The 72,089-nt window shown below is 41.4% G+C and overlaps 1 protein-coding gene and 7 gene segments (V, D, J or C); all 8 read right to left on the bottom strand.

Annotated features, from left to right (window-relative positions):
* Positions 1-2,335: 2,335 nt before the first annotated feature.
* Positions 2,336-3,046, bottom strand: LOC119775174. The segment is given in 2 exon segments: positions 2,336-2,781; positions 2,867-3,046. Coding segments are annotated over 2 exon segments (471 nt in total).
* Positions 3,047-19,946: 16,900 nt separating this feature from the next.
* Positions 19,947-20,695, bottom strand: LOC119775176. The segment is given in 2 exon segments: positions 19,947-20,533; positions 20,608-20,695. Coding segments are annotated over 2 exon segments (444 nt in total).
* A 2,605-nt stretch (positions 20,696-23,300) lies between these two features.
* On the bottom strand, positions 23,301-34,418 carry LOC119775165. Its single transcript, XM_038273061.1, has 3 exons — positions 34,329-34,418; positions 24,021-24,091; positions 23,301-23,950 (listed from the first exon to the last, which is right to left on the bottom strand). The coding sequence occupies exons 2-3, from the start codon at positions 24,073-24,075 to the stop codon at positions 23,301-23,303; spliced, it is 705 nt and encodes a 234-aa protein (XP_038128989.1). The 5' UTR covers positions 24,076-24,091; positions 34,329-34,418.
* On the bottom strand, positions 27,320-28,491 carry LOC119775175. The segment is given in 2 exon segments: positions 27,320-28,063; positions 28,348-28,491. Coding segments are annotated over 2 exon segments (447 nt in total).
* LOC119775164 lies at positions 30,856-31,657 on the bottom strand. The segment is given in 2 exon segments: positions 30,856-31,343; positions 31,497-31,657. Coding segments are annotated over 2 exon segments (528 nt in total).
* LOC119775177 lies at positions 33,438-42,776 on the bottom strand. The segment is given in 4 exon segments: positions 33,438-34,181; positions 34,267-34,328; positions 39,544-39,628; positions 42,749-42,776. Coding segments are annotated over 2 exon segments (429 nt in total).
* On the bottom strand, positions 38,467-39,622 carry LOC119775171. The segment is given in 2 exon segments: positions 38,467-39,397; positions 39,473-39,622. Coding segments are annotated over 2 exon segments (525 nt in total).
* LOC119775172 lies at positions 41,951-55,535 on the bottom strand. The segment is given in 3 exon segments: positions 41,951-42,516; positions 42,602-42,663; positions 55,441-55,535. Coding segments are annotated over 2 exon segments (504 nt in total).
* Between the last annotated feature and the right edge of the window lie 16,554 nt (positions 55,536-72,089).

Here is a 72,089-nt window from a genome sequence, read left to right as displayed (position 1 = left end):
AAATTCCACTGAAAATTAGCATTTGGGCTTTTATATTTTCAGTTGTTGTGATGGAAAAAAAATAAGAAACAGCAAAGAAATATGGAAATGCAAAAAAGGAACTGTTTTATACCGACATTCATATTTGTTTATTTTATTGTAAATTTATTTTGACAGAGAATTTAAGCTGAATTTAAGTTTTGAAAAATACTTTTGGGTTGTAAATAAATTCCTGCTGTGTCTGCCTGAATGGAAGCATCGTGTCTGAGCTTCTTTCATTCTTTCAAACTGTTTTCAGTGTGCAGGCCGCAACACTCACACTGGCTCCAGTGCGGTTACCGAGCCGACGGAGACCGCAACTCCCGCACACCCCCTCTCACACCGCCCTTTTGACTACGGTGCGGTGCGGCTCTGCGGCTCCGGCAACAGGTCCGGAGATTTAACTCGCGAGAACAGAAGTTCACTTGAGTTCACGTAACTTCACGCGATAACACGGCCCAAATAAGGATATTCGCGAGAGCTTGTTGCGGAGGGCTCCAGCTTTCTTGCGGAATTTTCTGCAGCGCCGGAGTGTCTCGGTAACCGCAGCCGGACAGCTCAGCAGCCGGTGAGAGAGGTTTACGTCTTTTTAATGACTTGGAATCACTGCGGCGCAGCACCCACCGCACCGCAACGGTAAGACCGGAGTCGGTGTGAGCCAGGGGTCATGGATCTAATCGTTTTGTTTTAGATCCTCAAAATGAGATTGCAGACATCCCAAGTCTCCTGGAAGTTCCGGGAGTGTCCCTGATATAGTTGTTCACGGATGCCCGAAGTCGGATAAATTATCCCAGATTTTACACTCATGTGCGGATTAGAACTACACTGATTGCTCAGACAACAAGAGAGCGCGGGGTGTGAGGAGGAGGTTGCTGGTGAAACCTGTGCAGCGTATCTGTCCAAAGCGATGCTCTGATCATCCAGCGTTCCAGGTGGCTGGTTGATCAGAGAGCTGATTGGATCAGTCCCATACGTTTCTCTGGTTTCTCTCTGGCAGTCACCTAGTTACCACTCAAAGCTGTGCATCCTGGGAAACGGCAGAGGTTCAATACTTGAGTAAAAAACCAAAATATAGGACTAACTTTACAGCAGAATATACTAAAGTATATCCACGTCTAGTGAAGGGGAGGAACAGTGGTGAATGTACCAGGGGGCCAGGAGGGGGCCAGTGTGTTTTCATGGGGGCCCAGAAATTTATGAAATAAAAAACAGGGCAAGGGATTCAAATATATTAAGAGAACTGCATGAAGGGAAATTTCTGTTCAATTAAGTTCAATAAAAATGTTGTTTCTTATGAGGTCAATATACACTTATAATTTAGGAACTTTACATATTTTTTCACTTGTTTTAAGTTAAAATAACTTTTTTCAGAGTTAGAAATCAAGGAAAACTGATAAATTCAACTGTAACAATTAGAGCAGTTTTTTTGTATTTGTTATGAAAAAAAAAACATTTAGCATATGAAAACTGGGATCCTATCGCTATCACCTTATTGTGTTTGAATAATTAGAAAAACAGAATTAGTAAAGAAAAAGAATGACATAGATCCAAAGGACCTATCATTAACCGTTTCTGTTCCAGCGCATGTTATCATTAGAATTTATTTTAAGTATTATGTCTTTGGCCTGAAATGAGTTTGTGGAACTTGGGATGCATCATCAGACAGCTGTGGGGAAATAGACTAAAGAACAGCTTTTTCCCCAGAGCGGTCACTTTACTGAACTCTAACCTTCACCGATAGACTCTACTCTCCTTCCTCACACCTACCACCATTTTGCTATTCTGTTTTTTTACAAGACTGTATTGTTCACCTGCACTCTTGACTGTTACTATAGTAACAACTCTTTATAGGCATCTTGCACTACTCTGAATATTGATATGCACTGCTGATTGCTTATATTTGCACTGCTGACAGTTCATTCACAGCACCAATTGTTTACATTTACATCTGCAATAACGTACTTTAACTGTAATATGTAATTACCTTCCACTGCACTTTAATTTAGATAGCTTCTGTCCAAACTATTTATTCATTTTATAGTAAAACCCATCTGTATATATGCTATTGTACATAACTGTAAAAACCCTTTTTATAGTAATATCCACCTGTATATTATATTCGGTACATATCCAGCTGTAAATTTAGTTCATAACACCAGTGATCTATATTTTATATTCATTATTTATAATGGTATTCATCTCTATACTCATTCAGTAGAACCCATGTCCTGTATTTATGGAACCATTATTTATCCTGCACTGCTGCTGTTGCACTTCTGGTTAGACCTAAACTGCATTTCGTTGCCTCGTACCTGTACCTGTGCAATGACAATAAAGTTCAATCTAATCTAATCTCATATATATTGTATCTGCTCTTAGAAATCTTCTCAATGAGTGTGTGAGGCCCTCTAGTGGATGCTGTAGAGTATTGCAGGTTCTTGTACAGAGATCTGGTGTTTCCTGTCACTGTGGGCCTCACAGCACAGTAGTACACAGCAGAGTCTGTCAGCTCAGCAGAGGAGATCAGCAGGTCCATCTGGGTTTTGTTTACTTCAATCTTCAGTTCAGGAATATTTTTAATTCCTTCATCTCCTGAAGCAGAGTGAGAGATCAGAAGCTCTGGAGGTTCTCCTGGATACTGACGGTACCAGAAGAAATAATCTCCTGGTTGCAGGTTGGGATAATTATAGGACAGAGTGACAGAGCTGCCCTCTAAGCTGGAGATCTCTGTTTTAACCGCAGTCAGTCCTTCACAGCGGATTCCTGAAGAAAAAGGAGATTTAGTTTTTGATTCAGAAACATTTCTGACATTTCAGAACAAAAACATTTGAAACATGTAGAATCTGACCTGTTAGCAGTGAGGCGACCAGCAGAGAAAGTCCATAATAGTCCATGATGATCAGAGTTAATGTTTGAACTGTGTTGAATGTGGAAGTTTGTGTCTCTTCTATAGTTCAGTAACAGCTCAGCTCCTCCCTGAAGCTCTCAGCTCCTCTTCCTCCTGCTGAACAGACTCACAGCTTCTCTGCTTCTGGTAGATCTTTATTTAACATGGAGAAGGAATTGAAAAAGAACTTTTAATATTCTTTATTAAAAGAGTTTTTATTTATTTGTATTTTACAATTAATCCAGATTGAATTAGAAAGATCAACAGGGAGAAGTGGCTGCTTTCTTTTTTTTCCTAACTGGATCCTGGAAGATAAAAGATGCACTAAGAGGATTTCTTGCTGACAGATCGGTTGTAAACTCTGAGCTTAGAGGAGAAACTAAGGAGACATGGCTAACTGTTAGCTGACAGGAGAGAAAGGCTTTACTTGGTTTTCTACCTGCTATTAACAGAAGATGGAGCTTTGTTCTGGACGACTGTATGGATGGAAAACATCTCTAGGAGCAGATTATGAAGCAGTAGAGCAGAGGGACCCATCAGGACACCTGACTGAAGCAGGATCCAGGCAAGGCTGAGTCCTCAGCCCAAATGATGGATGCAGGGGCCTGCATGGGAGCTCAGAACATTTCAAATGGGTCGGGTCCAGCAGCTGTCAGTGCAGCTATGTGTGGATCCAAGTTTCCCATCAGGACTCTTTCCTCCAATAGCTTATGGCTGGAGACGCATTTCCTGTAATAATATCTGACCAAACTCCAGTCACTTTTTTTCAGTTCCTCAGTTATATCCAAAGTTTGAAGAAACTGTAATGGTTCAATATGAGCCATTTTTACATGATCTTGTGTGTTATTTCTATAACTCGTGCCATTTGAAATATCAATGCAACGTTCATAAGCTGTATGTAACGCAATTTCGTTCTGTATGCACCCTGTGCATACAAAATGACAAATAAAGAAGTCTAAATATCTGTGACGTTTCTGTAGATTTCAGTCGTCCTCTTGGAGCTTTTTACAGCTGGATGTTCAGCAGTAAAGGTTTCTTTAGATGTCAACAATGTCCATCGAATGTTCAATGCAATTCATTCAGTGTATCTGTATAATACCATTTAAAAAGTGATGCTATCTCAGGGCACTGTACTGAGAAAATGCAACCAGATCATACAATCAAATGTGGAGGACAATCAGGTGTGAATAGGACGACTAGGATGGAACAAGGGGGGAGGAACAGACACAAGGGGGCAACAGAGAGTAACTAAAGAAATACAGTGAGCAGAACCCTGGCACTAAATCTGTGATAATAAATCACTTCTCCTCACAGGACTGCCATATCAGGATGCTGATTAGACACCATGATTAGTGCACAGGTGTGTCTTAGACTGCCCACAATAAAAGGCCATTCTGAAGGGTGCAGTTTTATCACAGAACAATGTCAAAGTTGTCACAAGATTTGAGGGAGCATGCTATCGACATGCTGACAGCAGAAATGTCCGTCAGAGATGTTACTCGTGTATTGAATGTTCATTTTTCCACCATAAGTCGTCTCAAAGGCATCTCAGAGAATTTGGCACTACATCCAACCAGCCTCATAACCGTGGACCACGTGTAACCACAGTAGTTCAGGTCCTCCACAGCCAGCATGTTCATCTCCAAGATCGTCTGAGACCAGCCAATCAGACGGCTGCTGAAACAATCAGTTTACACAACCAAAGAATTTGCCAACAAATGGTCAGAAACCGTCTCTGGAAAGCTCATCTGCATGCTCGTTACCCTCATCGGGGTCTCTACCTAACTACAATTTGTCGTTGTAACCGACTTGAGTGGGCAAATGCTCACATTCGCAGGCATCCTGCACTTTGGAGAGGTGTTCTCTTAACAGGTGAGTCCTAGTTTACACTGTTCATGGCAGAAGGCAGAGAACGCGTGTGCTGTGTAAATGAGCAGGCCAAGTGTGGCAGTGGTGTTATGGTATGGGCAGACATCTGTTATGGATGAAGGGGAACCACAAGTGAACCTGCAGATTGAGAGCGAAGTGCTCTGTTAGGAACATAAGGAACAATCAGATCTCTGATATCAGATGGAGCTTGGCCATTTAAGGCTTTATATGTGAGGAGGATTTTAAATTCTATTCTGGATTTAACAGGAAGCCAATGAAGAGAAGCCAGGATAGGAGAGATATGATCTCTCTTTTTCATTTTCATCAGAACTCTGGCTGCAGCATTTTGGATCAGCTGAAGGCTTTTAACTACATTTTGTGGATTTAGTGAATCTTCTCCTATTATTTGGTGTATTTTGAGGAACTCGTTTTATTCATCATATGATCACACAACACTATTTCTCATAGCTTCTTAATGTCCATATGCTGGATAATAGCCTAGATATTTGCTTTTACATTCATTCCATCATGGCGGTTAGCATAAGGTTTGCCTTGGTAATTTTAATAGAAACTTTTAGTGGCTTTGGGAAAAAAAGAATAATATATACAGTATATGCAATGGATGCAGAGACAGAAAAGGAGCTTAGAAAGGGAGATGAGATGAAGGTAGAGAAAGAGACAAATGTGAAGGAGAGAAAATAATTAAAATTTGCAAAAATAGAAAGTACAAAACCGAAAGCAGAAGACCAGAAAAGAAGCAGTATCGCTTGGAAACTTGGTAAGTTAATGTTTACAAACCGGAATTGAGTCAAGATAAATTCGTCAAGACCAGAACCTACCGAGACCATGACCGAGGCCGAATGTTTAGAATATGGTTAATTCATTTATCAAGATATTTCATCCTATTAAATTAGTAACTGACACAGATACACATAGATCCACATTCTCTATACTTTAACATTCTGTTTTTCAGTATTAACATTATGAATTTTAAGCAACAGTAAGAGTAAAAAAATATTTGTCTAATCTAGAATTTAATGTTTAATCTTAAACAGTGTCTTAAAAAGTGTCTTTTGAAAGAAGAAGTACTTATATTTATACATGACAACAAACCCCTAATAACTTATTGCCCAAATGACTGAGAAGATTAATAAAATCTCACTCTAAAAGTGCAAACATGTTTTTCTAATATGCCCCATTCTTACAAAATATAAATACAAGTAAACAAAATGATTTTTTCCAGCTTATATAATGTTTGTCCTCATAGCCACAGACAATGCTAAGGTAACTGATTTTGATTAAAAAGTTGATTTGCTAAATACATCAAATCACGTAGATGTATTAAGGTCTGCTCTAATTATTTGAATTGTTGTCCTTTGAACCATCGGAGACAAAAGAGTCTGTGTCCATTTCTAAAAATCACAGCCAATAGACACAGAAAAGTCAAAAACAGTCAGAGGTCACAATTGTAGCTTTGACATTGGGACAATAGATTACAGGAGCCACCAGGGATTCCCTCAGCTGGCCTTCCTGGTGGACCACCACCCGTTTTACAGACATCGGCCTTATTTGTGTTGGTTGGGAAGAGGTCTGTTAGTTTTGATAATTTCCATTCCTTAGCAGAACTCAATATCAGTGAGAGCACAAAGTGTGTGATGAAAAAAGGGAAATAAAAAAAGCATAGTCAAATATCCATTTAGTATTTACTATGTAAGTTAACACAGATTTAAAGCGAGGAGGAACCCCATGAGATGATGTACAGCTCCTACCTGTTTGAACTACATTTTTGTATTCCATTTTCACCTGCTACCAGGTGCACTTCATCCTGGTGGGACAACACCTAAATAGAATACATTGATAAAGTACCCTTAAGGCAGTAAAGTAGTTTTCCCTGGGATGTTATAATGATTATGACCTCATATAAACTTACGCATTAACTCAGACAGCAATTTTCTCCAATACCATCTCCTCCTGCTTTACAGCTGTGGACGTGCTGCTCTTTCTTTTCAAAATGGGCTAAAACTCGCAGTATGCCTGCATTAAAACTTACAGTTCTACTGACATGAAATATGCAGATCTCCATTGACTTATTGTCATGGTGACTAATTGATTCAGGGCTCCACTGATGATGGCTTATTAAACTTGTCACAGACGCACTAAACTCTGAGTGTACCTACTTAGAGTTGATTGAACTAATTCATGGCAGCTGTTGTGAAACCGAAAACACCTTAGGCTAGATCAATTTAGAGTGGAGGATTAATCTGAGTTTGTTAAACCTGCTTCATGAAACGGACCCTCAGCTTTATAGGGTCGGTCCACTGCTGCACTTATTGATTCCGTTTGAACGGCTCATTATTTTTTATGTATGCCATTTTTAGACAACTAACAACACAAATAAAATAAGACATTTAAACACAAATAAAATAGAAATAACTTGAGAAATATATCACTATTTGTCATAATCCTGGCACTGATGGTTGGGTTTTTTCCTCTGCTCCTGCTCACCTGCCTAATTGGCCCTGTGGCTGATTACTGCCAATCTGATCCACCTGGTCCCTGCAGCTATTTAGGCTGTTTGCTTTCCTGCCATCAGTGTCAGATTATTCAACCTGTCTCTGTGTGAGTTACTCAGCTATCAAGTAAGTGTTTTGTTCAGTGGAAGTTTTTTGCCCATATGTTTTTGGTTTTTGCCTTTCTCCCTGTCTGCCCTGCTTAGTTTGGTTTTTGGCCTGACTGCCTGGATTTAGCCTGTAATCGAACTTGGACTGTTTTTCTGACCTCGGCTTGGATTTTCCCTGGATACCTCTTCGGCTCTCGGATCTCAAGGTTTCTGACACTGCTCTGGACTGGATATCGGCTTCGCATAATCCCTCACGGACACTTCAGCTCGCTTGCCGTTGGCTGGCGCCGGCTCCCCCACGCACTGTTCTTTGAAGCGGTAACGACCGCAAGCGGTGGACTTTCTCCCCCTGGGTTTCTCCTCTCTGAGCTTCGAACTGAACTCTCAACCAGCAGAGAATCAGAGAACCCGCTCTGAGGAGTTTCCATCGTCCTCTTTCAGTTATTTTTGAAATAAACCTGTGTTGAAACATTCTGTTGTCTGCTGAATATTGGGTCCAACTTTCAGTCCCCGTTACAGAATAATCTGACCAAATAATGGACCCTTCAGCAGACAACTCCTGGCGCGAAGTAATAGACCAGAAGGTGTCTCAGCTTGAGGCAGGGGTCACTGAGATCCTAGCTCACCTTCGCAGCCAGGCTTCAGCTCCTGCAGCTGCATCCCCTTCAGTCGCGCCTCAGTCAACGCCCACACCTGCGGCCTTGCCCTATCGGGAACCGCGTCTATCCACCCCAGAGCTTTACAGGGGCGATCCAGAACAGTGTAGAGCCTTTCTCACCCAGTGTGAAATTCAGTTCGAACTGCAGCCCTCCGCTTTCCCTTCAGAACGAGCCAAGGTGGCATATGTAATTTCGCTTCTGGCTGGTAAAGCAAAATTATGGGGGACGTCGGAGTGGCAAAACAACTCATTCCTCTGTGAATCTTATGAGGGGTTCTCTGAGGAGCTAGTCCGTGTTTTCAGCCCAATTCTGCCCAGCAGAGAGGCCTCTAGAGGACTATTGATTCTGAAGCAGGGTAACCGATCTGTGTCTGATTACATAATTGACTTCCACCTGTTAGCTGCAGAGAGTCCTTGGAATGAGGCTGCTCTGATGGACATCTTCATCTCGGGTCTTGGAGATCGGATCAAGGACGAGCTCTCCACCCGGGACTATCCTTACTCTTTGAAGGAACTCGAGGAGTTAGCGTCCAGGATTGACCTTCGCCTACAGGAGCGACGCAGGGAGCGGGCCCCTCCTGCCCGCCGCTTCCCTTCTACAGCAGTTTTGGAGGATCGTGGAGGAGCTTCGGAACCCCCTCGCTCCTCTGGTCCGGAGCCCATGCAGTTGGGTCGTTCACGCCTCTCCCAGGAGGAGAAGGAGCGCCGCTACAGGTTCCGGCTCTGTCTCTACTGCGGAGGAGAAGGACATTGGTCAGATCGCTGCCCAGTAAAAGGTCAGGCTCAGTAGGGGAGGGGAGGATCCTACTGAGTCGAGCCAGACTATCTGCCTCCCCAGTGTTTTTGCTACCTGTTACCCTGTCTGTTGGTGCACTCACCCACAGTCTTTCAGCCTTCCTGGCCTCCGGAGCAGATACTGAATTCATGGACGGGGACCTGGCCAGGAGACTCGGCATCAAGCTGCTCCCCACACCAGACTCTCATAAGGTAGTTGCTCTTGATGGGCACCAGCTAAATAATTCATCCCTCGTGACTGAACCTTTAGAGCTGGTGGTGGGTGGTAACCATGTAGAGCTAATAACTTTTCTCATTATAGACTCTCCTCAGGTTCCTGTTATTTTAGGTTCTACCTGGTTATCTAGGCACAACCCACACATTGATTGGCGTAGGGTGGAAGTGTTGGGTTGGTCTACTTCCTGTTCTGCATCTTGCTTACGCTCGGCTAGGTCTGAGACGCCTGTACACAGCAAGGACTCTGAGTGTTACCCGGATCTGTCTAGAGTCCCAGTGGAGTATCATGATCTCAGAGAGGTATTTAATAAGGGTAAGGCCACAGCCTTACCTCCCCACAGACCCTTTGATTGTGGGATTGATTTACTGTCCGGTTCCACACCCCCTAGGGGCAGGCTATACTCTTTGTCAGCCCCTGAATCCCAGGCCATGGAGAGGTACATCTCAGAGTCCCTCAGGGCTGGTATCATCCGTCCTTCCTCCTCACCAGCTGGGGCGGGTTTCTTTTTTGTCGGGAAGAAGGATGGATCCCTCAGGCCCTGCATTGATTACAGGGGGCTCAATGACATCACGATTAAGAATCGGTACCCCATTCCCCTCCTTAACACAGCTTTTGATCAGATCCAGGGGGCCAGGGTTTTCACCAAGCTAGATCTCCGTAATGCTTACCACTTGGTTCGTATCAGGGAGGGGGATGAATGGAAGACCGCATTCAACACTCCCACCGGCCACTATGAGTATCTGGTGATGCCTTTTGGGCTCACCAATGCACCAGCGGTTTTTCAAAACCTTGTAAACGACGTACTCAGGGACATGGTGGGACACTTTGTCTTTGTTTACATAGACGATATCTTCATTTATTCCCGGGATTTGGAGTCCCACAAGCAACATGTTAGAGCGGTTCTTCTTCGCCTCTTACAAAACCAGTTGTTTGTTAAGGCTGAGAAGTGTGAGTTCCATGTGAACTCTATTTCTTTTCTGGGTTTTGTCGTCTCCCCTGACCAGATTTCCATGGACCCCTTGAAGGTTCGTGCAGTCACCGACTGGCCGGTTCCTAGAGACAGGAAGCAACTCCAGAGGTTTTTGGGGTTTGCCAACTTCTACCGCCGGTTCATCCGGAATTTTAGTCAGGTTGCAGCACCCCTCCATACATTAACGTCTGCCAAGGTCAGTTTTTGTTGGTCAGATCAGGCAGATCGAGCTTTTCAGAAGCTCAAGGCCGCTTTCACCTCTGCACCCGTTCTGGTTTCCCCCGATCCTGAGAGGCAATTTATTGTCGAGGTGGATGCCTCTAGTTCTGGGGTTGGGGCGGTTCTTAGTCAGGTAGCCAGGGATGGGAGGATTCACCCCTGTGCTTTTTTCTCCAAGAAGCTCTCACCTGCTGAAAAGAACTATGATGTCGGGGACAGGGAGTTATTAGCAGTCAAGTTGGCTTTGGAGGAGTGGAGACACTGGCTAGAGGGTTCCAGTACTCCATTTCTGGTTTGGACCGATCATAAGAACCTGGAGTATCTGAAGTCTGCCAAAAGACTTAATCCCAGGCAGGCAAGATGGGCACTGTTTTTTGGTCGGTTCAATTTCTCCCTTTCTTACCGACCTGGATCCAAGAATGTTAAGCCTGATGCTCTGTCTAGGGTGTTTGAGGTGGAAGGGGATGGTTCCAGTGGTGCTGAGGAATTTGTCCTACCGGATTCAGTGAGGTTTGCAGTTACGAAGGTCAGCATTGAGAAGGAGGTCAGACAGGCTCTCCTCAACCAGCCTTCCCCCAGTGACTGCCCTACAGACCGTTTGTTTGTTCCTGCTGCTCTTAGAGGAAGGGTCTTGGATTTCTGTCATTGTTCCCACTTGTTTTGTCACCCAGGTATTTCCAAGACCATTAACATTGTTCGGACTCAGTTTTGGTGGCCTTCTCTGTCTGCAGATGTGCGGGAGTTCGTGGCAGCCTGTGCTCTTTGCAACCAATCCAAGGCCTCTAAAAGACCCCCCTTAGGTTATCTCCGGCCTTTGCCTATCCCGTCCCGGCCTTGGTCCCACATTGCTATGGACTTTGTCACCGGGTTGCCCTGTTCTGACGGTTTCAGTGTCATTCTCACTGTTATAGACAGGTTCTCCAAGATGGTCCACTTGGTCCCCTTACAAAAACTGCCCTCAGCCAAGCAAATGGGCGAGGTCCTCATTCGTGAGGTTTTTCGGCTCCACGGTCTCCCCACTGACATTGTCTCTGACAGGGGCCCCCAGTTTGTCTCCCGGTTCTGGAGGGAGTTCTGCTCATTGTTAGGGGTCTCTGTCAGTCTCTCATCTGGTTTTCACCCCCAAACAGATGGTCAGACAGAGAGGGCCAACCAGGAAATTGAAACTAAGATCCGCATCCTCTGTGAATCAGATCCCTCCAAGTGGGCTAGCCAACTTCCCTGGATTGAGCATGCCATCAACTCTACTCCCTCTAGCACCACTGGACTCTCCCCATTCTATGTAGTGTTCGGTTTTCAGCCACCGGTGTTCACCATACAGGAGAGGGAGTCTAGGGTTCCCTCCGCCCACCTTTCTGCACTTAGGTGTCAGCGGGCTTGGCGTAGGGCCCGGAGGGCCATCACTAAGGCGCTGGTTGGAAAAGCTAGGGCTGCCAACCGCCGGAGGGTTCCGGCGCCCACTTACCAGGTGGGGCAGAGGGTTTGGCTATCCACTAAGGATCTGCCCCTCAAGGTAGATTGTAAGAAGCTGGCTCCCCGCTTTATTGGGCCTTTCCCCATTACCAAAGTCGTGAACCCGGTGGCAGTCCGCCTCAACCTCCCTAGATCTTTGAGAATCCATCCCACTTTTCATGTGTCAAGGGTTAAACCCGTTAAGACCTCCAGGTTTTTTCCCACCTCCAGGTCACCACCTCCAGCTCGATTCATTGATGGTGACCCAGTTTACACTGTCCATCGGCTTCTTAGGTCTAGGCGGAGAGGCAGGGGCCTCCAGTATTTGGTCGATTGGGAGGGTTACGGGCCTGAGGAAAGGTCCTGGGTCCCAGCCCGTTTTATCTTGGACAAGGATCTGGTCAGGGCCTTCCACAGAGATCACCCAGACCAGCCCGTTGGGGCGTCTGGAATCCGCCCTTGAGGGGGGGGGGTTCTGTCATAATCCTGGCACTGATGGTTGGGTTTTTTCCTCTGCTCCTGCTCACCTGCCTAATTGGCCCTGTGGCTGATTACTGCCAATCTGATCCACCTGGTCCCTGCAGCTATTTAGGCTGTTTGCTTTCCTGCCATCAGTGTCAGATTATTCAACCTGTCTCTGTGTGAGTTACTCAGCTATCAAGTAAGTGTTTTGTTCAGTGGAAGTTTTTTGCCCATATGTTTTTGGTTTTTGCCTTTCTCCCTGTCTGCCCTGCTTAGTTTGGTTTTTGGCCTGACTGCCTGGATTTAGCCTGTAATCGAACTTGGACTGTTTTTCTGACCTCGGCTTGGATTTTCCCTGGATACCTCTTCGGCTCTCGGATCTCAAGGTTTCTGACACTGCTCTGGACTGGATATCGGCTTCGCATAATCCCTCACGGACACTTCAGCTCGCTTGCCGTTGGCTGGCGCCGGCTCCCCCACGCACTGTTCTTTGAAGCTGTAACGACCGCAAGCGGTGGACTGTCTCCCCCTGGGTTTCTCCTCTCTGAGCTTCGAACTGAACTCTCAACCAGCAGAGAATCAGAGAACCCGCTCTGAGGAGTTTCCATCGTCCTCTTTCAGTTATTTTTGAAATAAACCTGTGTTGAAACATTCTGTTGTCTGCTGAATATTGGGTCCAACTTTCAGTCCCCGTTACACTATTCTACTATTACTAAAAGGTTAATATTTGAATACTGAGATACTTTTCTATTTAAAGCTAAAACTGCTTAATGAAAGTAATATTCCCAACAATAGAAATAACTGAAGATTTGATCAGATTTCATTATTCGATACTGTTTTTTTATTAAGTATGTTAATATTAGAACTCCAGTCTGTGTGGTCTGTGTTTTTGTGTGTTTGTCTTCCTTCCTCCACCAGGCGGCGCCTGGTTCTGATTCTCCTCCTCACACACCTGCAAGGGGTTACCTCGTTAACGGAGTGCTCTTAAGCTGCTGACTGCCACTACCTCAACGCCAGAGTGTTTGCTATTTTTGGGTATTCTAGCCAAGCTGAGTTTTGCTGAGTCAAACTGAGTTTTTCTCAACATGAGTCTTACCGTTTTTTTGTTTGTTTTTTGCCTCTCGGTAGGAAGACATCCTGCAAACTGGATTTTCGGACCTTCTCTCCCTGGAAGGATCTACTGAGCTTCAAACTGAGCTGGGCACTTTCCCCCCGAGGAATCGTTTGAGCTTCACACTGAGCAAGGGATTCCTCTGCACCACAGTCCGTTCAAGTACCGCAGGAAAACTGAGTGGCGGTAAGTCTTCTCCGTTCATCTACAAGCAACCGCATTCGGCGTAACCCTGTCCGCCCTCCACCACATGAGACAAACACCGGAACACATTCCTCACCTACTGGGGTCTAAGAGTCAACCTAATCTCTGGAAACGTGAGCCTGCCAACCTTTGCTTCTCTTCAAGTTCGAGAATCAATTTTCCCACTGAACCTGAACTAACCGCAGTGTCTTCCCCTCACCTTTCAGTTCCGGTTGAGCAGTGTTCAGAGCAACACTGGAATCTCCACAAAACTTCTCAATAAACCTGTTATACTTTCCCCTTGTCTCTCTGTACTGGTTTATCTGCATGTGGGTCCGAGCTCTTGACAAAATCATGACAGTTAATACTTAATAAAAAAAAAACAGTTAAAATATGAGAATCAGGAAAGGTAAAAATATAATGATAATAACATGGTTATAGAAGTGTCCAAAATCATAGTTCTTTGTGGTCAATATATACCTGAATACATCAATCAGTGTACCTGAATGCATCATGTGGTTTTATGCATTGTGTGCAGAATTATTAGGCAAATGAGTATTTCGACCACATTATCCTTTTCATACATTTTGTTCTACTCCAAGCTGTATAGGCTTGACAGCCAACTACTAATTAAGTAACTCAGGTGGTGTGTATCTCTGTAACGAGAAGGGGTGTGGCCTAATGACATCAACACTTAATGACATAAGGTGTGCTTAATTATTAGGCAACTTCCTTTCCTTTGGCAAAATGGGTCAGAAAAGAGATTTAACGAGATTTAACGCGATATTTAACGCGAGATTTAACGCCCCTTCTTGCGCCCCTGTTGGCAAAGAGCCAACAGGGGCGCAGCCAAAGCTGAGACATTTAATGTTTTTTCTTTAACAATCAACAGCAGCTGGAGTCCTGTCATTAAGTGACAGTGAGTGACAGAATGCAGGAGTTTCCCCTGCAATCAAAGGGTTGTTGGTTCAAGCTTTCAATGTGGTTGTTTCCTCCTCTTCATCTGCATTGCCTACTGATGGAGGTCAGAGGTGGTGCCTGTTTACAGCAGCCTTACTTCTGTCAGGGAGCCTCAGGGCAGCTGAGGCTATAATGAAGCTAGCCACAATAATCAGTGTGTGTGAATGGCTCACTGTAGTGTAAATGGTTTGATCAAGTCCATTTATCATTTACTTGGTTGTCTGAACTGTATTCATGCTGTATTAGAAATTAAGTAAAGTTAAATCATTTAATGATTATTTCGTTAAATTGTTTTTAAGAAGCTTCTGGTTTGCAGCAAAATGACCAAAATAATTTAGATCTCTTCAGAAAGAATCAGGTTCTCCTTTATCCTCACACTATGAATGTTATCCCTTCCTTTTTTTAGTCATCCTTTAGGACATCAGATGGTCAAAAATTATGTAAATAACCAGCGGATTAACTCTGGTCTTTAATGAACCAATTCTTACTTTAAGAAGTTCACATCCCTGGAACTCTGGATAACATGACCAACGAATCTTCTTCATTTAGCTTTTCAGAATTTCTGACTCTTGGCTCCATATTTACAATCTATCCATCTCCAATTCTTCTGTTTACATCAACAATATTTATCTTGGCTCTCCATTTATTTTACCTCCAATGTTTGTTCTGGGACTTCCTCTTTGATGGTCCAGCTTCTGGCAATTTATCATCTTATCTTTCAGGTTGAAATTCCTTTTTATTTTTCACCTTTCTGTTCATTAGTCTCTTTATTATCTATTTAAATTCCATTCTAAATACGTTTCTCCGCTATTCAGAGCTACCTATACTGTAATGACTGAAAACATAGGGACCCAGTAATAAGGCAAGACAAAGAGTAGGATAACTTAAAAAGCTTTTATTAAAGCTATGACAGATGGTTTGCACATCTGCAGCAGCAGCTGCAAGGGTGTCTGAGGCAGGTAACTTTGGCGAGAGGAAACACAGGTTATTGACCAAGAAAACCTGATGGATAATGATTTGAATGCGTGAGTCACTAACCTGGTTTAGAGTTCAGTCCATGCTCAGAGAACGAGGGTGATACCAACCGGTAAGTTGACAAGATGCAGAGCTTGTTGCACAGAGAATTCCAGAGTTTATGGACACAGAACTGACAGGATGGCTAACTGCATCCTCACCCTCTGCTCTGGTTATCTACCTCCATGTGAGCCAAGGTATCCACCAGAGGACCCAGGCAGGATTCAGTCCCCAGATTACCAGGTGAAACTAATATGCTCTAACCAGACAGCCAAAGGGATAGCTCCCCGGCCAAGTATCTAGGGCGCATGATCAGTCGGAGTCCTAGAGACCGGACCACATGTCATATATGCATAGACCAGACTTTAAAATCTGTCTTCCTGCTCAACTCTTTCTGCTTTTTTTGTTGTTCAGATTTTGCAACATCCTCATCTGGGCACTATCCTTCCATTCATCCGTGCCTGTCAGATCTCTCCTTTCACAAACAGTCTGACCTTCTCTCTCCAGATTTACTCCCCGCTCTCACTCAGATTAATTGGATCAGTTCCTTTTGGGGGGCGGGCTCAGAAAAATGAGCCGTACGATTTTTTTCCTGAAGATTTTTCCTCAATGCTGAAAACTTCAAGCCCTCCATTTTGTCCTTAGATGAGAGCCAACCTTCCCTTCATCTCATCCTGACTATGAATATTTATACCCATCATTGTTGTGCTGTGGTCCTTCTACATGAACTAAACTGACTATTATTGCTGTTGGCAGTCTAGATGGGATGTAAGACACAGCAGGAACTTGGACATGAATCGACAGCTTTACTAACAGTGGCGGCTGGCCAATACAGGGTGTTTTGGGTGTACTGGGTTTTCCTCTCCACTGTCACTACAAGCACGCTTAGTGTTTGCTTTCGAGTCATGCAAGTTGAACCGATGCAATCAACTAGTTTCCCTTAGATAGAAAACTTGGAATTAATCTGACTGGATGATCTGAAGTTTACTGTGCATTGAGATGACATGTTTTGTGAATTGGTGCTATAGAAATAAATTGAATTGAATTGAAAAGGGCGCCACTCCACCCACCAAATGATTTTTTTGAATATAATTTTTTATTAAAATTTTTAATATTTCTAAACATACATTAATATATATATTTTTTAGATGTGCAAGATTAATATTTAATCTTTAATGATTAGTAGAGCGTCAATCCATTTTTTGTTGTGATGTATTTCCGCCCTAGGATGCAAAAACCTTTGCCCATAGACTGTCATTAAAAGTTAATGCGCTTTAGCTCCTCTGCAATACAAAGGTATAGGAGAGCTCTGGGCCTGGGAGAGCTGTGGCTGATATGACAGGAAGAGTATTTGCTCACCACCTCCTGCCAGAACACAGCCCTTTGGCAGGTGATTGACAGAGATGCATTGGAGAGAGAAAGAAATGGTGCAAGAAACTGCATGTACCGAGCCTAACACTTTATTCTGCTGCCTTGACTGCCTGCCTCCTTTTTCAAACATCAGGATCTGAGCCAGCATGGATAAAGACAGATAGGACTGATTTAAAGCTCTTTTTAGAAAAGGCAAAAAAGAATGAACAATGTAAAATAATAGAATCTAGACTACTTTTTCTAGATGGTTGTTCATTTGCATATTTGCTCTTAAATAAACACATTCTCAGAAAGTAAATTGTTGTTTTATATTAAAAAATATAAAGCTCACAAATTGCTTCACCATTATTAAACTGGTACATTATTTTTTTAAGTTCGCAACACAACATTGGACCATGCAAAACACAGATTTACCTTCACAAAGTCTCAAAAGGGCAAAATGTATTTACAAAAAGTAAACCTGTACATGAATTTATGCTTTTGTTTTATAAAGTGTTTTTATAATGTTTTTTTGTTGTTGATATTCATATAAATATCCTGGTGTAATAACTTAGTAAACGTTTCATTGATTTTTGTTATATGTCTATTTTTGTTGGGATCTGGAGGCTTTGTCCACCTTCTCCACCAGAGGGCGCACGAGATCTCCTGAGGGCTTGAGCTGACTGCAACACCTGTCTTCCATCTGCTCATCAGGATGCCCTATTTAAGGAGGAACAGGCTTCCCTGCCAGAGTGTTTGCCAGTAATGGTACCAGCAAAACCTGAGCCTGCTTCTCTGATCTGTTTTCCCTGATTTTTGTGAATCTGCCTGAACCTGTTTCTCTCTGCCTCACAGATCCAGTCCTGTCAGATCAACCTGAAATCCTGGAGAATATCTCAGTCTGGAATCTGCCTGCCTGCACTCAGTTAGCCTCTGCCTAGCTCTCAGTCCTCTGCCTGCCTGCACTCAGTTCAGTCTCTGCCTTTGCCCTCAGCCCTCTGCCTGCCGACTAGCCTCTGGACCCTCAAGGTTCCCTCCCTGCTGATCAGTTCCACCTCTGAGCAGGTATTTACCCCATCATCTGATAAACGGCAGTTTACCTGGAACTCCTCTAACCTCTCTGTCCTCCTCAGTGGTGATCCTGCCGTGACCAGTCTGACTACCCAAGTTCCAGATCACATTTTTATAAACATTTTGTCAATAAACCTTTGAACTTTTTCCCTGCCTCCGAGTGTTTCTACATGTGGGTTAGACATCTAAATCCCAACATGACAATTTGAAATTTATAGCTGCTGTTTGTTGACAAAACTTCTTGGCATACTGAGCCTCTGTTACCCACAATGCATTAGAACCATTCACTGATCTTTCACAGTAAAATACCTTGGAATCAATACAGAATCAATACTTTCCTTTTAGTTTATACTTGGAACATAAATTGCATTTATTGAATCATGAAATATTTATCAGAAATTATTCTGAAACTTTAACCTTTCTCATAAAAATTTACAGCAAACTGCTGGGATCTGGAGGTCTGTCCACCTTTCTCCAGCAGAGGGCGTTCTAGGTCTCCTGAAGCTGACCACCACACCTGCGGCTCATGAGCTCATCAGGAGACTGGCATTTAAGGAGGGGCAGAGCTACAATCCGACGCCAGAGTGTTTGCCAGTTATGGTTAGCGAACCTGAGCCAACCTGCCTGTCTGTATCTCTGACTCCCTTGAAGCCTGAACCTGAACCTAACCTGCTTTGTCCTCTCTGCTTCTCAGGAAGAACCTGCCTGGAAACCTGAAGACCTGGAAGGGTTTCTCAAACGTGAGACCAAGCTGTCTGTTCTCAGTAGAACCCCTGGAAATCCAACTCTGTCTGAAAACCTGCCTGCCCGCTCTCAGCATGAGCTGAGGGAGAAGCTCTGAACCTGCTCAGTAAGAATATCTGCTCTGCCCTTCCTTTGCCTAGCCCTCTGCCTGCCTTCAGCCTCTGGACCCTCCTGGTTCCCCCCTTCTACAGCTCTGCTCGTCTCTGATCAGGTATTGACCTGCAATCACTCAACCCGCAAGTCCACTGAAAGTCTGCTAACCAATCTGTCCCTCTCTTCAGAGAAAACCAGTCGTGACCAGGCCCGGACCCAGCTTATCCCAAAACCAGTGTTCTTTATTGTGAAACATTATTCAATAAACTTGTGAACTTTTTCCAAGTCTCTGAGTGTTCTGCATGTGGGTTAGATCCCTGAAAGCCATCATGACACAAACAGAACTGAATGAAGAGGATCCTCATCCTTCTGAAATCCACCACCATCTTCTTCCTGTTCTTCATATTGATACAGAGGTTATTGCCTCTTAACTAATAAATATTTCTTTGTCTCGATCTGAGAGTTTATTACGTTTCCTCTCCCTGTTCCTGTCAGTGTGGTAGATTTGCTGAGTCTCTGCTCCTGTGGCTCCTCCCACAGTGTCTGATTAGCAGCTGTAACCACAGTGACTCTGATCAAACAGGAATTAGCAGAATCCATCTGATATGAAGCTGAGCTTTGAATACCACTTCCCTCCTCTTTGAAGAGGAGTCAGATATCAGTGTTCAGCTTTTTGTACAGCCTCTTCTACACTTTGTATCACTGTGTTTGCAGAGCACAGTAGTAGAGAGCTGTGTCTGCCAGGGTTAGCTCTCTGATGGTCAGCTTAGTTGTTGAAGAGGTTGTTTCTGAAGCATATCTGTTGTCAAGATTAAACTCAGCAGGGTCTCCCTTGCCTCTTTTCCAGAGGATAAACTGAGGAGCCTGAAGGTCAGAGTGATGTCTGAACCAGTGAAGGTCTGCTATGTCTGCAGTTGTCTCATAGCTGCAGCTGAGTGAGACACGTTGTCCTTCTTTCTCTCTAATTTCATTTGTCACAGGATAGATTTCTTCTTCAGCTATTAGTCCTGAAAAGAGCAGAGAAAAGGAAATCATTAGACAGGTTTCCCCTGTTGCTTTGAAGACATTTACAACTAAGTCTACTGTAAAACTGTCAGTTCAGTTGGTGTTTTTTTTAATGTTATCAGAGCAAATGATGCAGAATCGTTTAAAATACAGTCTGTATCTTTGGTTAATGAAGCAGCTGGAACCAAAACTAGAATCTCTCCTTTGAAACTCACCTAGAATGTGAGAGAGAAGAAAAAAGAGGTAAAGCAACATGTCTTTGGAGTCCTTCAAGCCACACAGCAGATGAACAATGTTCAGTAGAAGGAGGAACAGATAATGGCATTGATTGAGCTAAAGTTCAGTGGGCGTGGCCTAAACCCAACCAATCAGAGAGTTTTCTGCTCCCACAGCAGCTCTGTCTCTGATCTTTACTGTTTCTTGTCTCTGTTGTCTTTGTCATCAGTCTACTGAATCAGCATCCAGTGGGTTAACAGCGTGTGAGGCCCTCTAGTGGATGTTGTGGAGTATTGCAGGTTCTTGTACAGAGTTCTGGTGTTTCCTGTCACTGTGGGCTGCAGAGCACAGTAGTACACAGCAGAGTCTGCCATTGCAGCAGAGGAGATGGTCATCTTCATTTCTTCTTTGGTTCCTTCAAATTTCATTCTGTCCAGATGTTCTTCTCCACCTGAAGGTGAGTGGGACTTCAGGAACTCTGGAGGTTTTCCAGGATATTGTCGATACCAGAACAAAAAATGAGCTGAATCTTTCTTGTAACTGCAGGACAGAGTAACAGAGTCGCCCTCTAAAGTGAACTCCTCAGTCTTTGCTGCAGTGAGTTGTTGACAGTTTACACCTGAAGGTAAAAACAAAGAGTCATAAGTGAAGAACAGCAAGGATCAAATAGTTCTCTGAAAGACTCCAACTAACCTGTTCCTATAAGCAGAACCAGCAGAGTAAATCCAGATGTGAGCAAAGACAGCATGATGATCAGAGTTAATGTTTGAACTGTATTGAATGTGGAAGTTTGTGTCTCTTCTATAGTTCAGTAACAGCTCAGCTCCTCCCTGAAGCTCTCAGCTCCTCTTCATTTTGCTTGACGTACTCAAAGGCTCTTCTTCTTTTTTATAAATGAAAGGTATTTGTGGTACAGAGAATTGATAGGTGTGAATTCCTGACCATTGGGCCATTGCAGTGTTTAGAAATGCCAGTCCTTTGAAAACTAAAATCCAAAGTTTACAGTAACTAGTGGGGTGCGTATCAATAAGCAGGTTTAACAAATTCAGATTCTGAAATATTTCAGTTAGTGTGCAATGAATCTAAAATATATGAATCTTCAAGTTTTATCATTACATTATGGAAAATAATGAACTGTATCACAATATTTTGAGAAGGACAAGTATGTAGGTGGGCCATGGCAGGCCATTTTTACATTTATTAAAAGCACTCTCCTCTCTGTTGTTCCATTTATAGATCACTAAAATAAGATTCCTCCTGATCAAAATCAAACTCCTAGACCCAACTGTAATAATATATTTTCAGAATTATAGCTTTGTAGCAGAAACTGAATTTCAAAATGTAAGAATGAAGTTTTATATACATAAAAATGTTTACACATTTAAAGTGACAATTTTAGCATTCATGAGCTTGACTCAATATGTTTTTATGATATCTGACAAACATTTCTTCATAGTCAAAATAAGACAAATGCTGACCACTAACAAGAGGAATATGGAGATCTGGAATTCATTTCTAGACATCCAACTAATAACTCAAGTAATACATATCAAAACAGCCTGCCATAGTGTGTTATGACCACACTAACATTACGGGTTTATTTTTTTGAAGTGTAGTGGATCGATGTAACTGTTTAGTTAAAATCATCTGGCAGCAGGTGAAGATGGAGTATTAAAACATTGTTTAATAGATAGGACCTGTTCATCATTTCATGGGGTTCCTCCTCAGTTTGATTTTGTCTTCCATCACACAATAAATACTAAGTTACTGTTTGCAGCCAGGATGTTATCATCCTCCCCCAGAAAAAATTGAACTATACACTCTCTAAAATGCTTTTACCTGCATTTAGAGGAGAATCCATCTAACTTTTTGTCTTTGTTACACTAATTTTGTCCTGAATAGGGGAAGTATGAATGCTTGACTAGAGGTGGATATTTAATAGGTAGACAGGAGATCAAGGTACAATAATGTTTCATAGGTTAATTAAAACAATCTGAAAGTGTAATGCTACTTTCACACACAATTTGAGCAGCAAAAAAGCGTCTGATGCTTCATTTTTGATCCTTGTTCACATGAAGGTCAGATGTCCAGTAAAGTGTTGCTGCTGCTCCTGTGTTAAATGGCAGAGAGTGGTTTTGCTATATTTGCTGTGATCATTGTGTAGAAAGTAGTTTGAATTTGTGAGAAGTGAGAAAGTCCTCCTGAAAACATGGTCTGTGCAGTCAGTTCATCCAGATTACCATCCTGCCTTCAAATATTATTTCTCTGTGGGAGCCTCTCAGACCCCCACATACCGGCGCTGCGCTGTCACTGGGAATCCCCAGCAGCAGCTGCCTCAGGCCCGGTCACCTCTTGGGAGTTTTTCCCTACCGTTGATGGCGGCTGGAAGTAGATGTTATAGTTTTTCATGTATGTGGCTCAAACTGCAGGCACCAGAATGATAAAAGCAAACACATGTGCCGGCAGGTTTGTACATTTTAAGATAATTTAGGCATTAATAAACAGTTTTAGTGGAGTGATCATAGCGCTCTGCATCAGCAGCGCTGCGTCTGTCTCCCTGCCAGCTCCCAGACCAGCTTCTCTGATTAGTTAATGTGGCGCGTTGAGCAGCAAAAATTCTAATTTTCAAACTCCAGCATCTGCTGCTTGTGAAAGTTTGAAAATTTGAGCGAAGTTTCCAGAGGAAGAATAGGACGTACAATTCTGAAACAGCATGATTGGCTCTAAGGAGAATGGAGACAGAAACAGACGACACTCTGAGTTTATCAAACAAACCTGCTCCCAACCAGGTTAGCTCTGGGGAGCATGTTACTACGGTTACTGAAACAGAGGTTAAGGAAACTCATTTTGTGAAATCAGTTTCCCAGTTTCAGGTTTAGAAAATTGAAATTAGGGAAAAATCTTGCCCAAGTCCAGTTTCTTAAAGAAGTCAGAATCTCAACGACTCTTATCTGGATGAGCCTTAGTTTCAGCCTTAGTTTTATACATTACTTTTAATAAATAATCAAATTGGACCAAACTGCAGTAACTGCTGACATGATTTAATAATAATAAGTTATAGCATCATTAATAATAAACTCTCTCTTTGTCTAAACCTCTGTGTTCACAAACTATAAACATTAAACCAAATCTTTCCTGTCACTCAACTAACTGCACACTGCACATCAGCAGCATTTCAGTCTAGTGTCCACCTGGAGTATCTGCTGCTGCTATCCATGATGCTTAATGTGGTATTTAATAAGATCTTAATGATAAATGAATGGGACATGATAACCTCATTTTATTTCCTCTTTTTACCTGACCTGTTGCAGAATTTCATTCTAACTATAAAGAGAGAAGAATGAGGCCTACAGACAGGCCATATTGATAGGATAGTAACCTGAGGTTTAATGACTTTCAAACTGATGGACTATTTGATTGTCAGTTAGTGGGTCTGTATATGTGTAGCAAGCGGCAGTTTGAGACATAGGGTACCAAGGCTGCCCAACCAAGAAACCAGCTGAGCTTTGGAAGAACCAGTGACACACTGGCATCTTCCTGGTCAGTTGTTGTAATAAATTCAATGATGCAGCAAACACTCTGATGTCTGCTTTATTCTCAGCTGCACAAACAATCAGACTGAATCCTAACAAACCATAGAGGAGGAACAGTGTGTGAGGCCCTCTAGTGGATATAGTGGAGTATTGCAGGTTCTTGTACAGAGTTCTGGTGTTTCCTGTCACTGTGGGCCTCACAGCACAGTAGTACACAGCAGAGTCAGTCACTGCAGCAGAGGAGATCAGCAGGTCCAGGTGTTTCTCTTCTCTCAGTTTAGTGGAGAATCTTGATGCTGATTTCAGATTATCTGCTAATCTTGGATTGTTGAGCCCTGAGATGTACATGATGAACTCTGGAGGTTTTCCTGGATATTGTCGATACCAGAAGAAATGATCAGAAGATGATATCTTATTGGAGTAACTGTAGGACAGAGTAACAGAGCTGCCTTCTAGACTGAACTCTTCAGTCTTTGCTGCAGTGAGTTGCTGACAGTTCACACCTGAAGGAGGAAAAGAAAATAAGTGAAGAACAACAAGGATCAAATAGTTCTCTGAAAGACTCCAACTAACCTGTTCCTATAAGCAGAACCAGCAGAGTAAATCCAGATGTGAGCAAAGACAGCATGATGATCAGAGTTAATGTTTGAACTGTGTTGAATGTGGAAGTTTGTGTCTCTTCTATAGTTCAGTAACAGCTCAGCTCCTCCCTGAAGCTCTCAGCTCCTCCCTCAGTCTCTTTGCATCTTTTCTTTTTCTCTGTTTGTTAAATATTTATGAGGCAACTGTGATTAAAATGCACTAAAAATATGGAAATATTTGTCCTAGGGTTAGGGTTAGGGTTATAATGATATAATGATTTTATCGAGCTTTCAGTTCCCATGTGTTTCATGTTCATCAGTGTCTCATAACTTGACTTACTTGATTACTGCTCAGCTGATTCACCTGCTCCTGCCACCATCTCTCCATGGTGTCCAGAGGGGACACCATGGAGAGATGGTGTCCAGCATTACCAGCGTAATCCAACTGTCTGTCTTGCCTTGAATACTGGGTCCTCTGTTCTGAGCCTTAACATCTTAATAACAAACTCTGGTCCAGTTTAAAGAATAGTAACCTCAGACCATAATGCTGCCACCGGCGTGTTTCTCTCTTAGGCTGCTGTTCTTTTTAGGTACATTTTTTTTATATATTTGTTTGTTATATATTTGTTTGGAGAGGCACTGGGCTCTTTCTTTCTAGAGCCACGGGAAGGATTACACTACAGAGGGGACAGAGAGTGATCACACCTGAACCTTATTAGGAGGGATGGTGTGTAGCTGCTGATATGCAGACATTAAGGAGGATGACAGGATGCCCTCTGCCTCAGACGACACGGGGTGGAACAGAACAGGCCATTGGCAATGATAGTGTGATGGAAGGTCATCGATCATCAGGCAGGACCCGGATAGAAAAAAATAAGTGAACTGAAACACCAGATTGGGTATAAACAATGAAAAAACACAAAGTAATGATGGATATAAGTTACAAGGCATAGCAAAGACACAATAATTTTCTAAACAATATGCCAGTAAGTTGGTTTAATTCTTCAGCAATCCCTCAAACCAAACATGCATGCAATGACAGTGGAGAGGAAAATCTCCCTTATAACATCAAGAAACCTTTAGTAGAACCATGGTTTACAGTGCTGCATTTGATACAGTTGATCATAATATTCTTTGAGAAAGACTTGAATATTTTGTTGGAATTAAAGGAACAGCACTAGACTGGTTTAAATCTTATCTATCTGATTGAATTCAGTTTGTTCATGTTAATGATAGATCTTCAACACGCTCAAAGGTTACCTGTGGAGTACCACAGGGATCAGTGCTAGGACCAATTCTCTTTACTTTATACATGCTCCCAATCGGTAGAGTTATTAGACAGCATGGGATTAATTTCCACTGTTATGCTGATGATACCCAGCTATATCTGTCTATAATCCAGATGAAGCTAACCCATTACATAGATTACAGGCATGTCTTGAAGACATAAAAACCTGGATGACTCTTAACTTTCTCCTTCTGAATGCAGACAAAACAGAAGTTATAGTCTTTGGACCAGAGTCTCTGAAAAAGAAGCTGATTAGTCAGTCACTTCATTTGGATGGGACTAAACTGATTTCAGATAATAAAGTAAAAAATCTTGGTGTTGTTTTTGATCAGGACCTGTCATTTAAATCCCATATCAAAGAGGTTTCTAGAATTTCCTTCTTTCATGTGAGCAATATTGCAAAAATGAGAAATCTCCTGTCCAGGGATGATGCTGAGAAACTAGTCCATGCATTTGTTACTTCAAGGCTGGACTATTGTAATTCTGTACTATCAGGAAGTCCACAAACTGTAGTTAAAAGCCTTCAGTTGATCCAAAATGCTGCAGCCATAGTTCTGATGAAAATGAAAAAGAGAGATCATATCTCTCCTATCCTGGCTTCTCTTCATTGGCTTCCTGTTAAATCCAGAATAGAATTTAAAATCCTCCTTCTCACATATAAAGCCTTAAATGGCCAAGCTCCATCTGATATCAGAGATCTGATTGTTCCTTAAAACTTAAGCTTAAAACTTTCCTTTTTGATAAAGCTTCTAGTTAGAGTGGCTCAGGTTATCCTGATCTATCTCTATAGTTCTGCTGCTATAGGCTTAGACTGCTGGAGGACATAGGGACCCCTTTTCATCATTCTGCTTCATTCTATCTCTATTCTCCCACTCTGCAGAATCTGTTAGTTCAATCTCTAACGTTCTGCTCTCTCTGCTTTTTCTCATAGTAGCTTCATCTGGTCTGTTCCTGTTTGGCTGTGACTCCATCCTGGAGAGAAATATCAGCTGTGCTGCTGCCATCAACACCTTTGTTTCTAGATGTTGGAGATAGGCCTGTTTCTCTGACATTGGAGCTGGCTTGGACCTTGTCTACCTGGTTGTGTGTCTCCTGGATGGGGCTTTTTCTATATGCTTCTTTTTCTATGTCTGCTTCTGTCTCCTTGAACCCCAGTGGGCCTCAGCAGATGGCAGCTCACACTGAGCCTGGTTCTGCTGGAGGTTTCTTTCTGTTCAAAGGGAGTTTTTCCTCTCCACTGTCGCTACAAGCATGCTTGGTGTGAGGGATTGCTGAAGAGTCAATGATTTGATGCAATCAACTGATTTTGCTTAGATAAAAAACTTTGAATCAATCTGACTGGATGATCTGGTGAACTGGAAAGTGCCTTGAGATGACATGATGTGAATTGGAGCTATAGAAATAAACTGAACTGAATTGAATTACTGTTACCTCAGAAAAAGGCAACAGTAAACTAGCTTCAGAAGTAGCTCTATCTAGTAAAGAAACAGTTAGGCAGACAAGGTCTGAGCCAGTTTTCATGTCAAGTTGATACAAGAGAGCACATCCCGTTAGTCACTGTAAAAGCTGTGCCCAAAGCTATTTTTAGGAGAGAAACAGGACTGAGCACTGAAAAACATAGAAGTTGTTGATATCAGCAGCCCAGCTGATTTTTCTAGCCAGGATGGTGTAATGCCTAACATGAATATACCAGATTAAGCTAATATTACAAAAATGCAGAGACAAAATAAAATTCACTGAACAGGATTGTAGCAGAGCTGACATCCGATAAATCGCTCATCCATTGATTAACACTGCTGGAGCTCTGAGCAGCTGATTGAGCAGCAGGCTGCAGCTCCCACCTTCAGCATTGTCAACTCTGGAAAACTTAAGAAAGAAAATAAATTAATATTTGCCTTTTACTGTGTGAATTTATTTTGTAAACATTTAAATACAACCTTTGTCAAAGTAGACATGTCATTTTCAAAGGTTTGATAATACAAGAAAGATGATTTTTGTTAGGGATGGTTGTTAAAATCTACTCCCAGTTAAGGCCTGGAAAATTTTAAATCACATTTTTCCTCTGAGCCATCAAACCCTTGAACAAACATCCAATGAATCATAAAAGGCTTCCTGGATCACTGCAATATGGGGTAAAGGAGTAATACTGTCCACTGCGTGAATATCGAGAACAAGCTTGTATAATAGTGGAATTCATTATAGGCAAAAGTCTAGCTTGTTATTGTTTACATAAAAATTGTGTAAAAAGAAATGTACTGTTTCTGAACACGTTGAATATTTTCTAAATCACATTTACTCATGTCTCCTTTTTTCTCAAATTGCATATGATTTGAGAGCTGAACTTTACTTTAGGTTAATGTATCCGCCCCTCTTGTAGCTATAGTGGGTTATTCTGCTGTCTCTGCTCTGCAGGTTCTTGTACAGAGTTCTGGTGTTTCCTGTCACTGTGGGCCTCAGAGCACAGTAGTACACAGCAGAGTCTGACAGACCGAGATCCATGATCGTCAGATTAAATGTTGAGTTCTTGATCCCTGCATGAAATCTTTCTTCACTGAACTCCGGATTGTTTTCTCTTCTTCCAGTATATTCTTTCAGCATATACTTTGGGAAGCTGCTTTCTTCTTGTTTATACCAGAACAAGGCATCACCTGTGAAACTGGCTTTGAAAGAACATCCCAGAGTCACAGATTCTCCTTCAGCAGCAGCAACATGTCCTTCTGTCTGTGTCACTGAGTCTCCTTTACACTCTGAGGAAGAACAGAACATGCAGAGGAAGAGATGAATCAATAAAGATGATTGATTAAAGGAGAACAATCAGCAGCTTTAAAGACTTCTATTCCATGTAGAATAGATGTCATTTTCTCTGATCATTGTCACTTTGAACCATATCAGGTGTTTCTACAAGGTAACAAATGGCAGCAGAAATGATCTGCTCTGATTTTCTGTAGAATGAACATTAAAGCTCTTCATGTAGAGCTCAGTAATGTGTTCAAGTGTTTGAAGAGGAAACATGTCGAGCTTTCTATCTTACCAAAGAAAAGAGCAGCTAGAATAATCCACAGCCAATGTTCCATCTGTCCAACAAGGTTTAAATCAGCAGGAGAAACTAGCTGATGTTCAACATTCAGTCTGACTATTGTTCTCTTCACAGCAACACTTATTATTGACACAATGCTGGAACACAGAGCACAAGGAGAGCTCCGCCTACTGGATGATGGCGCCCTCTGCTGGAGCTAGAAGGTGTCAATGAACAATAGAGCAAAAGGCTTCCAGCAGCTTGTCAGAGAATAAAACACATCATTCATTCTTCCTTCTTTCAGCTCCATTTTAGAGTGATGACAAACAGAGAAAAAGTGTCACAGAGATGCAGTGACATCATCTTCCTCACTTCATTTGTTCTGTCTGCTTTGGTTCTTGAATTCCTCTGACAGTGGGGGTCTTTCTCTTCTCAGAACTGTGAGGGATAATTCTCATTATATATGAAAATACTTTTTTCTAAATAACAATATCTAGTTTGTTGAGTATATTTGATACTTTACCATTTATAATACTTAGTTTTGTTCTGCTTATACTATAATACTGTAAGATAAAATATTCATGATTTAATGTTCTTTGTTCACCCTGCTAATGTGTTGTTATCTGGAAAAAACCTCAGCGCTGATTTCTGTAACCTTTTCTCTGCTTGGCTTAGAATAAAAAGAGTTGAAGTTTAGTTCTGTCTGAGAGTCATTCCTTTAAGAGGATTTCATTATTACTGTGGATCACTTCTAAGATACTGGGAGGACCGTAGACGCAATATTTAAATATCAGGATGATGAAAACACCAAAACCAAACCTGAACAAATTCTGTAGCTTTAAGCTCAAACTAATCAACCTTCTTCGTTTTAGAACATTTTCTGACTGAGTTCACCTTGAAATGATCTCAGCTGAGACATTTTATGTTCTTTTCTTTAACAGTGAACAGCAGCTGGAGTCTCTCTGCTCAACCACTTCTGCTGCTTTCCTTTAATGTTGAACACAGCATCACTTCTCAGTAAAAGGGATTTAAAATGTTGTTGAAATGGTAACAGAGACTAAATGTGTCTCAGCTCCAACAGACTTGCTGCACACTGAACATCAGCAGCCTTCCAGTCTAATGCCCACATGGACCCTACTGCTGCTGCTGCTGAACTGGTGCTGAACAGCCGTTTTTACCTCATTATGAATGGTGGGAATAATTATTCAGTGACGCTGCAGTAGAATGATCTCTCATCTGATTTTGAATCAGTCATTCGTTTTTAATGAGTTTTATTTAAAAAAACTTTTTTATATTCTTTCTAAGTAAATCATACAGAGATGACCACTGTTGGTAAAAACATTAGAGAGAAGATGAAAACTGCATTGTTTTTTTTTTCAGATACAAAATAATCTAACTATTAACTTTTATTTCTATCAAGTGTCTTTCCATATAAGATAAGATATGGTTGGTCCACTGCTGCACCTTGTGTCTCTATTTGAAGGGCTTATCAGGTCCACCTGTCTGTTGGAACTTTGGGGTCTTTTTTAGATACACAATGGTAAGGTTAGTGACCACTTAACACTGACAGGGAACAATAGCGAGCATATCAGTCATTAACCTGGTTTTTAAGTTCAGTCCGAGCTCAGAGGAAGGAGTGGAATCCAGCCAGATAATTGCCCACAACCTGCAGCTGAGGCCGCCCAGAGAGCTCCAGGAGTAAAAGCCAAAGGTGCAGTAGAGCAGACCGACAAGCAGAAGCCAGCAGACAAGAAAGAGTAGAAGAATCTGGAAGGAGAATTTAAGCCGATGTTAATGAAGAAGCAGAAGTAGAAGTAGGCCAGTAGATCAGATATCCAAAGAGGTACCAAAGAGAAATCCAAGTCGGGGTCAGGAGACAGATCCAAGGTTGTTAGCAGGCAGAGTCGAAAGGAAGTCCAAACATAGACCAAGCAAACAGATCAGAACAAGGGCAGGCAAACTCAGATGTCCAGGACCAGAGACTAGACAGGATCAGGTAGTCAGAATAACACGCTAGACACAGTGTGTCTATAACATACTACTACTCTCACCTGCAGTTCAAATCTGGCACTGATGGCTGGGACCAAGCAGTCTAAACAGGAACTGGAACAGGTTGATCTGATGAGTGAAAATAAAAACTGGGTGGAATTAGGCTAGTGGATAAAATAAACCAATAATCCAGTCATCAGTGCCAAGATCATGACAATTTGCTTATTCAAAAACATCAGAAATCAACCGATACACCATGAAAAACAGGAAGAAGAAAATATAATGATGATAATATGTTTATTAAACTGCCCCAAAGCATTACAACAATATGTACCTGAATTCATCATTTAGTGAACCTGGATGGATCATGAGGTTTTAGCCTTTGAACATATATGTCTGTGTAAAATATCAGTGGTCTGACAGCAGGACAGAGGTGGACTAAAACAGATCTTCATGAAGGGACAGCGCTCTGTCCATGGTGCTGATGTCCTGCAGAGGCTGAACTTCCATCCTGGAGCCTCCATCATCCCTCCTTTATGATCCAAACCTTCTCATCATAGAGTTCAATGATGCAGCAAACACTCTGATGTCTGCTTTATTCTCAGCTGCACAAACAATCAGACTGAATCCTAACAAACCATAGAGGAGGAACAGTGTGTGAGGCCCTCTAGTGGATGTAGTGGAGTATTGCAGGTTCTTGTGCAGAGTTCTGGTGTTTCCTGTCACTGTGGGCTGCACAGCACAGTAGTACACAGCAGAGTCTGTCACTGCAGCAGAGGAGATCAGCAGGTCCACTTGCTTCATCGTTTTGTTGATTTTAGCAGAGAAATCAGACCTAGTTGGATGAATCCCTCCAGCTTCTGTGATGTAGAGCAGGAACTCTGGTTTGGATCTCTCCTGCTGTCGGTACCACTGGATATTGTTGATAGAACCAGTATATTCACAGCTCAAACTGGTGCTTCTTCCCTCTGAAACAGCTTGTTCCCTCTGTTCCTGTTTGATGGTGTTCATGGAGCCCATGGCTGTAAAAGGAGTCATTAATGTCAGTTAGTCTGCAGGAGATTCAAACATGAAGAGACTCAGTAGAGGTTCTTCTCTCTGTGTTCCACATGTGATCACAATAAGGTTCATAGAGAAAATCAGAGCAAAGCTTTTCTCTGTGTTCTAACACTCACCTATGCAGAGAGAGAAAAGCAGCAAGAAGTAAAGAAACATGTTTTCAGGTAGAGTCAGACAGCAGAGGAACAAAGTTGTTCCACTGCAGCAGAATAAAGACTAAGAAGCTTCTCTGGTGCACAGACCTTCTCCTCAACATCAAGCTGCTTTTAGTGCAGCAAACACAAACCATCTCATTGGCTGAACCCAGCAGTGGTGGGAGGAGTTAGAGAAAATATTTTACTGTTTCCTCATTCCTAAAGTGGTTTTCAGTCTGTGAGATGATTTTAGCTGCAGAGTGAGAGGAATAGGTGTTTCTATCATCGGTTGATCATAAAAGGAAGGCGGCCCATCACAGAGTTCAAAAAGCCACTCAAACACTGGAAACTAAATGTCATTTAGAGGAGACGACTATTCTCACATGGAGGCTGAGTGGAAGATGGAGAAAACACAACATGTTCTGGTAGATTTATACTGCTACACCTGTGAACCTACAACATTTGGTTGAAAAAAGCCTGTGAGTTCCTCCAACATTTAATTTTACCTTAGTTTAAAAAAATATTTTTGAACGAAATTCAACAGAACATGTGAACTATGCAGAACAGATCCAAGGATTTTATTTAAGCAGAGAATCAGAGATACCATAAAAGAACCACCCATACTTTTGTAAATGAATCTGCCAAATAACCACAATTTTTTCCCAGGAGAGGAATGTTTAAATGTTTTTATATCATTAATATAACTACAAGTAGCTCCATTGGTCATATTTTAATCTGTTTTCCTCGTCAATAGTAGCAGTTGTACAGAGCGAGGCGAGCTCCAGCCACTCTGGATACATATCTCTGCAGGGATGCACTTTTCAGCATAACACCGGACCGCGATCCGTTAATCTGTGACCTCTGCATTAAACTGAAGCCAAGAGTAACGAGTAACGCTTGTTTTAAAAATGGAAGGAATAGAAAGTTCAGATACTAATGTAATGAGTAGAAGTCAGAAGTAGGAAGAGAATAAGTAATGGAGTAAAGTATAGATACCTTAAAAGTGGACTTAAAAACAGTATTTGTACTTCGTTTCTTAACACCTGTGGTGTCAAAGCACATCAATGTGGGAGGTGACCCGGGGAGTTAGCTGGACTGAGGGGGGGTTGTGGAGCAGTTTCAGAGGAACACTTTGAGGTTAACTGCACCCTCTGCCCCATTGAAAATGCAAAGAATAACGATAAACATGGATCCTAACAGGGGCGCCTCTAGAAATGTTTCATAGGGGGGGCCAGATGGGGCCTCTTAAATTCTTGGGTCCGCTCACAGAAACATCATTTCAGGGTTTTATTCTACTGCTGTGGTAAAACTGCCTGTGGAAAACTATCATAAAGATCTCAGTAAACACCTGCTCACATCTTTTGGCTTATTGTGTGATTATTAATGTTGCTACTGATCTAATGTGCACAGACATAGACCAGTTAACATTTGGAGTTGAACAATAGTTGTGTTTTATTTATATTTGAAAAAGTTGTTACATTTATTCATTTTTTGAAAATAAAAAACTGACTGGTGGTCCAGGAACAGGTGGAACTCCTGCTTTCACTGAGTTCTGCTGCTTCTGTCATCAAAGCTGCTGACTGTCCCTGCTCTGCTGCTGGTTGATGCTTTTCCTCATCACTGTTCTTCACTAATGCTGCTCTGTGTCCTCATCATGCTGCTGGTCTGTTTCTCTCCTCCATCCTCCTCCTCTCTTCTCCTTTTCTCTCTTCTACTCCTCCATCCTCCTCCATCGGCCATCCCCTGGTGGCGCCCATGATCCTCAATGACCAAAATAATGATCATGGTTTCTGGCCCAACATCTATAATTGGGTCAAGAGACAATGGCAACATAAAAAACTAGAAGTAAAACATTTATTTTCTGAAATGTGTTTATTTTCATTTTCTTTCTTGTAGCATTTTGATCCAGTGAGACTTATTGTCCCACCCATAGATGTTCTTGTTTTCTAGTGTTTATTGCTGTATCCTCTTCTCGTTTAGCATGTTTATTGTGAAAATAAGGTTAAAAAATGGAGCTCAGATGCCTGTGCTGAAGAAAACACCTTTAAGATATAATTATCAAAATAGTTCAGACTTGAGTGTATATGTTTAAATACGAAAGTGTTTATTGTTGCAGTTTTTAGCAATGAGATTGCAAATACAGGGATTGGTCCAGTGACTTTTAATGTCTCCATCATGATGTGAGGCTCAGGTACTCTCCCAACTCTCCAGTTTTTACATGGCCTAGAGGAGCTCAGGGTTTAGTGTGAATAACAGGACTGCCCTCTTTCATCAGCCCTGAGAATCAGTGGTTCAACAGTGTGTGAGGCCCTCTAGTGGATGTTGTGGAATATTGCAGGTTCTTGTACAGAGTTCTGGTGTTTCCTGTCACTGTGGGCCTCACAGCACAGTAGTACACAGCAGAGTCTGTCACTGCAGCAGAGGAGATCAGCAGGTCCATCTGGGGTTTGTTCACTTTAATCTTCAGTTCAGGAACATTTTTAATTCCTTCATCTCCTGAAGCAGAGTGAGAGATCAGAAACTCTGGAGGTTCTCCTGGATACTGACGGTACCAGAAGAAATAATCTCCTGGTTGCAGGTTGGGATAATTATAGGACAGAGTGACAGAGCTGCCCTCTAAGCTGGAGATCTCTGTTTTAACCGCAGTCAGTCCTTCACAGCGGATTCCTGAAGAAAAAGGAGTTTTAGTTTTTGATTCAGAAACATTTCTGACATTTCAGAACAAAAACATTTGAAACATCTAGAATCTGACCTGTTAGCAGTGAGGCGACCAGCAGAGAAAGTCCATAATAGTCCATGATGATCAGAGTTAATGTTTGAACTGTGTTGAATGTGGAAGTTTGTGTCTCTTCTATAGTTCAGTAACAGCTCAGCTCCTCCCTGAAGCTCTCAGCTCCTCTTCCTCCTGATTATCAGACTCACAGCTTCTCTGCTTATGGTAGATTATTTTACATGAATAAGTAAGTGAAATAATTTCCTTAACCCTGTAAAACCCAAATATAGAAAAACACGCACACAAAAAAATCAACCACTCAGATGTTGTTGTAGGCCTTCGATGCTGAAAATGAAGTGTTTTCAAAAAATTTTATGTTTTAGTAGAACCTGCAGAATTTTACAACTTTTTTCTTTATATTGCAGCATTGGGCCGAATGGGGAGCAGATTTTCCTGTATTTGTATTTATTGTCTGAACAACAATACAGAACTAAAGATTAATTTGCATGGTTTTGCTTTTATCCAAGAACAGTATAATATGAACAATAATCTCAGTCATGTTGTTATGTCAACAGATCTTCGTTAACTTGATGTTTTGGATTCCTGGTTCTAACCTGTGTTTCCTGCCTCCCTCAGTTAGTTGAGCTCTGGATTGCTCACCAGTCAGTCTCCGTGCTCAGAGGACTGGTCTCTGAATCCCTGCTGCTCAGATTCTGCTCTAGCGTTCCACTCAACCCCCCTTCAGTGCTACTGAGCCGGACAAGAGAACCCCCTTCCTGGATTCACGTTGGTTCCTTCAGCTGCTCCTCAAACCTGCCTCCCCTGCGGTGCTGCTCGGGCCCCCGCCTAAGTCCCACCTGACGCTCAGCCACCTCCTCCCATCAGAAGGAGCACAGAACATGCTTCAATATTGAGCATAAATCAAAAATGTCTGCATCAAGCTCACTGCGACACTCTGCTGCAGAAGTATAACCAGCCCTTAAGGCTACTTGAAGCTTGTTTTATTTAGTCGGGAAAATGCTGCTGTAACTTGTTTTTCAGTAATTTATTTGACATTGTGGTTGAAACGGTCCAAATTAATGTGTTTGTGACTCTGTTGCACGGGGTAATCTGGGCACCTTTCTTCCTGCGTGTGATTAAAATGGACTTTGAGTATTCAACAGCTGAAATGTAACTTCATAGGCTGTTATGCATATTAAAAACGTGCTAAAAATCACTCACTAGTTATTTACTATTAGTGTTTAGGAATTCATGTCATCTATGGGGTCCAATGACCTGCATTAATCCACTTCTGTTGTCAAAATGCTTTCATATTTTTGATGCATTTTTTATTATTAAAAACTAAATCGTCTTAAAGGTAAAAACATTGTCTATTTTCATAAATATATTTTATGATACATTTTTCAGAACTGACGCTAACTCAACTACAGAAAAATGAAAGTAATAAACTCACCGTTGAGTTAGCGTTAGCTTGCATGACCGGCTCCGTCATGCTGGTTTTCCTTCCGTATGAAGGCGCCACACGCGTCACGTCACGTGACTAAGAAACCGTAACGGGATTGGCTGGGTGTAGGACGCCACAATCCATTGCTAATGTCTGTGACCTGAAGTAACCCTTCCCTTTTTACACTGAATTTAGACGCTGAATTTAAGACGGTGAAATAGAGCCAGTTGAATCTCAGGAGGCTGAAAATATTGAGTTTGAATTTTGAAAGGTTGAATTATTTTATATGCAGATTTTTTTAACACTCAAAAATTAAACTGAAAAATAAGTATTGAAAATGTAATCACTTTGAAATAGCAATGTGGATTTTTAGCCTGAAGAGAAAATAACAAATGAAATTTCAACTGTGTAGAAATAAAAACAATGAATTTATTTTTAGGTCAAAAATGTGTTCTGAATATATTTTAACACTGAAACAGTAAATACAAACATACAACATTTAAATTTCATTTTTAATTCAAATCCCAGCGACACAGATTTACTTCCATACCAGAGTGGAATAAATGTTCCAACCACCGGCAGCAGGAACAAATCAAATCAAATGTAATGATAGAAACCTTAGTCAGTTAAATAACCTGCTGCTGTCATTCTGCACATCTCTGATGTTGCTGCTATTTTCTAATATCCATTACTGGAAAAATGTCCATAGCTGCATATTGGTTATTTATTCTCCAGGTGAACAGGTTAGATTGTTTAAACAATTTACAGTACAGTATTATCTTGTTTATCTTTTAGCTCTTAACTATTATGTTATTCTTTTACATTTTCCTAAGGTCCACACTTCAATAATCTTTATTTTTTTTTTTTGCTGTTGTAAACTGACTCATTCTATTCTATTCTATTCTATTCTATAAAAGAGGTACAAAGGTTTAAATAAGTAAATCGAAACAATGTATGTATAAAAACTATATCTACAAAATCTATCATATTCAACAACAAAAAATACTTAGTTAAGTAAAATGTGCAAAACAGCAATAAAAAGATAAAACTTCTATCAGATTTATAGTCCCCACCCTGCAGATCTATTAGAATCTGTCCTTAAATTCCAGCCAAACCCATTTAATCAGTAAAAGATAAAAACCTTTAGATAAATCAAACATTACCGCCACATATCTGAATCTATAACCATTAAAACAACTATTTTCATTCATTTCAGACAGAACTATTCACAGACTGGATTATATTAAACTGAACTTCTAATATTCACCACTGTTTGGCGCCAAGTAACCTTTCCTCTGATCACGGAGCAGCCGGCTTGCTTGGTCTCACAGTGAATCCTGGGATATCCAAGGATAGCGAGGATACATCGGAACAATCCTTCAAATCGGGCAAAAGAAGGACGCATTTTAAGGCCGCATAACGAGGACTCTTGGAATCCGACCAGACCTCGGCGCTGCGCTATGACGTAATCGCCCAAAGAAAACAGGCCTTCGTAGGACGCAGCCCATAAAGTTGAACTCAGTCCTTCTCTGAGTTAATACCTACAGCCTTTCTCTCAGCTCCTCCCAGTCTGACAGGAAGCTTGCATCAAGCTTTCTAAAATGCTGCTACTGTCCATTAGCCTGCACAACAGTTTATATAGCTTGAGGAGAACCCTCTGAAAATGTTCTCTACTTTAAATCCTGGGAGCTGATCCAGAACCGATTGTCCCAGCAGAACTGGTCCAAACTCAGAGGCTCTGATATAGAATCACATCATTTCAGTCCAGGGTCTGCAGGAAGCTCTGCAGATGTTGGAGCTGCACTCAGGAATGAGGAACCTGATGGAAATCACTCATGAAAATCTAGTCCCGGTCTTTGAAAATCTAACTAAGTATTTTTCTAAGGATCAGATGAAGCCACACAGGAAAGAATCTGCAGTCCTGAAACATCTAAAGGACAGAATGTCCATCAGCAGTAGGACAGAGGGACACCAGTGATACTTTCTATCTGAATCACAGTATTACAGGCATCAAAGATTTATATTTCATTTGTATTTATATCATTATCATCCTTGATATTTTAAACATCCTAGAAATGTAGAATATTCTATCCAGCTGTGAGATTTTCTCTGTAACCCATGAAACCTTCCATTATGAAGCAACAGAGAAATACTGAGGATTGCTATTGAGATATCTGAGTGTTAAGTTTTGACAGACTAACCATCTATTATGATATGAACAATTTCACCTTTTTAATAAAACATTCTACTGGTTCTATCTGCCTCCATATTCTTAAAACCAATTAAACATTGATGGGGAAAGAGCATTCAACCCCACTGATGGAATGAGCTTCCAATACACGACTGAGTGAAATCCATCGAACTCATTTTATTTAACTTGAGTGAATAGTTGAAAACCTTTTAGCAGCAACATCTCTGAACCTTGGTTTGATATATTATATTAGTGACTGAATAATAAAAAAAAAGTTACAAAAAAACATAGTATTATCATTATTACAGGACTGGATTTTTAGCATTCTGTCTTGGTAATCAATAATACCTTCACCTCTTACTAGGTTCAGGATCACTGCAGGGTTTAGGAGTCTTTGGACAAACTTTGCCATTAAAATGCATTTTCTAGTTTTTATTTCTGTGCAAAGTCTAAAGGCTTAAACTGGTATTTTAAATTGAATCAACAGAATGTAGTGAAAACACAACATTAAAATGTGACTTAAAAAGAAATGAAGGGAAAGATTGTTTTTTTGGTGATAGCTATGAAATTAATCTCTTCTCTGCCAAGTTGTATTTTTCTGAGGCTGGAAATCATTTTAACATTTATTCCAAGTTTGGATCAACCTTAGTGGAAAACTGAGGGCGAATGTTCTCAGGAGAGTTTAGTAAACATTGCTGACATGTTGTCATTCTGCAAAGAATGTCCACTAACTGTCCACTGGACATCTACTGACTGACCACTGAATGTCCTCTGAATGTCCACAGAGAGCGCTCCCTGAACATAACGTACTGTTTTATTCTGACGTTCAGTGAATGTTTCTTGAACGTTCAATGATAGTTCAGAGTTCCAGATGTCCAGCTGCTCCGCTCACCTGTTTTATTTGGGTCCATAACAGAGTTCTATAGAACTCACTGACAAACTGCTTAAGTTCTTTACACTGAGACAGGTTGGACAAAGGATATCCTCTAAACTTTGGGGGACACAGTGTCCTGATGTCTCAGGCTAAGGAGAGAGGATATTTGGAAAGTTCTCCATCTTTCTGTTTTAGATCCACACGATCAGATCATATCTGCTCCTATAAATGCTCTCAGACTCAAGTGGAGACAGATAATTGTCAGTATAATGCAGTGTGTGAGGCCCTCTAGTGGATGTGGTGGAGTATTGCAGGTTCTTGTACAGAGTTCTGGTGTTTCCTGTCACTGTGGGCTTCACAGCACAGTAGTACACAGCAGAGTCTGTCAGCTCAGCAGAGGAGATCAGCAGGTCCAGGTGTTTCTCTTCTCTCAGTTTAGTGGAGAATCTTGATGCTGATTTCAGATTATCTGCTGATCTTGAACTGTTGAGCCCTGAGATGTACATGATGAACTCTGGAGGTTTTCCTGGATATTGTCGATACCAGAAGAAATCAACACCAGCAGTTATCTTGCTGGAGTAACTGTAGGACAGAGTAACAGAGCTGCCTTCTAGACTGAACTCTTCAGTCTTTGCTGCAGTGAGTTGCTGACAGTTTACACCTGAAGGAAGAAAATAAAATAAAATAAATGAAGAACATCAGGGATCAAATAGTTCTCTGAAAGACTCCAACTAACCTGTTCCTATAAGCAGAACCAGCAGAGTAAATCCAGATGTGAGCAAAGACAGCATGATGATCAGAGTTAATGTTTGAACTGTGTTGAATGTGGAAGTTTGTGTCTCTTCTATAGTTCAGTAACAGCTCAGCTCCTCCCTGAAGCTCTCAGCTCCTCCTTCAATCTTTCTACATCTTTTCTTTTTCTCTGTTTAATAGATTTTTTATGGAAACTTTAAGCTTAAAATTTATGAGGCAAGAGGAGAGTTCACTGTGATTAAAATGTGCTAAACATATAAAAATAATATTTGTCCTAAAGAAATGATATCAATGTAGAAGTCTGTGACGTAGAAGGTTTACTGTAAACTATAAAATATGATTTTATCCTGCTTTCAGTTCCAATGTGGTTCACGTCCATCAGTGTCTCATAGCCTGATTTGTGGACTCTGCCTTAAACAAAATTCTCCTAAAGTTTCCACAGCCGTCTTCAGGGAATCCACAGACTTTCTGGCAGCTTTAGTTTTGGTCTCTTTTTTGCCTTTGATTAAAATGTCATCTTCCACTCATTAAGTCTTTCTACAGGTTCATCTGATGTTTGCTTGGACTCTTTGGGATGCAGAAAAATGTTCCTTTATTCGATCTAAACTGTCAAAAACTTGGAAATGTTAATAATATTTTGTTCCTTAATAATAAAATCTAACCCAGTTTAAAGAATAGTAACCTCAGAGCATGATGCTGCCACCCGCATGTTTCACTCTTAGTCTGCTGTTCTTTCTGGGAACATTATTTTCATTTTGTCCAACAAATCTAGTTTGGTTCCTTCCAACCAGTTAATATTTTCACCAGACTTTAGGCAGACCTTGATGTTTATTTTTTATTGGAGGAAAAAATCTATTTTCCAATTCTACTCTATAGTCCAGAAATAAGTGACTGAATGTCTAGTGGATAAAAAAGTGTTGGACTCCTTCACTCCTGGATATCCTTCACTCAAGCTGCAAAATGAGTGTTTGGTGTGACTGTAGTTTAAAGCTCGCTGACATCAGAACTTTAAGAACATCTTTAGAGTTTGGTTGTCAACCGGGAAGCATAAAGTAAAAAAAAAAAAATTAATTGTCTCAGAAATAAGACATATGATGGTTATTAAGAGTTCTCTGTCTTTAATCAAGGATTCTGTCATTTCGTACCATCCTAAATCTGCGTGTTTCTGGTATCAAAATTGACGTCAGATCCATTTTTTGTCATGGTCTTGGTTCTGCTGTTCTTTACTTTGCTCCTTGTTTTCTAGATTTCTTGGTTTAATTCCAGTTTTGTTGTACTTCTAGATTTATTTTAGTTCTCATGTTTTTCTGTTGTCCTCTTTTGCCCTCTTGTGTGTGTTCCTTTCCCCTTGGCTCCCTCATTGTCTCCTCTCACACCTGCTCCTTGTCTGCTCGTTAGCCCTCCCTTTGTTGGTTCCTTGTCTTTGCTGTCCTCCCGTGCTGTTGTCCACGTTCCTCGTCTCTCCCTGGCTCCTCGTGTTTGGTTTCCCCCAGATGTCTCCATAGTTCTGGTTTGCTTTTGATTATTAGTTGGATTTTTGCATTCCTGCCTTTGTTACTGTTTTTGACCCATTAAACTCCCAAGAAATCTCCTCAGCCTCTCTGCCTCTGCATTTGGGTCCTCTACCACAACTGACCATGATATTTTTAATAATTTTAATATTAAAGAAAAAGAGAAATAGATGAAGGTGAAACCAAACACAGTTCATCAGTTTAATAGCATCAGAGTAGAAAGTGTTTCTAGGTGGTCTAACTCTAGATGCTCCTCAGCCTCCAGTGGATAAATGCAAACCCAGCTACTGTTTAGCTGAACCACCTCCACAGCTGCTCCTCTGAGATACAGGGGATGAAGAGGATCCTCATCCTTCTGAAATCCACCACCATCTTCTTTGTCTTCATATTGATACAGAGGTTATTTCCTCTTAACTAATAAATAATTCTTTGTCTCGATCTGAGAGTTTATTACGTTTCCTCTCACTGTTCCTGTCAGTGTGGTAGATTTGCTGAGACTCTGCTCCTGTGGATCCTCCCACAGTGTCTGATTAGCAGCTGTAACCACAGTGACTCTGATCAAACAGGAATTAGCAGAATCCATCTGATATGAAGCTGAGCTTTGAATACCACTTCCCTCCTCTTTGAAGAGGAGTCAGATATCAGTGTTCAGCTTTTTGTACAGCCTCTTCTACACTTTGTATCACTGTGTTTGCAGAGCACAGTAGTAGAGAGCTGTGTCTGCCAGGGTTAGCTCTCTGATGGTCAGCTTAGAGCTGATGATGATTATCTTGGTGATGAAGATAAAGATGATGAAACCATTCCATATTGTGAGTTAAACAGGTTGTTCTTCTTGACTTGAACTGAATGAATGATTATTGAAATATGCTGCAGTGGGATAATCTCTCATTTGATTTTAAATAAAAAAGCTTTAAAAAAGCTTTCAATTACTACTCTTGTATAAAAAAAACATTTCTTTCAGTATAATTTTAAGGTAATTCAAAGAGAAATTACCAATGTGGCTAAAACATTAGAGAACAAAGAACATATTTTTGCTGCAATCTATTTACTTAGATGTTTTAGAAAACTAAACTGTGATTACGCAGAAAGACATGAGTATCATGATCTGGTTTCAGATTGAATCCAAACAAAACATAGAGGAGGAGCAGTGTGTGAGGCCCTCTAGTGGATGCTGTGGAGTATTGCAGGTTCTTGTACAGAGTTCTGGTGTTTCCTGTCACTGTGGGCCTCACAGCACAGTAGTACACAGCAGAGTCTGCCATTGCAGCAGAGGAGATCAGCAGGTCCATCTGGGGTTTGCTCACTTCAATCTTGAGTTCAGGAACATTTTTAATTATTTCACTCCCTGAAGCAGAGTGAGAAATCAGAAGCTCTGGAGGTTCTCCTGGATACTGACGGTACCAGAAGAAATAATCTCCAGTTCGCAGGTTGGGATAATTATAGGACAGAGTGACAGAGCTGCCCTCTAAGCTGGAGATCTCTGTTTTAACCGCAGTCAGTCCTTCACAGCGGATTCCTGAAGAAAAAGGAGTTTTAGTTTTTGATTCAGAAACATTTCTGACATTTTAGAATAAAAACATTTGAAACATCTAGAATCTGACCTGTTAGCAGTGAGGCGACCAGCAGAGAAAGTCCATAATAGTCCATGATGATCAGAGTTAATGTTTGAACCGTGTTGAATGTGGAAGTTTGTGTCTCTTCTATAGTTCAGTAACAGCTCAGCTCCTCCCTGAAGCTCTCAGCTCCTCTTCCTCCTGCTGAACAGACTCACAGCTTCTCTGCTTCTGATTTTTTTTTACTTTTTACATGGAGAAGTAAGTTGAAGAAGTTTCTTCATCCTCACACATTTTTTACAAAAAAAAAAATTCTATATATTTTAGAAGACGGTACTTTATTGATCCCTTGGGAAGACTCCCATGAAGGTTACCAGCAGCTTACAGGGCAAAAAAGTATTAAGTGAAATTAAGTTAAAATTAAGCAAAATACAAATACAAATAAATATGGAGTTCACATTTAACAGAAAAAATACAAGCGTTGCCTCTCCTTCCCTCTGTCCTGTGTCACCTCCTCGCCCCCAGTGAGGCGTTGTACAGTCTGATGGCGTTGGGGACAAAAGAGTTCTTAAGTCTATTGGTCCGGCAGCAGTCTGTCACTGAACAGGCTCCTCTGGCAGCTGATGACGGTGTGCAGAGGGTGGCTGCTGTTGTCCATGATGTCCATCAGTTTATTCAGAGTCCTCTCCTCTGCCTCCGTCACCAGAGAGTCTAACTTCATGCTGGCCTGCCTGATCAGTTTGTCCAGTCTGGACGTATCCTTCTTGGATGTACTGCCTCCCCATCACACCACGGTGTAGAAGAGGACACTGGCAATGACAGACTGGTAGAACATATATAGTAGTTTGCTGCAGGTGTTAAAGGATCGCAGTCTCCTAAGGAAGTACATCCTACTTTGTACCTTCCCGTACAGGTTGTTGGTGTGTTTTGACCAGTCCAGTTATCTGTCCAACCACACCCAAAGGTACTTGTAGGAGTCCACGGCCTCCACCTCAGTTCCCTCTAGTACGACTGGTCTTTGCTTTTGTCTGGACCTCCTAAAGTCTATAACCAGCTCCTTTGTCTTAGAGGTGTTGAGCTCCAGGTGGTTTGTGTGGCACCAAAGGGCAAAGTCCCCCACCAGATGTCGATATTCCGCCTCTTTGTCATCCCTGATGCATCTGACTATGGCTGTGGCATACGTTTGTATGTGACAAAGCTCTGAGTTGTAGTGGAAGTCAGAGGAGTACAGGGTGAAGAGAAGAGGGGCCACCACTGAGCCCTAAAGGGCTCCTGTGCTGCTGACCACAGTGTCAGACATGATGTCCTTCAGCCTGACATACTGCGGCCTGTTGGTGAGGTAAATGTGCATCCAGGTGACCAGGTGCGGGTCCACTCCCATGCTGTATAGTTTGTCCTGGAGCAGAAGGGGCTGGATTGTATTAAAGGCACTGGAGAAGTCCAAGAAAAGGATCCCCACCTTATCAAGGTGGGAGTGGGCCCGGTGCAGCAGGTAGAGAATGGCATCCTCCACACCGACATCTGGCTGGTAGGTGAATTGCAGGCGGTCTTGGGCATGTTGCACCTGAGGCCTGAGTAGGCCAAGGAAGAGCCGCTCCAACGTCTTCATCAGGTGTGAAGTGAGTGTCACGTGAGTCATTCAGCCTGCTGGGCCTGTTCTTCTTGGGCACTGGAACGATGCAGGATGTCTTCCAGAGGGTTGGCACTTCCCCTACCTGCAGGCTGAGGTTGAAGATCCGCTGTAGTGGCTCTTCCAGTTCAGCAGCACAGGTCCTCAGGAGTCTTTGAGGGATCATTCTTATCATTTATAAAAATAGCTTTTTTAAATGATCATATCTAGTTTGTTAGATATATGATATAATATTCCATGCTTATACTATAATACTGTAAGATAAATGTTCATGATTTAATGTTCTTTGTTCATGATGCTAATGTGTTGTTATCTGGAAATAACCTCAGCGCTGATTTCTGTAACCTTTTCTCTGCTTGGCTTAGAATAAAAAGAGTTCACGTTTAGTTCTGTCTGAGAGTCGTTCCTTTAAGAGGATTTCATTATTACTGTGGATCACTTCTAAGATACTGGGAGGACTGTAGACGCAATATTTAAATATCAGGATGATGAAAACACCAAAACCAAACCTGAACAAATTCCATAGCTTAAAGCTCAAACTAATCAACCTTCTTGTTTTTTAGAAAATTTTCTGTCAGTTCACCTTGAAATGATCACAGCTGAGACATTTAATGGTCTTTTCTTTAACAGTGAACAGCAGCTGGAGTCCTGTCATTGAATGACAATGACAGGATGCAGGAGTTTGCCCTGCAATCAAAGGGTTGTCAGTTTAATCTTTCCATGTGGTTGTTTCCTTCACTTCATCAGCATTGCCTACTGATGGAGGTCAGAGGTGGTGCCTGTGTACGGCAGCCTCAGGGCAGCTGAGGCTATAATGAAGCTAGCCACAATAATCAGTGTGTGTGAATGGCTGAATGTAATATAAACTTACTTGGTTATCTGAACTGTATTCAAGCTGCATTATTCATTCAATAAAGTTAAATCGTTTCATGGTTATTTCATTAAATGGTTATTAAGAAGCTTCAGGTTTGCAGCAAAGTGGCCAAAAGAGTTGTTTTTGCCAAGATTTGTACCTGACATCCAGCATGCAGACACCCTGTCTACATGCGGCATTCTCTGTGTAGCTAAGTAGAAATACTAATTTGATTTTACATAGAGATGTGAATACTACACGACTCTCTGCACTTACGTGTTTTCTGATAAGTTTAGATGTAAAAACAAAATATTAAAGTTGCTGATACAGCTTAATGTGGATGCACGTTGGAAGATATAAACCTTTAACTGAAACCATTAATTAACCATTACTGAGTTTCATGATAAATATTCAAACGAGAGTAAATATGAAAAACAAAGTGAATATTACTGAACCCTCAAGAAAGATAATCGTTTTCCACATGGCCAAGATTCGATTAGTATTTGGATCGAAAACCCAATATATTCATCCTGTGGGCGTCTTTCTCTTTCATTTCTCTCTCATTCAAGAGGAAACTATCCCATCAACCCATGTTTACACAAACAACCATTCTTTCCTCCAGCGTCGGCCGTAGCACTAATGACATCTTGACCATGCTACTCACGATTATCTGTAAACCATTACTGGTTGAATCCTGAAACTCAATCTATACATTATAAACATGATACGTGAAGGATAACAACTCAAAACCCTTCAAATTACTTGAGGTTAGCCGTCAGGTTATAAGGCTAAGTGAAATGAAAAAGAAAAAGGAAAAACGTAAGTCAGTCAATCAGTAGTCAGAGTCCCAACTCCTCTAAACAGCTGCCCATGTATAGTTTACTATGTAAAACAGTGAGACAGTAATACAGATTAGAATGCAGAATAATGGCATGTTACAATCATCAGGATTATGTTTGTAGAATAAAAGAATAGTTAGTGCTTGTGATGTCATCTTTTCTGTTGAAAAAAATCAAAAATATAGTTCTTTCACTTCAGGGCTTTGTCCCTGGCTTTTAAAAGGCATGAACACAGGAGCACGGGTTCACGCCTTCAACATTGTTGCAGATGGAAGTCAATGGTTTGCAGTATTATGCTTGGGGTCACAGGCTTTTACAATCCATGACCTGAAAATGAGTAAGACAGAAAAATAATTTGTGTTCTTACCAGCAAATATCAGCCAATCATAGACAATAATCTTCATATCACTCCAATCATCCCATTGTAGTACGTAGTGTTGGACTTATCTGATTCTATTGGAGAAGGATCCCATTCCCCCCGTGATGCTTCCATCACAGCAGGTCCTTCTCGTGGTCCTCCTGCTTTTCACGCCTTGGAGTTGCATTATTTCAACATGTAGCTGGAGTTCGCTGTTCCTCTTGTCCTTTCATTACTCTTTGATGTACTTCCCCTATTATTTGAGTTCAGTCAGTCTGCTCCGATGTTCTCTTGGTCCCCTGGGCCTCACATATCGTTCATGTGTCCATGCCTTATCTGTGTCCAAAGTGAGGGCAGTCCTTTTCCCATTGTCCTTAAATATCAGTGTCAGATGTGATCCTGAGAGGAAAGAAAAACTGACGAGTATCTTGAAACCACATCTAGAGATGTAGATGAGTCCAGTTTCTGTATTCGAGGTTCATATTAAAATAAGAAAAAGTTTTGATTCTTGCAGGAATGTCCCATTGCCTCTTGGTTTATCTTCTCCCTGATCTGCAGTTATAAATATTTCCAAATATCCTCCAATAATTTATAAAATTCAAATCTCAGAGAATTAACCTTTTTGATAACAATAAAATAAATCATGTAACACGATTGTAGGACTTCAGATTGGACCTCAGACCAAAACAACAAACAAAAAGTCTCTCTTTTGTTGAATCATCTTACCTGTTCAAAGAAACATGAAATAAATTACAATCATCTTACCTTCCTAAGATAACAAAAACAGGAGAAAACTTTACTCAAAGAAAATGGCGGTCCTATCCTACTGTGCAATCGGTGTTACAGCTTCAAATCGCTCCACAATCATTTCAGGAATCTTGTCATTTAAATATCTGTTAACACAGCTGAGTGTGAGATAAATATAATCAAACTTCATCACCTTTTCTATTCCTCTGTAAGGTCCCTCTCATCACAGAGATCCTGGGTCATTTTTGCTGGAAGTGCATGTATTGCATTATTCTCCCAATTATATGTTAATGACAGAAAAAACATTAGTAAAATAATCATTTGAATTTGCAATGCAACCCTTAAACAGGTTGCATTGCAGAATATAAGCAAAAATCCTTTTTCCTCTAAGCAAGTTGAGTGCCATCCTACGTTGTTTATGAAAACAATCTGGATTCGTACTTTCTGTGCTTTATTAGAACAATTATAAAAGACATATAGATTTGTAATTTATTGGAAAGTTTATGCACTTAGATCACAAAATCTCACATTAATGTTCCTGATTTTCCTACTTAAGGTGCTTTGCCAGTTGTTTATTTACTGAATAAACCTTTTATTCAGTAAACTACTGTTACAAATGTACATGTGTGAAAATCTGCATTATGTATTGAGACAGAAATCAGGAACATTCTCTTATTGGTCTACAGTCTAGTTTTTAAATGAAACAAATCCCTGCTGTTGCAAACCCTCATAGAAACATTTTAACTCTTCCTTATTATAATGTTTTTCCTATTTGGCTCCATACTGATAGCTAGGGCTTTAATCTTTTTAAGATAGTACATTTCCACTTGGATATTCATAAACATTAGTATTAAGTTGGCACACATATTTCAGTTTTGTTTGTCCGACTCTGCCAAATTATTCTTCTATTGACGACAGCAACACTTATCCGCAGAATATGTTGGCAGAATATTATCAAGTTCTGTGTGTCCACTCTAACCTTAATCATCCCTGTAGCTCTCTGCCAAGCTAACACAAAGATATTTGAGTAAGTATTAATATACTTGACTTTATTTATCTGGCTTTGAGCTAGAAGTGTTGTCTTAAGCTTTTTATCATCTGCATTTAGAATTCTAATCAGTTTCTATATTAATCTTCAGTGCAATAAGCTTTAGATAACATAATCTAAAGTATAACTAACCTCTTATATCTCTTAATATAATTGGTTCTTCTGTTTCCATTATAAGTTAGTTTCCTAAAATAGATAACCTGCTCATATATATCAAATACATGTTACTTTTACATTTAGGACGTCAACAGTTTAGTTAAAATTCAAGTAAAATTTGTACAGAAAAATCACTTGGAGATTTCACTAGAAAACCCAGATATACAAGAATTTTCATCAGCCTCCGATCCCCCCAACAGTGCTTTACAACTCATGAATCCCTTTCAGATGTAAATGCCCCATTAGCGCTGTGGCAGGAGAACCATTCCACCCAATTCAGTTTCGGTTTCAGCTAAAGTCTCTCTCTTTGAGATAACTAGGTCTATGTCATCAGTGTCGCCAACACCGCAATGATTTCAGCAGAGCCACCAGCGCAGTGATCAGACGATAACTGATTTGTACAATGAAAATAGCTGCATGAGCTGGAACGCCTTAGAAAGCAACAATATCTATACAATAGGGCTCGGGATCCACGTTGCATTGTGGGACGTCGCGGTCATATTGACGGCTACGCAAACGTAAACATAGCTCTGATACAACGTTGTTGTTGAAAGAAGAGACAGAAGTAGAGAGAAAAAAGATGTTAAGATCCCAAAAAGGATCTGGAATTTACCAGGACACATTAAATAGAGAAGCCAGGGACCGGTATGGTGACAAAATCAGCATTATTAATCATTTGGATCCATATAAAGTTCCAAACAATGAGTGGAGCACCGATGAGTGAGCGCCTATACTTCAAAACAGTTCCCAAGCTACAAGTCCTTGGAGTCTCATGTGCAGTTCATGAATGGATGGGATCAGGAGCTGCACATCATAAAGCCAGCAAACAGTGGGAACACAGTAATTCGTACGAAGGTAAGCTGTGATCAGACGGGCTCTGGAACCTGCTAGTTTAGCAACTGCTAACCGCTAATGCTAACAACCACTCACGCATGTAATGTACTTTTAACTAGCTGCTATGTGTTTCAAAGGTGTAGTTAGTAACGTTAACTGCCAACCCTCCGGGTTTCTCACGTATTTGAGCCTTTTCCCACTGCCGTTTTTATTATTTTCCCGTAAAAGATCCCAACTTTGAAGGAAAGAAACACTGTAGGCTATAAAATAAAACCGTGCATCTTTAACTTACCAGAATGAAAATGCAGGGAACACACTCTCAATGACATTGGAATACTGTGGAAAGTTATGTTCGGTCGTCTTACAGCCGCGATCCAAGCTAGCCGACGACTCTTTATCTCTGACGCTTGGTCTCCATGGTTACGCGTCCATTCAGGAAAGCGGTGGAAAGTTAACCCATTTTCTATGTTTCCATGGCGATCATGCGTTGAGCTGTTACAGCCCACAATACAGCAACGGTTTACCATGGTTGAAATCAAGTTAAGGTGAAATTAATCAAATTAAAACACGGCTGAGAGGGAGTACAGTACCCGGTAGTCATAGGCAGTAGTCTGAGCCGCGGTAAAAGACGCATTCAACATGGCGGCGACGCGAAGTGCCTACGTCACGACGACCAAGCCCTATAATGACCATTATTTATTTGGGGGGGAAATATAACTCAAGCAATTTCTCCTCTCTCCTCTGCTGCAGACATGCAGACAGCATTGTGAGACTGCAGTAAAGTTGGCAATATATTCACAGATTCAGCTTTTCTGGATTAATAACTGACACCTTTTTGACACCAAAGCAGACACCTCTCCACAACCACAGCAAGGCAGACAGTGAGCTACAACCATAATTTCCTCAAAACGAGTCTCCTGGATCGCACTGGGAGAATTACACTGGACCCTATGCAGAGCTCGCTCCTCCGCAAATGCTCCGTCTGCAAGTTGCAAAATAATCAGAGAGAAGCATTCAAAAGCGTCACCAAGGAGAGGTGGATTATTATCACATTAACTGGATTCGAAAATAATACTTTTCTGAGGAATTTCCAAAAGCCTAAATGACAAATGGCACCTCTATTCTATCATAGCGCCTATTGGAGCGCCTCCATTCATGTCATTGGTTGGAGCCTAGAGCTGCCAATGGGCTTAAGATTCCTTATATTGGCTATGTAGAACTTGATGTACAACTCTGTGGCAAACTGATTCCCAACTGTGGTGTTTTGGTTGTGCAGGGCCTTTGTGGTAAGCTCCCAGATAAAGTGTTTTGTTCAGGAACTGTTTGGGGTGCATGGTGTGGCTTGGTCTTCTGTGTCTGGTGTTTCTGAGGCCCCTCAGTCGGTCATGCAGGCACTGCAGCAGTGTCAGTCTGCCTACTTACAAGAGCCTCATATTCCTGGGAGGGTTAAGGTCAGGGGTAAAAAAGGGCTGTCGGATTCCTGGTGGAGTCATGAAAATTGTGGCTGCCACATGTTCTGATGGGTGATCGGGCTCTACCGCTCTGTTTGAACCTTTAGAGCCCGGATTGCCTTCTGCCTTGCTTGCTTCCCCTGCTTTGGTTCCAGTAATCAGGGCTACAGCTTATGTGCCCATTAATAATGTTGGTTTGACTGAAGTGGTGTTATTTCCCCGCACTGTTGTTGGCACTTTGAATGTTGTTAATGTGGCGAGTCTCCCTGCAGGAATTACTGAAGTTACAGCAAAAGTAGCCACGATGGGGTGCCAGATGGCTTCAGCTAGTGTGCAACAGCAGGTGAAGGACTTGGATTTGTCGATGCAAGAAGGGGGGGTAGAATGTAGTGGTATAGAAATATACATAATCCCGCACAATAAGTTTCCAGGTGAGGACTTCCGGTTCTTAAGGTGGGCGTGGTGTATATAAGGGAGCTGCGATGTTCATTCAGGCATGTATCGTCTTTGTTCTTCCACTGTGGGGCTGCGTCCGGTGGACTCTGGCAGCGGAAAGCAACAAATCGCTGGCTGGTGCATGTTGCGCTGATGTTCTGGTGGTAGGTGTTCTCTCTCCCTGCACTTTAGCTGATCTTGGTCAGAAAATCTAAAATGAAGTGTGATAGTAGGTAAACAACACTGCGCTGTGCTCCTCTTCCTCGGTCTGCGAGTTTGTGTGCATGTTTGTTGATCAGCAGGTAAGAAAAGTAAAATTCATCCAAGCTCCAGTTTCTTCTAGTTTTATTTAAAATGGTGACTAATCTTTTATAGCTTCCCCACAGTTGAACCATTGATGCTCTGTCTGTGTTTGTTTCCCGGACCGGCTCTGCTTAAAAATATATATTCGGTGACACTAGATGGAAACTCAGACTTTGTGAAAGTTTAGTTTTAGTTAATTGCTCAACCACTCAGGTTGCTTCACCCAGAGAATATTACTGTTGGGATCTGGAGGTCTGTCCACCTTTCTCCAGCAGAGGGCGCCCTAAGGTCTCCTGGAGCTGAAGCTGACTACCACACCTGCGGCTGATTTGCTCATCAGGGAGACCAGCATATAAGCAGCGGCAGGACTACTCTTCAGCGACAGAGTGTTAAGCCAGTTACGGTTAGCAAGCCTGAGCCAACCAAGCTGTCTGATTCTCTGACTCCCCTGAAAACCTGACTTGAACCTAATCAGTCTTTGTCCTCTCTGTCTCCTAGGAAGAACCTGACTGAAACCTGGAGCTCTGGAAGAGCTTCCCAGCAGAAACCTGCCTGCCTGCTATCAGAAGCAACCTGGAGATCAAACTGTCGGAACCTGCCTGCCAGCTCTCAAGAAGAGAACTTGGAGAAGCTCAAGGTCTGAACACTAACAAGTCTGAAGTCAAGCCCTGTCGCTGCCTAGCCCTCTGCCGCCTCTCAGTCTCTGGACCCTTCTGGTTCCCTCCCTCTGCTGCTCAGCCAGAACCTCTGAATAGGTACAGACCTGCACATCATCTCAGATACAAGATCATAAGCTTCCTGGCTAACCCAACTGTCCCTCTCTGCAGAGAACCCTGTGTGACCAGTCCCAGATCTGTTTCCAGCATCTGTCAAATAACTTTGTGCTTTTCTAAATAAACAGTTGAACTTTTTACTCTGACTCTGTGGTGTTCTGCATGTTGGTTAGGAACCTAAACCCCAACATGACAATTACCTCTTATTTAAGGCACACAAGTTCAGTTATGCATGAATAAAAACATATGTGATGGTTTCAAATAAAAAAAAAAAATAGAAATCAGACAATATAAGGTAAAACATTAAGACCAGGTGTGGCCCTGCCATGCCACAGCGGGAGATGAAATGGGCACGCCGATGCCACACCCTAAACACCGCTTTAATAAGGCCGCCGCAGTCCAACTTTAACATAGACGGAGCAGAGCAAAGCAGAACAGGTCACATCCACACACACTTGCAGACAGAGGAAGAGAAGGAGTGAAGCGCAGTCGCGTTTTACCACCAGAACATCAGCGTAACATGCACCAGCCAGCGATTTGTTGCTTTCCACTGCTAGAGTCCACCGGACACAAGCCCCACAGTGGGAGAACAACGAAGACACATGCCTGAATGAACGCCGCAGCTCCCTTATATACACCACGCCCACCTTAAGAACCAGAACTTCTCACCTGGAAACTATTTGTGAGGAATTGTGTATATTTCTTCCTGGAACTCAGGTGAACTGGTCAATGCCAGAGTTTACTCCGACCCGACAGAATGCCCTTTATTTATGCCAAAATCTCTCAGCTTATGACCTGATTGCGTGCGAGTCAGCCATTAGGAACTTTGTTTTTGCCAAGATTTATACGTGACATGTCAGCATGTAGACACGGGGGGGGGGGGCTCAGAAAAATGGGCAAAATGATTTTTTTTTTCATTAAGATTTTATCCCAACGCAGAAAACTTCAAACCCTCTATATTCTCCCTAGATGAGAGCCAACCTTCCCTTCACCTGATCCTGACAATAACCCGTTAAACTCATCATTGTTGTGCTGTGGTCCTTCTATATGAACTACAAATCTTCTCTGCAGACTGAGCTTCTGTTACCCACAATGCATTAGAACTATTCACTGACCTTTCACAGTAAAATATGGGGTGCCGTTTGTAAAGTTAACCAGTCAAAAATTAGGACAAATACCTTTGTTATTTAGTGTGTTTTATGAGAAAAACAAGGGGGTTATTTTTTCCTTTATTCATTTTCTAAAATTTAATATTGCTAAATAATTATTTGTCATACTCTGTGGTCTAGGTGCAGGTCTGCTTTTTCTTTCTCTCCCTCCTCTGTAGGGCTGGACAGGCAGGTGCGTTCCATCAGAGCTAATTACCAGCCTTCATAAGGAGCTGAAACCAGGAGGAGGACGTCATTTCGTTCACGCTTCAGCGTGGTACAGACCTTCTCCTTGTTAACCCTATTTTCTGTGAGACCTCATCCTAACCTCGTCCTTCTACTTTCCTTCTAGAAAACCATCCAATGAAAGACCTGGAAACCCACGCCTGGGATCAGAATCAGAAAAACTCCTGGAAACATTCTCATACCTGAGAAGAACCCCAGATCCATCTGTTAGCCCTCCTGCCTGCCCTCGCCTGCCTGTCCACCCTCCAACAAACCCACAGAGAGACAATCTGGACCTGCACCAACAACCCGGACCACTGAACAGCACCTCTTCCCCGAGACCAAGCCCAACCACCACCTCAAGCTCACAAGACCCCCGACCAGCTGAAACTCAGTCTTGTTCATCTCCATTATTTTACTGAACTTTTCTAACTATACCAACTGTCTCAGTTATTGCGCCCATTCAGAGTCACATGTTCAAAACATGAAAATATTTAGTTTGCAAATTAAGCATTTCATTTTTAATAAATATTTATTTCAAAATTAATTATTTAGTTTGAAAATTAAATACTTCATTTGAAAATAAGATAATTCATTTTCTGAATAAATATATAGCTCAAAGCTAAATATTTAGTTTGCAAATTCAATATTTAGTTTTTAAATAAACATTTAGATCCAAACTAAATATTTAGCTTGTTAAATAAAAATATAGCTCAAAACAAAATACATAGTTTGCTAATTAAACTGGTTTGCAAATTAAATATTTAGTTTTTCAATAAGTATTTAGGTCTGAACTATATATTTAGATCTTTTTCAAATAAATATTTAGCTTTAAATTTAATATTTATTGAACTTACTAAATATTTAGCTAGCTCAAGCTGAGGATCCCCTCCCCTTCAGTGGGCTGAGACACACTTTATATTATAAGTGTTCAGATGGCATTTTAGTGATTTTTTAATGTTTTTACATAAACATAATTCATGTGCATAAAAAATATGGGGCCCCCAGGAACTTGAGGCCCTATAGGCAACTGCCTAGTATTCCCTAATGGGAAATCCTCCACTGATCACAGGATAGATTTTTTTTCCCACCAAATTCAATATTTAGTCCTGAAAAGAGCGGATAGAAAGACGTCATTAGACAGGTGTCCCAGGCTACTTTTTGGACTTTTAGAACTAAATCAACTGTAAAACTCTGTCAGTTCAGTTTCCAAGATGATGAATAACTGATTCTTTTATGTTATCAGAGCAAATCAGGCAGAATCGTTTAAAATGCAGTCTGTATCTTTGGTTAATAGAATATCTGCCCTAAACTCACCTAAAATGTGAGAGAGAGGAAAAAAGAGATAAAGCAGCATGTCTTTGGAGTCCTTGAAGCCACACAGCTGATAAACAACGTTCTTCTCTTGCAGCAGAAGGTGGAACAGATAATGGCATTGACTGAGCTAAAGTTCAGTGGGCGTGGCCTAAACCCAACCAATCAGAGAGTTTTCTGCTTCCACAGCAGCTCTGTCTCTGATCTTTACTGTTTCTTGTCTCTGTTGTCTTTGTCATCAGTCTACTGAATCAGCATCCAGTGGGTTAACAGTGTGTGAGGCCCTCTAGTGGAAGTTGTGGAGTATTGCAGGTTCTTGTACAGAGTTCTGGTGTTTCCTGTCACTGTGGGCGTCACAGCACAGTAGTACACAGCAGAGTCTGTCATTGCAGCAGAGGAGATGGTCATCTTCATTTCTTCTTTGGTTCCTTCAAATGTCATTCTGTCCAGATATTCTACTTCACCTGTAGGTGAGTGGGTCTTCAGGAACTCTGGAGGTTTTCCTGGATATTGTCGATACCAGAACAAATAATAAGCTGAATCTTTGGTGTAACTGCAGGACAGAGTAACAGAGCCGCCCTCTAAAGTGAACTCCTCAGTCTTTGCTGCAGTGAGTTGTTGACATTTTACACCTGAAGGAAGAAAACAATTATAATGGAAAAAAACAAGGATCAACTTGTTCTCTGAAAGACTCCAACTAACCTGTTCCTATAAGCAGAACCAGCAGAGTAAATCCAGATGTGAGCAAAGACAGCATGATGATCAGAGTTAATGTTTGAACTGTGTTGAATGTGGAAGTTTGTGTCTCTTCTATAGTTCAGTAACAGCTCAGCTCCTCCCTGAAGCTCTCAGCTCCTCTTCCTCCTGCTCAGCAGACTAAAAGGCTCTTCTTTTTGGCCTTACGTTTGTTTTTTTAAAGTTTTAATGAGGCTGTGTCTTTACAGTATATTAAAACCTGCCTTAAACTTTATTAATATTTCACTGTTTTGTCTCTGTTGCTTTAAACTATGATTTAGATTAAATGTTAGATATTTAATACACATTTCTACTTCAAATTCACTCATCATGTGTACTTTGTTAGATCTAAAGTCAGTTCTAAAATCATTGCAGTGTTGTCAAAATCCACAACATCATGTATTTTCAAATTAGGAAAGACATTTTCTCCCTCCAGTGATTCTAATTTCTATTATTTATTTTTCGGGGTTATTATTAGTAAGAAATATAGTAACTGAGTTTATACCTCAGTTGCTGCTCATTGTGTAAAAGCAATACCAAATATGGAATGTGTTTTATATCAGATGTCAGCATCTGTGGTAAATTGTTCCATTGTCTATAATTCTGTTTCCCAGCTGATTCCCTAAGGTCTGGTCACCTGACTTAACTCACCTGCACATTAATGAAAACGTTCCGATGAATTGAGAGAACATAGCTGGATTACTCCCATCCTATCCAGTTTAACCAATCCACATCAATGACAGGATCAGCGGTACCACCAAGCTGGTTATAAACTAGCTAACTCAACCCAGCTTTGACTGCAGCTTTTAGATGCATCCCTGTTCTACAGCTGAATCAAATGACTGAATTAACTTTTCAAAATGCCATTAAGTTTGTAAAGACCTCGTAACAAACCATTCATCTGGTTAAGCTGTGTTGGAGCAGGTATGCATCTAAAACATGCAGGACAGTAGATCTTTAGGACCAGAGCTGGAGACCACTGGTGTAGAAGATCAGTGGTCTGACAGCAGGACAGAACTGGACTGAAACACATCATGATGGTGGAACAGAACTCTATCCATGGTGCTGATGTCCTGCAGAGGCTGCACCTCCATCCTGGAGCCTCCATCATCCCTCCTTTATGATCTAAACCAGGAGTCACCAACATGGTGACCGTGGGCACCAAGGGGCCTCTCATGGACCACAATGGGGTGCCCTCAGACTTGTAAAAAAAGAACAATTTAACAAGTTTGAAATTTTCTTCTCTTTTCTTTCTCTCCTTTCAGTCATAGCTATTGACAAATTTATAGATCCTTTCAAAATGACAATGTCTAAAATATAATTAGAACTTAAAAGAAACAATAAAAATGTTTATAATGTATAATGAAGTTTAGGTGAACACTGACCCTTGCTGTGCATGGATTAGTATTGTTGGCCCTTCCTATAACTCAGTACCCTTGAAGTGGCCCTCAGCCTTAAAAAGGTTGGCGACCCCTGATCTAAACCTTCTCATCATAAAGAGTTCAATGATGCAGCAAACACTCTGATGTCTGCTTTATTCTCAGCTGCACAAACAATCAGACTGAATCCTAACAAACCATAGAGGAGGAACAGTGTGTGAGGCCCTCTAGTGGATGCTGTGGAGTATTGCAGGTTCTTGTACAGAGTTCTGGTGTTTCCTGTCACTGTGGGCCTCACAGCACAGTAGTACACAGCAGAGTCTGTCACTGCAGCAGAGGAGATCAGCAGGTCCATGTGGGCTTCAGTTTTTCTTACTCTACCAGAGAGTCTAGGAACAGGATCCTTCTGCATTTCTTCTAAACCCGTATTGAAGGTGAGGAACTCTGGATGTTTTCCTGGATATTGTCGATACCAGAAGAAATAATCAGCTGCATTCTTTGTGTAATTGCAGGACAGAGTAACAGAGCTGCCTTCTGAACTGGACTCTCTATTTTTGACTGGAGTAACTTTTTGACAGCTGATTCCTGAAGGAAGAGAAAATGGGAAATTATTTACTTACAAAACGTTTGAAGGTTATTACCACTTTAAATGTTCGTGATTAATATTTTCTACACAGAAAGATAAATCTGACCTGTTAGAAAGGAGGCAATGAGGAGAGGAAGTCCATAATATTCCATGTTAATCAGTTAATGTTTGTGCTGAAATGTGCTGGATGTGGAAGTCTGTGTTTCTTCTAGTTCAGCAACAGCCACTGCATGAAAAGTGGGATTTTCGTCAATATACGGCACTGTAGATTGTCGTGGAACTTCAGGTTAGCGGCAGTATACGGCAATTTGCAGGCTTCGTCGAAAACTCCCGTAAATTGTCAGAAATTGACGTGGAATTTCTTAGGCAGTGTTCCCCCCATGCCTCCCCCCCATGGAATTCTAGGGGAGGCTTTAACATGTAAATGAACATGCTGTGAGCTATACAAATGCAAACCAGGGTTGCAGGGGGGGTTTTACCCCCCCCTGCAACCCTGGGTAAGAAAATCTCTGATACAAAGAGATCAGGTATAGCCTCTTACATTTTAGCTTGAATTGATTTATTTAATTAAAGTATAGAGACCAAAACAGATCTTTAGCTGACAGAGCAATACATTTAGAGCAGTAATTTTTTTTTTTTTTTTTTGCATTTAAGATAAAAAATAAAATGTTGTCTGTCAATATGCTCAATTCACAATTACTTAAGTGGAAAAGTTTCAAGAAATGATTCTGAGATGATTCACTTTATAACATGGCGCATTATCCTGTTGGAAGTAGCCATCAGAAGATTGGTACACTGTGGTCATAAGGACATAGGTCAGCATGCTAAATTGGTTTTAAGTGGCCCAAAGTGTGGCAATAAATATCCCCCAAATAGATGGTAGAAATAGATCAGGCTCAGTATAGCCTAATTATAGACTCTTACATTTTAGCTTGAATTGATTTATTTAATTAAAGTACGCTAGATTACTGTGTATGCAAATGTTATGTAAAAAAAATACACAAAATAATTTACTTCAAAAATTAGTTTTAATCAGAATCAGTTGGCTGTAATGGTTAATTTTTTTTTTTAGATTTCCACTTTTTTTTTTTTTTGTTATTGAATATATAAGAAAACAATAACAATCTCAAATAACAAGTCAATAACAAATATTTCAATACAAGAAGAAATATCACAACTCCTGCTTTTGAAAAATAAAATTAAATGCACAGGCTGGAACAAAGTATAAAATAAAATAAATAAAAATAAATAAAATAATAATAGTAGTTAAAGTAAATTAATCAGTGGGGACTACCAACTGAAATTCTTCAATTAACTCAAACAATTTAATTGCATTTAAATTCTGCATCTTTCTCAGACATCTTTTGAAAAGGGAAAGTTCATTTTTGAGAGCAGAGATTGGGAGGGAGCATTTTGCATAGCGACATTTATGGATATAATACTTTGTTACAATTATTAGAATATTGATTAAAAATTCCAAATTTTTTTTTCTTTAATGGATAAACCGAATTGAATGTTTTGCCAGGAAATAAAATCTAAATTTATTGTTTTAGTTTTTGGGAATATATACAAACTATGCTCTAATTTCTAGATACCAATCTGTTTTTACTATAATTTAATTTGACAAACCGGGTCTTCTCTACATTCTTTTTTCTGTTTGGTGCGATTGCAATAGCGGGTCTTGATCTGGACGGACCGGAGGGGAGCAAAAAATAGCTCAGCTCCGTATTTTGACAGTGAAGGACGGAGAAGACGTACGTGGGCGGTGACGAGCGGAGGATGTGGAACAGCTCTCATTGATTTACATGACAGACAAGTAATACAGATAGTAGGATGGACATTTTATTAGAAATAAATCATACACTGTTCAGAATACGAAACATGGGGCTGATAGTTACATTTGTGTGGGTTCCAGCACATATTGGGGCGGAAGGAAACGAGAGGGCAGATAAAATGGCAAAAAGGGCAATTAAACATTCTATTAGTTTTATAGTTAAAATAAGTAAATCAGAAGGAAAGAGTATTATTAAAGAGAAACTTATGGAAATTTGGCAAAAAAGGTGGGATGAAGATAAAACAGGAAGATGGTTTTATAAAATTCAGAAGATGGTAGGAGAAAGAAGAAATGGAGGAAGAAATAGAAAGGATGAAAGAGTGATAACAAGGTTAAGATTTGGTCATACAGGACTTAATCATACACTTTTTAAAATACAAAAACATAAAACGGGCAAATGTGATTTCTGTGATAAATATGAAACCATAGAACATGTTATATTAGAATGTCATAAATATGAAAAAGAGAGAAGATATATGAGAAGAGAGTTTGAAGACATTAAGGAGAAGGTTAATTTATTAGATATACTGAGGAAAAATTTAGGGAGTAAACACATACAAATAATTATTCGATTTCTAAAGAAAACGAAATTATTCCATAGAATTTAATTATAGTAAGTGTGTTTGTGAGTGAAGGAATGATATACAAAGCTGTGCACAAATATGTTTATATTTTTAAGTGTGAATGTTTGAATGTATGTTTAGAAGAAGTTAGGGTAGAATGTATCAGGATCAATATTTAAACCATCACGAACCACACTCCATACCAGTAAGTGGCGGTAATGCTACTAACAGTTTGTTGCCAACCGCCATAAAACTCGACAAGAAGAAGAAGAAGACAGACAAGTACTCCGTACGTGAGCGGGGCGGAGCGCTGACGGAGTATGTGGAATCTGGGGGTAAAGGAGGACAAATACACGTCCGGCTGGGTGCAGCGCCGGACGCCGGACAGTGCAATGAAAATCCGAACTGTCCGCCCTAAAGCCGGACATCTGGCCACCCTATCGAGCAACTTTGCGGGATATATACGAACTCGAGGAAGAGAAGACGGGTGCACAACGCCACGCTAGCGGTAAATATGTTCGATTACTGGTAGCTATGCTAAAAGCAGCCTAGCTTAGCTAGGCAAGCTAAAGACAGCCTAGCCTAGCTAGGTAAGCTAAAAGCAGCCTAGCCTAAAGCTTTACTAAAGTGTATTTTTTGTGATTCACAGGAAGCATTATGCCGTCTTAACAACTCGGAGACTAATTGCAGGCGCTATGAACCGGAGCAGGGGTAAGGTTTAAAGAATATGCTTTCATTCTGCGGTAAAAGGACATGGATACGGATGGATACCGACCATAGCTGTACTTTTTTTTTTTCACAGACTACAGTCGCCTCACAATGAGGCGGTGACCTCCTATTTGCTCGGATTTGCACGATGTTGATAAAGACGACATTGTGTGTAAGTGACTTGTTTTAATGTTTTCTCCTTCCTTGTTACTGTGACTTGCGTTTGATTTTTTTTATTTTTTTATTCATACCACTCTCATTTAATTGTTTTCCAGCTGCCTGTAAGACGTATTATGAGACGGTATGCAGGAGCTTCAGATACACGCTGCTAGCCAGCACGCTGCGTGCGGAGGCCGCCAGGCTATCTGCTCGGAGTCGGGCCAGACGAAAGAGGGTAAGACTTTATTTGGTGACTATTTTTCAGGTGCATTGATAGATGTGTTGTGTCCATATGCAGTGCGCTGATTCATGTTTTTTTTTTTCAGCTGCTGAAGGCGAGGCAGAGTGTGCTGGCAGATGAGGAAGTGGAACTCTGTAAGTCCGCCACCGTCGACCTCATGTCCGACGAAGAAGATGGCGTCGTCGGCGGTGTCTCTGGATGGATTGTACGGTCGCCGCCATTTCGTAGGCCGGATCTCACTGAACTCTGTGTTAAGCTGCAGTCCCGGTTAGAAGCGATGTCGAAGTACAAGGCCACGCACAGTAGGCGTCTGCACATCGGACCTGCCTCGGAGGGAATGCTGCCAGTTACCTCCAACCCCGAGGAAGCAAACGGACCGTTCACGGAGTTGTAATTTTTAGATACACATGTGTTTGGATACGCGTTGTATATAGTTGTGTGTGTTTTAATAAAGCTCTTTCTTTGCATAAACAGCTTCCTGGCAAATGTTCATTTACTGTATAAATTCATTCATGTCCTTGATGGTAGCCTAATAATTGTGTAGTAGTGTAGGATAACATAAATACACAGCATATGAATGAATAAATATATGAATATATATATATATATATATATATATATATATATATATGAATGAATAAATATATATATATGAATAAATATATATATGTAAATATATATATATGCCAACCAATCACGAGCGACTTCACTTGTTTAAAAAGAAGTGGTTCCGTCCAATACTCAGTAAGAAAATTAAAGCCTGGCGTGGCCACGTGTGGTTTTGCTGCCAATCACGAGCGATTTCATTTGTTTGAGAATAGTGGTTTCAGCCAATACTGAGTAGGTTATTCAAGCCAGACCTGGCCAGCCGCGCGGGTTTGCTGCATTCATATGCTAATTAGGGCCATTAGTACAGCTGATCGCTCTCCACCTACGTCACTGTCCGTTTCCGACAATTTGTGGCACGACAAACGCGGACAAGCACGGGTTGCAAATTGTCGGAAACTGACGAAAATCAGGCAGATCTGCGGGAGTTTACGGGGGTTTACGGGGACGAAAATCTCACTTTTCATGCAGTGAGCTCAGCTCCTCCCTCAGTCATTCTGCATCTTTCTTCTTCTCTGGTAAATAAAGAACAAAGTGGAACTTTATTATAGTTGGAAATTTAGTACAAAAAGAGAAGTCAGTGAGACTGATATATCTGGAAATATCAAATTAATGTTTGTTTTTGAATTTTGTCCAACAGATCTAGTTTGTTTCCAACTTGTAAACATACTGCTCCAATATTCTGGGAGATTTAAGGCAGACCTTAATGTTTATTTTATTGGAAACACTTCTATCTTCCAACTCTACATCTTAGTCCAGACATGAGGAGGAGACAGCAGACTGATGTCAACTAGAACCCAACCAGAACCTGTTGGATGTTCCAGCAGCTGCTTCCGTTTTACTCTCATACCTTTGGCAGTCCACTGACCAGTTACTCTCTTTTCAGCAGTTTTAGAGAAATAAAAATTTTTTCTTCTGCATTACAAATTTAACCAGTGTTCCCTGGATACCGACATGTCAGCTAGAAGTGTAATGCTTGGTAAGTCTGTCATCAGTGAACAAAAATGTACTTTATAATTGCAGAATTGCATAGTACTTAAGACTAGAAATCCCAGAGATAAGAGAATTTTCTTCACCCTCCAGTACCCCCAAAAGTACTTCACAAATCATGAATCCCTTTTCAGATGTAAATACACCATTAGCACTGTCATTGGAGAACCATTCCAACCCCTTCAGTTTCGGTTTCAGCTCATCTACACTACCGTTCCAAAGTTTGGGGTCACACTAGAATGTCCTTAATTTTGAAGGAAAAGCGCTGTACTTTTCAATGAAGATAACTTTAAACTAGTCTGAACTTTAAAGAAATACACTCTATACATTGCTAATGTGGTAAATGACTATTCTAGCTGCAAATGTCTGGTTTTTGGTGCAATATCTACATAGGTGTATAGAGGCCCATTTCCAGCAACTATCACTCCAGTGTTCTAATGGTACAATGTGTTTGCTCATTGGCTCAGAAGGCTAATTGATGATTAGAAAACCCTTGTGCAATCATGTTCACACATCTGAAAACAGTTTAGCTCGTTACAGAAGCTACAAAACTGACCTTCCTTTGAGCAGATTGAGTTTCTGGAGCATCACATTTGTGGGGTCAATTAAACGTTCAAAATGTCCAGAAAAAGACAACTTTCATCTGAAACTCAACAGTCTATTCTTGTTCTTAGAAATGAAGGCTATTCCATGCGAGAAATTTCTTTTATTATTCCTTTATTTAACCAGGAAAAGTCCCATTGAGATTAACAATCTCTTTTTCAAGGGAGTCCTGGCCAAGACAGCGGCAAAAGATTACATTACAAATTAATTACAGTTTACAATTACATCTATCTATAATTAGAAATTCATAAAACAGTTATAAACCATACAAATTGCTAAAAAAACGGAAGATTTCCTACAACAATGTGTTCTACTTCCTTCAGAGGACAGCACAAACAGGCTCTAACCAGAGTAGAAAAAGAAGTGGGAGGCCGCGTTGCGCAACTGAGCAAGAAGATAAGTACATTAGAGTCTCTAGTTTGAAAAACAGACGCCTCCAGGTCCCCAACTGGCATCTTCATTAAATAGTACCCGCAGTAGCCCGTTTGTGCTGTCCTCTTTAAAGTTAAGACTAGTTTAAAGTTATCTTCATTGAAAAGTACAGTGCTTTTCATTCAAAAATAAGGACATTTCAATGTGATCCCAAACTTTTGAACGGTAGTGTAGTTCATACTACAAATCTTACTTTGGGAAAATGTGGTGAACTCTGTTTTTATAGACTTTTCATTGTTACTATAGGCATATAATAGCCAATAATTACACCATAGATCATTGTAGTGCCACCAAACTCATAGGATACATAGACAACCTAATCTAGTTCGTACTACAACTGTTACTTTTGGAATATGTGCTATACTTTTTTTGTTTTTCATTGTTATTATAAGCAGGCCAGGTGTGCAATCTCTGCAGCAGGAACCACAGCACTGAGCGTTGTGTTCACTGCACAAAGTATACCTGTCACACATGCAGGAAGGACTCACCTTGGGTTTGTAAAAACTGCTAAATGGGACAATTGTAGCTTCATATGTAGAGCTTTTCCTTGGGTGAAATAAATGTTACTCCAGTACTGAAATCATACTCTTTGTCATCTCTAAGCTGAAATGTTGAATGACATGAAAAGGCGAGACAAGACAAGAAACAATTATTCTCTATGTTGTTCTTTCTTTCACATAGTGAGCTTTGCAATATAAATGAGTCTGTTTGTGAATGGACAATATAAATAGGCTCTGCCTTGCCTTGTTGGAAAAGCATGGCTATGACCTGTTCTCAGCTGAGGAACTAGGACCCGTATGATATCTGGTTGTTCAATAGGTTTGCCTAAATAAAAGATTTAGAAAAGACTTATCAAGATATTCCTGGTTTTGTTCTGATGCCAGTTTGTTTCAGCCTTTTTCCAGTCTCATGTAGAAGGGCACGTTTATATCACAGGTTATTTGCATTGCAATAGGGACAGTTAGCAAGGCAGAGTGAATACACAAACTTGAAGAGGGGAGGGGGGCTTGAAGGAAAACTTAAATTCGCTGGGACTTCTATTGATAATCGTAGCCAGGGCACGAAATTTGCTTCCACCAACACTCCTAATGGTCATACCTTTTGAGACTGCTGATTGAAACTGTCAAACTACCTGACAGGTTTTTTTACAGACAGCTGCAGATCCACACAGGAGAACAATTAACTTTTTACATTCTCAGACGATAGTGCCCTGCGGTAATAACCAGGAGTTCAGCAAATAGTTTATCTGTTAAAGAAACTTTGTTCTTTCAGGATTTTAAATGTTTTTTTGTTTTTTTTGTCATCCCTTTTAAATTCCTTTTATTTTATCAGTTGATTTTAATGGACTATCCCTCAAACTCACAAATAATCTGAACAGCATAGTTACAGTCTGTAATAAGATAGAAGATGTCAGACCTGAGCTCTGACTGGAAGAAGAGAGTCCTTCAGAAAAATAAATCCATCCTAAACCAGCCGAACCATGTTCTCAGAGTTTAGTTTATGCTAATTCCCTCACAACAGCACTATGTTGTTCCCAAACAGAAAACTCAAACTCCTTTATTACCTCGGCCATGCAGCTTTTAAACCTTAAATCGGTAACCAAAGATGTTGCTATTGTTTTAATTAATTTATTTCCTCTTTATTTTTAAGTCAGTGGCACTAACAATGTTTCTGGAAGGTGGTTGAATGAGATTGTATCATTTTTCCTTAATTGTTTGCTATTAACCAGAGAGATGCAAACTGAATTTGCGATAAATAAAGTTGATTGATTTTTTTATTCATTCTTTGATTGATGAATTGATTTCTCAGTAAAAAGGATTTTACAATTTGTTAAAATGGTAACAAAAAATAAATGTTTTTCAGCTTCTACAGACTTGCTGTAGAACATCAGCAGCCTTTCAATAAGTTGTCAACCTGGAATCTCTGCTGCTGCTGTCCATGGTGCTGATTAGTCACTTTCATCTTATTATGAACTGAATAAATGATGAAATATGCTGAAATAAGCTCTCATTTAATTGTCATTTTTTAAAAGCTTTCTATCACTACTATTCTAAAAACATTTCTTTTTAAGTATGATTTTAAGGTATTCACAGAGAAATGACCACTGTTGCTAAAACATTACAGAACAAAGAACATCATTTTGCTTCCCAGTTACAGAGTATTCTATTTGCTTAAATGATTTAGAAAACTAAACTGTGATAATGCAGAAAGACATCAGTATTGTGATCTGGTTTCAGATTGAAGTCAAACAAAACATAGAGGTAGAAGAAAGTGTGAGGCCCTCTAGTGGATGTAGTGGAGTATTGCAGGTTCTTGTACAGAGTTCTGGTGTTTCCTGTCACTGTGGGCCTCGCAGCACAGTAGTACACAGCAGAGTCTGCCATTGCAGCAGAGGAGATGGTCATCTTCATTTCTTCTTTGTTTCCTTCAAATGTCATTCTGTCCAGATGTTCTACTTCACCTGTAGGTGAGTGGAACTTCAGAAACTCTGGAGGTTTTCCAGGATATTGTCGATACCAGAACAAATAATAAGCTGAATCTTTGGTGTAACTGCAGGACAGAGTAACAGAGCCGCCCTCTAAAGTGAACTCCTCAGTCTTTGCTGCAGTGAGTTGTTGACATTTTACACCTGAAGGAAGAAATACAATTATAATGGAAAAAAACAAGGATCAACTTGTTCTCTGAAAGACTCCAACTAACCTGTTCCTATAAGCAGAACCAGCAGAGTAAATCCAGATGTGAGCAAAGACAGCATGATGATCAGAGTTAATGTTTGAACTGTGTTGAATGTGGAAGTTTGTGTCTCTTCTATAGTTCAGTAACAGCTCAGCTCCTCCCTGAAGCTCTCAGCTCCTCTTCCTCCTGCTCAGCAGACTAAAATGCTCTTCTTTTTGGCCTTATGTTTGTTTTTTTTAATTTTTAATGAGGCTGTGTCTTTACAGTATATTAAAACCTGCCTTAAACTTTATTAATATTTCACTGTTTTTGTCTCTTGCTTTAAACTATGATTTAGATTAAATGTTAGATATTTAATACAAATTTCTACTTCAAATTCACTCATCATGTGTACTTTCTTAGATCTAAAGTCAGTTCTAAAATCATTGCAGTGTTGTCAAAATCCACAACATCATGAATTTTCAAATTAGGAAAGACATTTTCCCCCTCCAGTGATTCTAATTTCTATTATTTATTTTTCGGGGTTATTATTAGTAAGAAATATAGTAACTGAGTTCATACTTCAGTTGCTGCTCATTGTGTAAAAGCAATACCAAATATGGAATGTGTTTTATATCAGATGTCAGCATCTGTGGTAAATTGTTCCATTTTCTATAATTCTGTTTCACAGCTGCTCCCTTGAGGTCTGGTCACCTGACTTAACTCACCTGTACACTAATGTTATTAGAACAGGAAACTGTTGGGATCTGGAGCCGTACCACCTTCCTCCAGCAGAGTGCGCCGTGCATCCCCAAGATCTGGAACCTTCCAACACACCTGTGGCGCATCCTCTCATCAGAGACCTGCTCTATTTAAGCTGCTGCCAGACCTTGCTTCGACGCTGCAGTGTTGACCTAGTTTGGTTAGCGACCTGAGCCTTGTAACCTGAGAATCTTTGCTATGTCATTGATGAGATCAGATTCTAATTCTTCCTTGTTTTTTGCCTCACAGGAAACCTGTCTCTACCTGAGGCTCTGGATGAGCTTAACCTGCCGTGATTGCCCTTGTGAGCCAAACCTGAAGATTCCTCTGTGGATTCCCCTGCAGCTCTTGGTTAAGAGCTGGAAACTCAGATCAAGGTCTGCCCTCAAAGTCAGAAGCAAGACGCTGAAGCAACTATTGGACTCTGCTGAACAAACAGTCTCTGGACCCATCAGTGCCCTCTCTCTCAAAGAGAAAACCGGACCCCTTCAAGGTATTCATCTGAATATTCAAAGACTCATAACTCATCAGTTCGTTTGCTAATCAAACTATCATCTCTGCAGACTCCAGTGAACCAGCCCCTTACCAGTTCCAGTGCCTGTGCATAATCCTTGTGTTTGTTAATCAATAAACTCTGTTAAACATTTATCCAGCCTCCGTGTGTGTTCTGCATTTTGGGCTAGCTCTGATACCCATCATGACAGAACACTGCGGCCAAACACAAAGCCCAGCAGATCACCTCCGTCGGAGGCTTGAGGAGCAAGACGCTCAGATCCATGGACAATCTCAAACCCTCTGTGAGTTACATACCATGATTGATTATCAAAACCAAATGCTTCAAACATATGCTAGCTACATGGGCAGTGCTAACACCACGTCAGCGGCACGTACAGTTCCGGATCCACTCCCGCCTCTAAGGTAACCAGTTGTGACGTCACCTCCTGAGTTCCGTCCCAGTCTCCCTGAAAAATTCTCAGGTAATCAGAAGGATCGTAAGGGATTTTTGTTTCAATGTTGTCTTATTTTTGAGAACTCTCCTGGCAGTTTCCCTACAGATAAGAAAAAGATAACTTTTATTTTGTCCCAACTCACTGGGCGAGCCCTTGAGTGGGCGGAGGCAAGGTTCACCTCTGAGGCAAGTTTCAGATGTACTTTTTCTGAATTTGTTTCAGAATTTTCCCAGGTGTTTAATCAAGACTCTGATCAAACTATTGACTCTCGAGCTCTGCTGAATTTGAAACAGGGAAATTCCACAGTGGCGGAGTTTTCCATCGACTTCCGGTCAAAGCCGCAGCCTCTGGATGGAACAAATGTGCTCTCAAAAGTGCATATTTTAAGGCACTGAATGACAATATCAAGGATGAACTAGCTACTCTCGACAAACCTGCTAGTTTGGAGGATTTAATCCGCCTAACCATCAGGTTGGATAACAGACTCCGAACTAGAAACAGCTCAAGACAAAGAAGTCTACATTTTTCTGTGTCAGCCCCTGCAATGAATAATGCTTCTGTTTTTTCTGGATCCACAGAACCCGTTTCCAAGCCAAGGCCTAAAACCCAGTCTCTATCTATGCCTGTCCAAGTCTCACTCTGATGGTACGGAAGCCGAACCCATGCAAGTTGGACACACAAGGCTAACCCCTGAGGAAAGACTAAGACATTTCAGGGGCAAATTGTGCATCTACTGTGGTGAGTCTGGCCATTTCATTGCTTCATGCCCAGCTAAGTCAAAAGCCGGGGACTCCTCAGTTCCTCTGACGGGCCATTTGAAAACTGAAAAGTCTCCTCATTTGATGCTTCCAGCCACTCTGTTTTTCTCAAACCAGAATCTCACCTGATCTGCTTTTATTGACTCTGGCTGTGAGCGTAATCTTATTGACTCTAACCTGGTCCTGCAGTTACAGATTGAGACAGTCCCGTTAGCCAAGCCACTCAGTGTCTCTGCTATTGATGCAAAGAGACTCCATCAAGTTACCCATCAAACGCAACCTCTTGAGCTGTTGATCTCCGGAAATCATCGTGAGACGTTAACCTTTTTTGTTTTTCCCTCTACATGTTCTCCCTTGGTGCTTGGTTTCGAGTGGTTGGAACGACATAACCCCCATATCAACTGGGCTGAACGCCACATTGAGTCTTGGTCAACTTCCTGCCATGAAACATGTCTCCGTTCTGCAGGTCCCGCTGTTCAGTCCCCTAGAGGTAGGGGGGAGATGGACTCTCCTGACCTTTCTTCTGTCCCTTCCCAGTACCATGATCTGGCTCCTGTCTTCAGTAAGGTCAGTGCTATGTCCCTTCCACCTCACAGACCATATGACTGTGCCATTGAGTTATTACCAGGTGCTCCCCTGCCCAGCAGTAGACTTTATAACATCTCCAAGCCTGAACGTGAAACCATGGAAAAATACATTAACGAGTCTCTAGCTGCTGGGATAATCCATCCATCTTCTTCTCCTCTGGGTGCTGGTTTCTTTTTTGTGGGCAAAAAGGATGGTTCCTTAAGACCTTGTATAGACTACAGAGGCCTGAACCAAATAACTGTCAAAAATAAATGCCCACTTCCGTTACTAGCATCAGCATTTGAACCTGTTCAAGGGGCTACTGTCTTCACCAAGCTTGACTTAAGAAATGCTTATCACCTTCTCAGGATTAGAGAAGGTGACGAATGGAAGACAGCCTTTAAGACCCCTTTGGGCCAATTTGAGTATCTGGTTATGCCTTTTGGTCTCACAAACGCTCCTGCATGTTTTCAAGCACTCGTCAATGATGTCCTCAGAGACTTTTTGAATATTTTTGTGTTTGTTTACATTGACGACATTTTGATCTACTCCACGAACCTTTCTGAGCATAAGAAACATGTCCGCATGGTCCTTCAAAGGCTGTTGTAAAATAAACTTTTTGTAAAGGCTGAAAAATGCGAGTTTCACCAACCATCTGTCACCTTTTTAGGGTTTGTGCTCGAGGACGGGCAGGTTAAGCCATCCGAAGTCAAGATAAAGGCAGTTTTGGACTGGTCGACACCTGAAAACCGCAAACAGCTGCAGAGATTCCTGGGTTTTGCTAACTTCTACCGACGTTTCATCAGGAATTACAGTCAGACAGCTTTACCTCTCACAACTCTAACCTCAGTGAAAAGGACTTTTCAATGGACACCTGAAGCGCAAAACGCCTTTGATAAATTAAAAACCCTGTTTTCTAGGGCTCCTGTTTTGATCCAGCCAGATCCTGCCAAACAATTTATCCTGGAAGTGAACGCCTCTGACTCTGGTGTTGTTGCAGTTTTATCCCAACAACTTGACTCTGATCAAAGGATTCACCCACCCCTGTGCATTTTTCTCTCGTAGACTCTCACCGGCTGAACAGAACTACGATGTTGGGGATCGAGAACTTTTAGCCATCAAACTCGCCTTGGAGGAGTGGAGACACTGGCTCGAGGGGGCCGAACACCCAGTCTTGGTTTGGACCGATCAAAAGAACCTAGCTTATCTCCAGTCAGCCAAACAGGCAAACCCACGTCAATCCAGATGGTCTCTATTTTTCTCTCGGTTCAATCTCATATTCTCTTACAGACCTGGTTCCAAGAACATCAAACCCGATTTTCTCTCTCGTCTATACTCTGCTGATCAACCCGAGACACCTGAACCTGTTCTTCCTGCCTCCTGTACTGTTGGAGTGGTTTCCTGGGAGATCACTGATCTCATAAACTCTGCCCTAGCTTCTGAACCTGACCCAGGTAACGGTCCTCCTAACAGAACCTATGTCCCTTCATCTGTCAGATCCCGCCTAATTCAAGGGATGCACACAGCCAAGTTTTCCGCTCAACCGGGGGTGAGCTGAACTATCGCCCTGATTTCTAGACGTTTCTGGTGGCCTACCCTGCACAAGGATGTTAAGGAGTACGTACTGGCTTGTTCCATCTGCACCAGAAACAAAACCTCACATCAACTGCCTTCTGGTCTGTTGCATCCTCTTCCTGTTCCAACCCGTCCCTGGTCTCACATCGCCATCGATTTTGTCACTGGTCTCCCGATCTCCAGAGGTATGTCCACTATCTTAACCATCGTCGACCGATTTTCCAAGTCATGTCATCTGATTCCTCTCAGGAAACTTCCCACGGCCTTCCAAACAGCACAGCTTCTGGTGAAGCATGTATTCCGGCTCCATGGAATCCCACAAGAAATACTCTCCGACCGCAGACCACAGTTTATCTCCCAAGTTTGGAAGGCCTTTTGCTCAGCTCTGAATTGTAAGTCGTCACTTACTTCTGGTTACCATCCACAGTCCAACGGTCAGACAGAAAGAATGAACCAACAGCTTGAATCCACTCTCCGCTGCCTGACCTCCAACAACCCCACTGACTGGAGTCAGTACCTAACTTGGATGAATATGCCCAAAATTCACTCAAGTCTGCTTCCACTGGTCTATATCCATTTCAGGTTAGTCTCGGTTATCAGCCTCTTCTTTTTCCTGCAGACGAGAGAGAGATTTCGGTCCGTTCAGTCAACCACCACATCCGTCACTGTCAGAAGATCTGGAAAGACACCATCGCCACCCTCAACCATTCATCTGTGTCCACGAAACGCTTCGCGGACTCCAAGAGACGCCCAGCCCCCGAGTACGTCATTGGCCAAGAGGTATGGCTCTCCACACGAGACATCCCCCTCAAGGGAATGTCTCGAAAACTGTCCCCTCGATTCATTGGTCCCTACAAGGTTGCTCAGATAATAAACCCCTCTGCCGTACGTGTTCACCTTCCTCCGAGTCTCCGGATCCATCCCACGTTCCATGTCTCCCAGATTAAGCCTGTTGTTTCTAGCCCCCTGTGCTCTCCACCCGCCCTGGATATCGATGGACATCCTGCCTTCACCGTCCGCCGGATCGTGGACTCCCGTCGGCGAGGTCGTGGCTCGCAGTACCTCGTCGATTGGGAGGGCTACAGTCCGGAGGTTTGCACATGGGTGCCTGGCTCTTACATCCTCGACCCTTCACTAATCGAGGAGTATGAGAGCTCCCTCCCGTCGACGTCTTCTGGACCGCCAAGAGGCGGTTGTTGAGGGGGGGTACTGTTGGGATCTGGAGCCGTACCACCTTCCTCCAGCAGAGTGCGCCGTGGGTCCCCAAGAGCTGGAACCTTCCAACACACCTGAGGCGCATCCTCTCATCAGAGACCTGC

This window comes from Cyprinodon tularosa, unplaced genomic scaffold, assembly GCF_016077235.1.
Source record: "Cyprinodon tularosa strain WSP-4 unplaced genomic scaffold, ASM1607723v1 ctg853, whole genome shotgun sequence".
Lineage (NCBI taxonomy): Eukaryota > Metazoa > Chordata > Actinopteri > Cyprinodontiformes > Cyprinodontidae > Cyprinodon > Cyprinodon tularosa.
The sequence above is the reverse complement of the archived record's forward strand: the minus strand, read 5'-3'. Positions and strand labels throughout refer to the sequence as shown.

Coding starts and splice junctions, on each gene's coding strand:
- LOC119775165 (XM_038273061.1), bottom strand. CDS start 24,075: ATGCTGTCTTTGCTCACATCTGGATTTACTCTGCTGGTTCTGCTTATA. Junction 23,951..24,020: donor GGTTCTGCTTATAGGAACAG/GTTAGTTGGAGT, acceptor TTCCTCCTTCAG/GTGTGAACTGTCAGCAACTC.